Source organism: Lissotriton vulgaris, chromosome 11 (genome assembly GCF_964263255.1).
Source record: "Lissotriton vulgaris chromosome 11, aLisVul1.2, whole genome shotgun sequence".
NCBI lineage: Eukaryota > Metazoa > Chordata > Amphibia > Caudata > Salamandridae > Lissotriton > Lissotriton vulgaris.
This window is the reverse complement of record NC_141699.1, coordinates 58,133,244-58,205,332: the sequence shown is the minus strand read 5'-3', so window position 1 is coordinate 58,205,332 and position 72,089 is coordinate 58,133,244. Positions and strand designations below refer to the sequence as shown.

Below are 72,089 nucleotides of genomic sequence, written 5' to 3'. Positions count from 1 at the left end.
TTAAGTTAATTGTGCGATTTTTTGGGGTAGTGTGTGGTGCTTTTTGGGGGGAATAGATGGAAAGTATTTAATATTTTTAAAGTAATTATAAATTTTCATATATTTGTATTTTTTATTTTATTTGTTGGTAATTTTTTTATAAACCATTATTTCATTACAATATTTATTTTACTTATAAGTATGTTATTTTTAGCACCTACACTATCCAACGCTTTCCCTGCTCTTGCACTCTCTGGAGTGGAAATAGTAATTTTTACCCCTAAGCTATCCAACGCTTTCCCCACTGTTGTACTCTCGGGAATGGGAATAGTACTTTGTATCCCTACGCTATCCAGTGCTTTCCCCACTGTTACACTCTTTGTAGTGGAAATAGTAATGTTTTCCCCTATGCTATCCAACACTTTCCCTATTGTTGCAACTCTCTGTAGTGGGAATAGTAATTTTTATCCCTACGCTATCCAGCCCTTTCCCAACTGTTGCACTCTCTGGAGTGGGAATAGTAATTTTTACACCTACGCTATCCAGTGCTTTCCCTACTGTTGCACTATGTGGAGTAAGTATATAAAGTAATTTATATGTATATGTTTAATATATTTTAATATTATATGTATTAGTTATTAATTTTTAAATATGTTTAATATATTTAAACTTTGTTTCTTTTAATTAAATGTATTATTTACTTAATTTTACATTATAATTAAAACATTTTAAAAACTATATTTTTAACATTGATATTTTTGACAACAATATTTTTTTCTCTATATTTTTATACTTACCATTATGTAGATTGGACTTTGATATTTTGACTTTGATATTTTTGTACTTCGATTTTCTGTCCGTCGATATTCTGTCAGACATTTCAACTATTCAAAGCTTCAACACCTGCAATGCAAACCATAATAAAGGTACCAAATATATTGCTCATGGCCTCATCCTTGATGTACCAGATTACTTTACGAATGACAAAACTGCTCAGACTAGTGACCATTAACAATTTGAATTGAAGGAACAGCTTTCCTTTCAAAACCATCTTTAAAAGGAAAAGCTAGGCAGGAGGACTTTAGTCCAAACCATCCATTTCCAGAGGAAGGAAAATTACTTCCTGCCAACCACCTCATTCAATCAAATTCTTAGAGTGTGCGATTGCCTGGGCACCCCAGCAGAGGATGGACACAGACAACCGTATTACCTGTTTGTGATTGTTAATGGTAGACACAGACAAAGGTATCATTTGTTTGTCCCTATGTGGGCCAGAAAAAGCTGAGACATAACCATGTGACTCACCCAGCACCTCATACTGCTACTACTCACAATCACACCAAAACCTTGACAACTCAAACACTCGCATGGAATTCCCATAACACATAGACCCAACCTTGTACACAACCTAATAACTAACACCCCCCCCCCCAAACCACAGAACACACCTTTTAACTCATTCACATTAGCACTAACTCTACAGTAGTTCCTGCTCCAGGCATCGCAGCCTTCATCATCTATTACATGCTTGACACAATCTTCATCACAGAAACATGGCTCACTACTATATAACCGCACATTCTAGATGTCTTTCATCCCACAGCCTACAGCACCCAGCATGTGAGCTCCACCCAGAAGAAGGGAAGAAACCTTGTTGTCATCTGTAAGTCCTCCTGGTGCTGCAACTAAGGAAGTAACACTCAAATTCATGGAGCTGCTAACATGTAATTTCCTACTCTCTGCAACTCAGACCAACACCTTCCATCTCATGTCCTGGACTTCAAGGCTGAACAAGGACTTCACTGATGAATTTTCAGATCTCATCAAGGCATAATTTTGACATGTCTACATCTCCCTCTTGGGTGGTTGCAATCTCCGAGACAACGCAAGCTCAAAGAAAACAAGAACATCCTCTTTAACAACGTAAACACACAATGTGGGACAGTATGGCATGCTACTATCACATAGGCTACATCTTTGTCTTCACAATATAACCAACAATTCAATGTAAACCACTAAACTACGATCACTTCGCCATCCCCATCTCCTTGCGCAGCATAAAACTCCCAAACCAAGATCAAACCAAAAAACCCCAGGTCATTTAAAGGCCTTTCTATAATCAACATAATGCTGGACATCAGATACCAACACCTTTTTGGATCCATGCTTGAGTTAAAACACGAAAAGGCAAACTAAAGCCGTCAGCACCATGGTGCTCTAAAGACCTTGCAGACAATGAACGATTCATCTGCAGACAGGAAATGGAAGAAAAACAGAACTTCTGTTGACCTCATTATTCTGAAGTCCCACTGCTCAACATACAGACAGGTCATCCTAAGAGCCAAAGCTAAGTGTTATCAAAAACATCAATGACAAAGCATCCAACAAACGCACAACACATTTCAAGACCAACAAGCACTAAGCACTGCACAAACTCCCTTCTGGACCCGCTTTATTCCTCAATCTACGGAAAAGTGCAAAGCATCAACCTCTTCTTCAGAGTAAAATACAGAAAATACGACAGCACATGAATACCACCAAGCCTGCTTTATCACCTATACTTACACCTTCAAGTAATATTCAGGAATATCCATCCTTCAAAGCCCTATCTCTTGACAATGTCCCCAACAAACTTAACTTCAGCCAAGTCACTTCTTATGAAGATAATTTCTTACCCTTGCCCTTCATGAAAGCTCTCTTTGAGGATGTTCTCTCACCCCTACTCACCATTGTCAATGTCTATCTTATTCAATGCTTCTTCTGAGCATCTCTCAAGACAGGCCAGATCTACCCACTCCTAAACAGACTTACACTAGACCTTGAAAATCTTGCCAACAAAAGGGCCATTACTCACCTATTATTCATTGTTAAGATAATTAAAAACACTTTCTATGGTCAATGCCACACATTAATGCAAACCATCTCCTGCATGACTACCAATCTGGCATCTAATCATGCTGCAGCAACAAGACCACTATCTTGCATATCATATACTATATCCTGCCAACCACAGAAGAAGAGGACACCGACCTCCTGACACTGCTGGAAAACTCAGCTGCCAGGGGCAGCTCCTCCGTAAAGGCGGAGGAGCGTCACCCCACTGCTCTCAGAGAAGAGCAGGAAAAATAAAACAATAACGTTATCATTTTATTTTTTAGGAGGTGAGGCTCGGTGGGGTGGGTGGGCGGGGCTAGTGGCACAGGGGAAGAAGTGGTTTGTACATTCCAAGTGCACATGAGGGTTTGGCCAGCCGTCTTGGGCCGGCCAAACAGTCATGTGAGCTTTGCATGTTCCCCACCAGGCTGTAATGCACAGCCTGGTGAGGAATATATACAGGCTCCCTGTACCCATCTCATCTCAGACCAATCACAACGCTTCATTGCAGTGTTGTGATTGTCTTAGGGGAGCCTGTTTTTGCCTCCTTGTTCCGGGACTGCGAGGAGGAGGAGAGGTGCGGACGGGTGAAGAGGTAAGTGGTATTTGTTTTTGTATTTTGTCGCCGTGTCTCCTCCCCACCCCTCCACTCCTGTTCCCTTCCAGCAGCTACTGTCAGCTGCCTTTGAAGCAGTCAAACATTCCAGGTCATAACCCTGGACTCACAAATGGGATTCACCAGCAACGTCCTTCACTAGTTCTCTACCTACCATTCCATATAGGACTAGTTTGTTTTCATTGGCACACCCAAGTCCCAAAAGATCCCTACAACCCCCCTTAGGGGACACCAATTCTCGCTCACACTTGCCAACTGAACACGGTAGTTGGCGGAGTTTTGCTGGAACTCCACGTCACAAGCGTAACAGAGCAGAATCTATCGCCCACTCCTATGATTGAACTCCTTAAATGTTTTTTGGTGCATCCAACCACACCAACAGTAATCCCATACTTCAAAACCTTTACATGATCATATCTTTACTTCAACATGGAAAGAACTCAACATGGCCCCAGTGTCTTAACAGCTAGACGTGGAGACACAATAGTAAATCTGCCAAGTCAGCATCATGCCAGGTCGATGAAATTGGATAATGATGATGCATAGGTTGGCTAGTTGCTAATGTACATGCAAATCATTGTGAGTTGGATAAACTCTGGCTTGGAACTGACACTCCTGAACCTAGGTTAGACACAACATTACGCAGACAAATACTGAGGCAAATAATTCTGGCCATTGATCGGGCAAGATGGCCGCTATGCTGCTGTAGAGAGCAGTCGCACCTACTCCTTCTCCTGACCCATGGAGTATGAGGCTGGAAGTTCGTGAAAGATATGCTGATTTTCCAAAAAGCATTCAGCAGTGAAGGAGGTACTGGGGTGTTAAAGAAGGCGCTGACAGCCCTGCAACTTTACTATGGAGAGCAGTTAAGGAAAGCGCTCATTCAAGGCTTCACTACAATTATAAGGATGTCACAGCGCGCTGGAGCAATCCCGAAAACTACAGCAATGAGCAAACGAACCACTGCATCGAGTATCACTGCCCAAAAGACTCAGCCTAAAAAAGGAGAGAAGCCAGACAAAGTCATTAAAGAAAAGGAAAAAGAAAAGGCTGAACCCAAGGCGATGGCGCAAGCTGGAACCCCTGTAACTAAAGGACAGCAGCAACAACAGAGGCGCCTTCAATCGGACAGCGGAGCACCGAAGAACGCGAGCACTGTACCTGCCCCAGGTAAAGACTTACGGCAATCTACCGTCACGGAGGCTTTTGCGGGGAGAATCCAGCCGGTGATCTTGGTCTCCGAAAGCGCTGCGGTCTCAAACACGGAGACAAACACGGAAGCTGCTCTCGCCGACCGCGAGGACGCAAGCACGGCGGTTTCTAGGCAACTGGGGTCCCAGGCGTGCACGCCTCACGCGGGAGCCGCACTGAGAGAGAAGATTGCCGAGAAGGCAGGCGAGGATTCAGATGTGGATGCGGATGCAGATGCGGATGCAGACACAACAACGGAGCTGAAGAAGATAGGAGAGGCGGTGAACGTTAATAATGCCCAAATGCTTGAAGCTTTGTTAGAGGTAAACCTCGCGCCCACACCTGGGGACAGTAATATCCTAGCACAATCTAACTGGGGGAGCATGAAAAGTCTAGAAAGTCGCATATCAAGGGGGGTTAAAGGAAGGAGAGTACACTCCCCCGAGGTGGAAAAATTCTATTCTGTGACTGAGGGCTCGGATTCCTCGTTATTGGGCTCAGAGGAGGAGGATATTACCACAGATCTCTCGCTAGGGTCAGAGTCAGAAGGGTCCCACTTTAGTGAGCACAGAAGTAAAGAAACACAGAGGAAAAAAAGAAGAACTATGATAAGGCGAGACAGAGATATAGACAGAGCAGCATCAAGTACAAATAGGAAATTGCTCTGGGACTATGGTAGTACCTCTAAAATGTACCAGGAACACGATTTAGGCGATGCCCCTGATAATCACCCTACAAATGCCTCTCAAGATACAACTGAAGCGCCACCTCAAGCGACCCTGGATGGAATGTTTGCTATGTTGAAACAGATGCACATAGAGGCTCGCTTAGAGAGCAGGAGAGCTAGACAAGACACTAAAAAAATACAAGCAAGTATTAGGAAAATGAACAAAAAATATGAAGAGGTGGATGAAAGGGTGGTACAGGTTGAAGAGAGAACTGGTAGATTGGAGGATGAAGTCACAGACTGGCAGACTTCTAGAATGGAGCAAGGAAAGGTGATCGAGGACCTACAGTGGAAGCTGGAGGATTTCGAGAATCGCCAGCGGCGGAACAACCTGAGATTTCTGGGTCTAGAGGAAGGAGTGGAAGGGAAGGACCCAAGGGGCTTTATGATCAAACTATTGAAAGGTGCATATCCAGAGGCACAGTGGCAATGGGAATTAGAAATCCAGAGAGCGCATAGATTCCCACTGACGCAGAAGAAAACAAGAGACACTAGTCAGAATGTCCTACCTAGGGCAATGTTAGTTTTCTTTGGAAACTTTTTGGCCAGACAGGAAGTTATGGAGACTGCCCGACCGGATAAAAAAAAGTCATTTGATGGGGTTACATTCTTTACTAGGCCAGATTTCTGCCACACAACCGTAGAAAGGAGATGGAAACTCAGGCAGCTAATTACTCCATTCCAACGCCAGGGTTCTGAAGCATACCTGATGTATCCATCGAAGCTGAAAGTTGTTACAGGGGGTCGCATCAGAATGTTTTTCTCAGAAATAAAGGCAGGCGAGTACCTCGCAGAAATCACAGAGAATCAAAAAGGCAAAAAGAGTAGGGATTCTGAACCAGCATAAGTTCCATATTACAATACTAAGGAAGTATTGAATATGGCAATATATGGGTAAGATGGGTAGGAGAAGGAGGCGACACTACAGCAGTGAGTAGCCACACATAGGTCAAGATTGACCTATTTGCCTGTAACAGGGGGGGGGTCAGCAAGGGGGGGGTGATGGGGGTTGGGGGAGGGGGGCGGGTGGGAAGGGGGCAGTGTAGAATTAAGGTTATGTACAGCACAAGCTAAGAAGATGTGTAGGTATAAACAGGTGACAGTAAATATTTTGAGGAGGATGACTGCGGGCTCAACTTTTAAGATCAGATGGCGTTAAGAGTTGCTACCATTGATATTTGCGGTTTGAATGACGGCGGGAAAAGACAGAAAGTTGCGGCCATGTGTAGACTATTAAAATTGGATGTTATATGTCTTCAGGAGACACATGTGAGAGGAAAGGATAAATATCTTATGGATCAGCTAGGGTATGAAGTCTTAGCACATACACAGCAAAATTTAAAAACAAAAGGAGTGGCTATTTTTGCAAAAAAAGGGATTATGGTGGTGAAGAGAAAGAAGGAAGACGATGAAGGGAGATGGGTGATGGTAGAAGGGGAGACAGCTGGAGGTCGATACACAATTGTTTCTGTATACGGCTCTAATGAAGATGAACCTGAACTTTTTGACTTATTAGATGTCGAGTTGGCATTATGGTCAGAACCAGTAATCTTTTGCGGGGACTTTAATATTAATGGGTTATCAGGGTTGGGTATGTCGGGAGGGGGGATGAAGGGTGACCGCAAGAAGAAAACACGAAGAGCTATTGCTAATTTAATGGGTAATAATGCACTGGTTGATGTTTGGTCAGCACACAATCCCACGGGAACAGGCAGCACCTTTTCCTCTGCTCCCCACAAAGTTATTGCTAGATTGGACTACTTTTTAGTCTCTAGCCCCTTAGTACCAGACTTAAAAATAGAAAAGCTACCCCGGGTTTTCTCAGACCACAATCCACTGGTATTGACTATCCCTCAGAATTGCAATGCTATCTATAAAGAATATAACTGGACCTTTGAAAGAGGGTTACTTAAAGAAGAGGATTATGTTAATAGAATGAAGGTGTGGATCAGACAATTCTGGGAGGTAAATAGAGGCACAGCATCTACAGGAGTGGTCTGGGATACATTCAAAGCAGGGATAAGAGGGGAAACATTGGCTTACACTCTTCATAGGAGCAAAAAAGAAAAACTTGAATTAACTAATAGGCTACAGGATCTAACGGAGCTAGAACAACAGCTTATCCAGGCGGTCATCAACCAAGAACCTCTTGAGGAGTTCCTATTAGAGATAGAGTTGAAAAGGGCAGAGACCAGCGAAAAACTGGCAAATAAAGCGGCAAGTAACTACTTAACAAAAAAGGAAAAATGCTACGAATTTAATGAGAGGGTAGGTCATATGCTAGCAGTCCTTATTAGACAAGATTTGGCAGCAGGAGAAATTAAAGAAATTAAGGATAAAGGGGGAAATGTTGTGACTAAGGTAGAAGACGTGAGGGAGGTGTTTAGGGAGTTCTACTCTGAGCTATATGATCAAGATTTGGGAGTTGTGGAAGATGAGATAGAGGATTACTTAACGGGCATTCCTCATAAGGAACTGAGTGAGGAGGACAAGGAGACACTGGAATTACCATTAACATTGGGAGAAATTCATAAGGCAGTAACTAATCTCCCCTCAAGGAAGGCTGCGGGGCCCGACCAAATTCCGGCGGAATTCTATAGCACCTTTTGGGGCACCCTGGGGATTGATATGCTGGAAATTTTAAGTCACGCACAGAGGGGGGAAAATGTACCACAATCATGGGCCGGAGCAAATATTATTGTTATTTTGAAAAAAAAACAAATCACACTTGGATTCCGGTTCATATAGGCCGATAACGCTTATGATTCATACCTGGTAAAGGAACCACTCAGCACACAAGGCAGATGGTTACCATATTGGATCCTGCAGGCGCCACAGGAGACCCTGCCTCAGCTATCTTCTTGGATGCAGAGAAGGCCTTTGACAGGGTCTCCTGGGGGTACTTGTGGAAGGTCTTGGAGTGGTTTGGGATAGGAGCAGGCTATATAAAGGCTATAAAGGCATTATATTCAGAACCCACAGCCAAGGTGAGGATAAACAGAGGGTATACTGAGGGTATACGTATAAGACACGGTACAAGACAGGGCTGCCCGGCTTCACCACTGTTATTTGCCTTATACCTTGACCCTCTTTTGCGAAGATTGGAAGGGAATCCCAACATTCTCCCGATCAAATTGCATTCTCATGAGTATAAACCACTTGCCTACGCGGATGACGTGGCGGTGGTCACCCCAGAACCAGGGTCGGCTATTTTAGAAATTGAACAAGAGGCTGTATTCTTTGGTACTATCGCAGGCTACTCACTGAATAAAGGAAAAACACAAATTATACAAAACAATTGGGTGAACTTTCAGGATATAAGAGTAGCTCCTGAAGTCACGTACCTAGGCGTGAAGATTACAGCTGACTTAGATTGGTTAGTTGAAATCAATATGAGCCCTCTACTGGCAAAAATAAAAACAAATACAGAAAGAATGAATAATTTACATCTGACCTTAATGGGTCGAATTAACGCAATTAAAATGTTAACATTCCCAAAAGTTTTGTATTTGTTTAGATCTATTCCATTATTTTTTGATAACATATGGTTTAACAAGCTGGAAGCGATTTTGAATAAATTCATTTGGGCCAAAGGGAAGACAAGGAGAGCCTATAGACACCTAACAGTAGTAGAGGAAAAGGTGGCTGGGGGGCGCCGGATTTCAGGCTCTATTATTGGGCCGCTGTAATGCAGTACTGTCGGGGGTTAATAGGTGGGGGAGGTACAGAATATAGAACGGAAACCGAGGCAGGATCAACTAATGTCTATATTACACTACTGGGTGAGGAGGCTGAGAATGGGTTTTTAAACACAACCGATTTCAATTATTTTAAACATACACGGTTTAAGACTTTGAAGGCAGCCTATAGGGTGTGGAAAGGAGTGGCAAAAAAATTTGGCCTGGGCAGATTTAATAACTATACGCGGCTGTACACAAATTGTTCACTACCGAGGGAGATCTTCAGGGATGGCACTATGAGAGACTGGTATAATAAGGGCATAGTGAAAATAGGGAATCTGCTGGATAGCCAGGGGAACATGCTACAGTTTGGGGCCTTAAAAACGAAATTCAGGATAGTTTTTATAAATATCTCCAAACCAGAAGCTTTTTAATGCAAAAACAAGGTGGCCCGGCAGGATTGGGACAATGTAAAATTATGGAATTTATAGAAATAGCCAATAAGTGCACGATCAGACAACTTTATGCGGAACTGAAAGACAGTAAACCAGATGAAAGGGCGAAATACTCACAAAAATGGACAGAAAAATTGGGGTCAGGGTTAGAAACCTTTCAGTTATCTTTGGACTTGGGCAGAACAGTGTTATGCTCTGCAACCCTTCAATCACAGCACTTTAAGACAGTATTCTCACTTTATCATACCCCGGCCAGAATCACCCAGTGGGGCGGCACGTCGGGAATAACATGCCCTCGGTGTAACTCAAATGAAGCAGATATTGTACATATGTTTTCGCAGTGCCCACAATTGTTTACCCTGAAACTGGCCATCGAAGAGTTTTTTGATAAATCACTTAGGATTAAGATTAAACTTACTGATGAATTAATTATATTGGGGGCGGTTGATACGGCAGAAGCTATGCCAGTAGAGTTTATTTTTGTTTCACTTGCAGTTTATCGTATATGCATAGCAAGAAATTGGCTGAATAAGCTCCCCCCCATTCCAAGAATGGATTGCAAGCCTTCTTTCTATATACAATCTGGAAAAAGCAATTTATGAGAGGAAAGGTAGGAGGGCTAAGGTACTAGGTAATAGAATATGGCAACCTATTACGAGTTGGAAAAACAGTAGGCTAAACCCAGGTTAGTTAAAGAAAGACTGCCATAAATTCTTACAGCTGCTGGTCTTTTGCTTTCCTTTTTTTTTTTTCCTTGGTTCTTTTTGGTTGTTGTAAAGGAATGGGTAGTATATATCACACATATGTCTGTTTGTGAATCTTCTACGTCATAATGTACTGTAATATATATAACCACCTGTGAAACTGGTATGTGCTGTAAACATATGCAGGAATATGTGGAAAAATTTCTTGGAAATGCTTAATAAAAATATTAAAAAAAAAAAAAGACAAATACTGAGGCACTACAGATACATTAGTAGGGATTAGATTAGCATTAGCCAAGTGAAAGGCAATGGAAAAGAACTTAATGGAGGAAGAGCGTTAGTATCACTAGGCAGGAGATCAGAGAAATAATGTACAGTGTTTGTAGCTTCCATCCAACCTGACCTTTTGTTGGGGAAAAAAACCAATCACAAACTTTAAAAATGATGGGAAAGGCATATATTTACAAGAAAGAGATTTAGAGAAAAGGCCTTAGCCAGGCTATTCTTTCCTGCTTTCTTTTGTGGTGGAAAAACTTTCGAAGAATACTAAAATACAGAACTGTGTAAAAGATAAAATGAGAGAATGAATAATGAAGTGTTAAAAAGGGATGGTGTGATCAGGGCTCCACATTTCTTGTTTTCTGCCCCATTGTTTACTACACAAAAAGGTGAATAATAGACTATATTCAGTATGACAGTAGTAAAAAACAAGATATTTTATTTATTTATAACACTTGTAAAGCCCGCTAATACCAACCAGTGTCCTGGCGCTGAAGTGGTACCCCCCTAAGATTTAACCTGCCGAACTAGAGGGTGAAGAGCCATGTTTTCAGATTTTTTCTGAAAGCCAACAGGTTCCTGTGTTGTTTGAGGGCTAAAGGCAAGGCATTCCATGCCTTCGCTGCGCCCCCTACAAAACGTCTGCCCCCCAGCGCACCTTCCTGATGCGGATTGTTTTGATCAGCCCCATACTGGCCGACCTTAGTTGTCTGTCAGGTCTGTACCATCGGAAGAGTTCCTGGAGGAACACCAGGCCCTGACCATGAAGTGCCTTGAAGACGATGTACAGGGCTTTAAACAAAATGCGCTTCCGCACAGGGAGCCAGTGTAGCTTCTCCAGTTCTCTGGTGACCGAGGAGAACTTGGGTAGGCCCCCTATTAGGCGGGCGGTCGCATTTTGTAGGACCTGGAGTTTGCAGAGTTTGTGAAGATAACCTTCACTCCTGAGGGCAAGGGATAAAGCAGCAGTCTGAGGCTGGCAGTCACATCTTTCTGATTTCTGGGGAAGGTTTGCAGAGGTACCTGCAACAAGCATCAGTTAGATTGTCCAGGGCTTGTGAAGTCTGATCCCTGGCCTCAGGGGACTGCCAGCCTCAGTGCCCTGCTTCAGCATCACTGGTAAAAGTATCCTCTGTGCTGGAGGTTCAAGGTCTGCATTGTTTCTGGCTACAGCATTTCATCCTGTCACCCAACATTTCCCAATTCCTAAAAAAGTTAAGAAAGCGTGGAGATGTCTGCCTGCCAGAAGATCACTGCAGCACCAGCAGCAGAGTCAAGTCTGGAGCAGGCACCAGACATAAATAAAAGAAACGCTTTCAAATTCTGTACGTGTGGGTAAGAGAGTGTGTGCAGGAGAAAGTGGTTATGTGTGTTTGTGTGTATGTATGAGCCTGAGCAAAAGTGAGTGACAACGAGTGATAACTATCCCACCACTATCATTTTTTCAATCCAAATAACAAACTCACATGTCCACCGCTCAAATTAATTCAATATCTCCTGATATTAATTCACAACTAATCCTTTCTAGGTTTGCATGCTACTCACCGAAAGAACGCTTCAACGCCTCGTCTGCAGTTGTAAGTGCTATGTAAATGCAATTATAATACAATACAATCATGAGTGGAATTGTGTGATTGATAGTCTTTAACAGTAAGTGATTGAGTGATTATAAATGATCATGAGCCAAAGAGAATGTACATGTGTTGTGGTTACGAGCCTGTCTTTACACACTGTGCAGGTGTTTGACTAGGCCCTCTTTGCAGTGTCTCCCCAACATTTTTTGCCTTCACTACTTCTACTTTTTCAACCCATTTTGTTGGTTTTTAGGACTCTGTGCAATTTACCACTGCTAATCAGAGCTAAAGGGCCTGGGCTCTCTCCTTTAAACTTGGAAATATTGGCTTACACCCAAGAAGCACATTTAATATTTACCTGTAAACTCCTAGTAAAGTGGTACTGCAAAATAAATGCTACAAATGGGCCGGCCACTTATTGTGCCTCCCACTTAAATACCCCTTTTTAAACATGTCTCAGGCCTGCCATTGCAGCCTATGTACGGTTTTAAACTGCCAATTCGACCTGCCAAAGCAAGCCATTTGCCATGCCTAAATTATCCTTTTTTATCAATCACCCCTAGGGTAGGCCATAAGCAGTCGTTAAGGCAGACAACAGTGTATTTAAAAAGTTGTACATGAACTTTAACATTTTAAATGCAGCCTGTATCCTGGGTCACATGAATAGGGGGAGTTGGCCTTTGTGTATTCCTCCCACACAGTGATATAAAGCAGGGACTTGGAGTTGTCAGAATGACCTAACTTGTCAGGATGAGAGTAGGGAGCTGTCACATACCCCACTTGCACTTCAAAGGGCTGCCTTAGCAAACTCACAAGGGACTTCACACTAATCTTTTTGACCCCGAACCCCTCGGAGTCAGGGCAGGGCAAAGAAGTACATTCCATAACGAGGTGTGGGGAGAGGAAGGAGGTAATTGGGGTGGAAACTAGAGGTTTCTCCCACTGCGAAGCTGGCACAAGTATAAATGTTGGACCCTCAGACCAACTCTTACGAAAACTCCTGGACCAATATAATCTACAAATGAAGGACTTCCCAGATTCTTGAGGACTGCTCTGTTGTCTGAGGACTGCCCAGCTGCTTGATGCCTTCCTTGCTGCTTGAACCCAGGACTACCAGAGTGCCTCCAAGGGTCAGTTCACTGACCTCCTTTCCTGAGCGACAGGGACAAAGCAAGCTACTGACCGGCATCTTCATCAGAACTAACGCAGCATGAAGCATCCAGAGGCAAGTCAATAAAATGCATCTCCAGCTTCAGCCCAGTGATTTCATTGGAACTAGTGCAACACATCTTGACACAAGTCCTTGCATTGCCAGCTCCAGCCCGGTGTCTTCATCGGAACAGACACATCTCAACGCTAGTCCTTGCATTGCCAGCTCCAGGCCGGTGGTTTCATTAGAACCGATGCAGGGTGCTGCATCTGGATGGTGTAAATATGCCCTTGGGTTTTCGGCAGTTCCTTACAAACAAGCCAAATCTCCAGTTTTTTTCCTGACTGCCTTGTCACTGGAGGTGCACAAATGAACAGCACTAGTATATTGCACAGGGTGAAGGCCAGGGATCAGAAGGACAAGTGGTCACCTTCTTTAATCTTAAACTTTATGAACATTAGATTAAAGGATCTTAATATGCTTGGCAAGGTAAGGCATCAGTGTGTTCTGGAGGTAACTAGGCGGTTTCAGAGGCAGCTTGATGTGTCACACACAGGGGCATATTTAGCAATGTTTCATGTTGCGGAATGCAGCAAGCCACCTTGCATGGCAGGAATGTGCCATACTTAACATTATATGGCACATTTCTGACCTTTACTAGAGCTGGTGAACTTGTTGCTGCACAGCCCCAACACAGGCACACTTGTGTCATAGTGCAAGGGTGTCTGAATTGTCTGAATTGTGGGCAAGATTGTTTTTGTAAAGCACAAAACCAATTCTGAGAAGCATTTTTCCCTTTCAATGTAGGCTACAGAATTCAGCACACATAGAAAGAGGAAAAAATAAGGAGAAATAAGTATAATTCTCCTCGTTACACCTCACCTGGGCAGGCATAGCTTTTTGACGCATTCCCAGGTCTACCAGCAATGGTTATTCTGGGAATGCACCAAAGTCCATGGGTGGATGCCAGGGAATACCCACTCTCCACCCACGGAATGCGTACCTGGGGCAGAGTAACGCAAGGCTGATATTTGCGCTGTCCTTTGTTACTCTAGATTTATCAAGCCATGCAGGGCCATGCAAGTCGGCTTTGTGTGGCTTGATAAATCTCACTTACATTTTGTGTAGCCCTTGCACCCTTTCATGCCCTAAGGTCAGAGATGACCATCATGGCTGTGAAGACGTGATCTCGCTCTGCACCGTGAAGGAGCCCTGTGGGAGAGTGCTTTGCAGCGTCCAGTCCCAGGCTGATTTCGGAAGAAAAGCCAGGACTAGACTTTTAATTGGTGGAGACCTCCCAAATAATCCGGGTGACCAGGGGTCCAAAATTAGTTTTAGAAAGGCAATCAGGATTGTGGCCACCTAGCTAAAATGGTAGACGGATCCCATTGCGGCTGGGGCTCCTCCGTACTCTAGTGCTCATCCTAACTTGGTGGACAGAGGGAACACGGCAAGGAGGCAGCCTATCGGAGACTCTGGGGATCCTGTGAGTGGAGCGGGGACACCAGTGGGGTAGCAGCAGTCCATGCGCGATACGGAACCGCAATGTTGCTCCTCTAAATGGCGGCCTCACCCTGCAGACGGAACCAGGAGCAATAAAGTTCCCCCGGAAGCGCGGATCGCATTGGATCCCAGGAGGAGGCAGCTGAGTGTGCATTTGCACTTGAGTGAAGGTGACTTGTGCAGAGAGACCCCAAGGCTGCAGTCAGGTCACCAGGCCAGACACATACATGAAGTTGAGAGTGGCCCGTTCCCCGAAGCACATTGACCGCTAAAGCGGTAGCCAAGGAGTAAAAAAGCCTGAAGACAGGTAGAGGAGAGGGTAGTTTACCCAGGCCGATCCTGCTGGGCCACATTGCGCGCTGAGGGAGGTGAGAGCCCCTGAAGGAGATGCCTGGCCTTTTGCCTGACCATTAGATGGCGCCCAAGGTCCTTCCAGTAAGTTCACGGTGACCCCCAGCATAGAGAGCGACAACTGAATCCACGCACCATATGATCCGGGGAAGCCATATTCTAGCACGCTCCAAAGATCCGTGTGGTCCACTTGGAGGTAAGGAGTGTGCCTAGACCTTGGTGCACCAGCAAATTCCTCACGACAGCGCCGCTCACCCTCCTCTGACCCTGTGGCTCTAGAGTGGAGGGGTTTGTGGAGCGACACAGAGCAGCCCCTATGCCACCCAAAAAAGAGCATCCCAACAAGGTCTCCATCTACTTCGGGTGCCCAAAGCAGGAGAGGTGCAGGAGGAAGAGGGCACCCAGTATACCTCCTTGCGACCCTGAAGGACTTTAAAAGGGAGCTCAGAGAGGACATAAAGGTGGACATAGGAGCCTCCTTCGACTACTTCTACTAGTGGAGAAGTGTGGCTCACTGGTTAGAGCGGCAGTCCCTGCTGCAGAGGTCTGGCCCGGGACCAGGGTTCAATTCCCGCCTCAGCTGATCTCGGTGGACCTGATTTCTTGCCTCGGTGCCTACTCTGAACATGAGTCCCACACTGCAACTCTGGGCAATAGCTTGCTTAGTCTCCACAACGGCCCCCAACAGCGCTGGGGATGCCTGGCTTCACCCCGGGGATGCCCAGGAGTGGACATTTCACGGGGAAAAGCCAGGATGAGTTCCCTAGCGGTATGAGTACAGAGCCAGGATACACTGGTTTCCGGGGTAACAGAGCTCTTTACAAATACATTTACATTTTACTTCAAATCGGAAATGGGCACAAAACTTAATGCGCAAAATGCGCTCCAGGCGGACGTGGAATCCATTGGGGCGTGCACCCTAGACTTAGAAGCGAAATGACAGGACCTGGAAGGTCGACTCCAACCCAAGCCTGTTCTTGCCCTCACCCCAGTGAGGGCAGGAACAGGCTCCCTCGACTGTTGAGACCTAGATATTCTGACTGATGCCCGGCGGAGCTACTCCGATAGCTATTGGAGAGATGGGCTGTGGATTCCCTCATCAGCAGTCTCCTACCCAGCTGGTCTTTGGGCAGACTCTCATTCATCTCTCCTGACCCTATCTCCCTCCTCTCCCCTCATAATCCCCCCTACCCCTATCCACTCTACTTATCTCCTTTCTAGTTCCTGACCTTTGCCCTGACCCACTTGGTTCTGAGTTCCCATCCTGTTTCACATCTGGACATTCTTCTGGGAGACTGGCTGTGAATTCCCTCATCGGCCGTCACCTACCCAGTCGGTCATTAGGCAGACTTTCCCTTCGTCTCTCATACCGTCTAGCCCCTCTTCCTCTCCCTTCTCACTCCCCTTCTCCCCCTATCCGCTCTATTTGTCTCCCCTTCTTGCTCTTTAATGTGTTGCATATATTTAGATATACCCCCTTACCCTTCTAAGCTCCATTTATTTTGTCATCTACACTCTTGAAATATTTTCTAGTAACTGATATAACGTGTAACTGATGTTAATTTTGTATTTTCTGTGGAACCTTATGTAAAGCACTCTGATAGCTCCGGGTCTAGCCAGCGCTATATAAAACTCTCAAAATAAATAAAATAAAATAAATAAAGGTCGATGAAAAAACCTTGATAGATCTGGCCCAGAGTATCTTGAATTTGATGTACTTTACTGACTGGAGATATAGGGCCTGATTTAAAAAAATGTCTGCGCAATGTAACGCAGAAAAACAATGCGATGTGCAGCATGAAAGAGAGAGGGCAGAATGCAGCACACTTAGAAAGAGGAAACAAAGAGGAGAAATAAAGATATTTCTTCTTGGTGCACCTCTGGTGGGAAGGCGTGCAGCTCTGCTGTATTTCAAGGTCTATCAGTATTGGTATATCTGGGAATGCATCCAAATCCATGGGTGGATGCGTAGGAACACCGACGCTCTACCCATGTGACACCCCCATCATGAAGAGTAACGCAAGGCAGCAACTAGTGATGCCTTGGGTCACTCCAGAGTTCCCAGGCCATGCTGGCCCACGCAAGCTGACTCTGCATGCTTAGTAATTCACATGCTTGGTTTTGCGTCGCCTGACGCCCCCTTGCCTGGCGCCAGGGCGGCACACAACCTTAATAAATCTGGACCCAAATGTCTACAGAGGTGCGTCCTCTGCACTTCAGTCCTGTCAACCTACGGGACACTGCATTTTGCAGTCTCTGTAATTGTAAACTCACATTTTGTTTAGGGAGACCCAAACATGTATCACTGGAGACATCCAATCATGACAGAATCAGTGCAATCACAGAACTGGCTGACTTTTTGAATAACTTTTTGATTTCTATGTATTGTCTATAAAATGTCCATTGTAAATGTTTATTATGCTATTATTTATTGTTCAAAGCTCGTCAGCCTTTGGTAAGGTTTGCACACACACATTTTTGGTAAAATAAACATATTTATTTATTTATTTATTTATTTTGGGAGTTTTCTATAGCGCTGGCCAGACCCGAGGGTATCGGAGCGCTTTACATTCAGTCAGGAAGAAACAGGTGCGAAAAATAGTGCAGCATACTGTAAACAGGGTACATACAAGGTCAGCAATTAGCTCCGTGGTCTTCCGCCTGGGTGGCGGTTTTGAGGTAGAGTTGTTGAGGTAGTCCGAGTTCCAGGATGCGCTATTGAGGTAGAGTTCGGGAATGCGCGGTTGAGGTAGAGGATTTTTAGTTGTCTCTTGAATTCGGGAAAGGAAGGAGTGGTTCTGATGTCCACTGGGATGCAGTTCCAGATTTTTGGTGCGTTGCCGGCAAAGGAGCGGCTGGCGGTTTTTTGTTTCCGGGTTTTCAGGGGGATGAGTAGTAGAGAGTTTGAACTTCTGAGGTTTCTGGATTGACCCTCTTTCTTGAGCTTGGAGACTAGATATTCCGGTTTTCCTGTGTGTAGGGCTTTGTGTGTGAGGCAAGCCGTTCGGAAGTTTGCGCGCATTTCCACTGGAAGCCATTTAAGATCTTTGAGTGCGGGGGATATGTGGTTTGTTAAGTGGCTGCAGATGAAAATAACCCACCTTTCACTCCTGAATCGGCTCCAATTAAAAATCTTGATGATAACACCCTTCCATCCACCGTCCCCCCGAAGTTACAATGGTCTTGTGTAGCTAGATTCGAACATATGCTCAAAGTTACCTGCCACATTACAGACTCTGGGCCTACTACCACATTCTTGGCTTTAGGCACATCTCTACCATCAGTGTATTTTTTATGTTCTATACATTTTTTATTGGTATGTAGTAAGAAAACACATACAAATAAACCAATGTTGCAGATGCTCTGTGATACAAACAGAAGCTGCAAACCCAAAAAACAAAAACAAGAAACCATATAAAATGGCAAAAAAAGAAATACCTACGAGTACATTTGGTAACTAACAACCATTTCCAATTAAGATACAGAAACACAAATATGGAAATAATGGTATATGATGTGAATGTGATCACTGAAAAGACAGTAAGATATGACTGAATGAGTTTGTGAGAGTTAGTATATCATGCAGGCTCTGTTGCATACTCAAAATAAGTGCAAACAGCTACATAATTTATTATATTACTAGCTGAAGGCCGTTTTAGATTTACTGCAATTTGTGTCCGACAATATAACAAACTGTGTTGCATGCTGACGAGTTGTGATGTTCACTTTAGTCTGTGCTGTTGTTACTCGTTTCCAAAGATAATGCACATCTCTTATTTTTTGCTTGAAGGCCATCTCATCTGAAGTTCCATTTCTTAATTCAATTCTTATTTCAAAAAGTTGCAGAGCCCTGATCCTGCGCTGCTGGAATATGTTTCTGCCTCGGCCTGTGCCCTTGGGTTTATTAATAAATGTATATGTAGCTCCCTTCAAAAAAAGAAAAAATACACTTATCTGTCACTGCACATACAAGCTGCGCATCGAATGGACCCCTTACCAGGTATGCAGGTGGTGAGGGTCCCACACACAGGGCGGGATTAACAACTTCCGCACTGGGCCCACTCCCAAAACGCTTTGCATGACATTTTACACATATATTTTCCAATAAAGATTTACTACATGCGTGTCTTGTTTCCTGTGGTAGATGTTGGCTGCAGTTTATTTTAGTTTATTTTATCAATTACTTTTGCGTTGCAATACCATGGACAGATCCCGCTATGACCAACGTCATGGGATGTCATGAATCACTTTTGATAAGCTCATAAATCATAGACATGACAGTTTATTAATCACTTCATTTGGCAGTCATAAATCATTTCAACAGGCTCATAAATAACGTGACAGGGCAAAACTCACAATGGCTGACAGGTCATAAATCATTTCTGACATATCACAATCAAGTTCTGTTATCTGCCTACCATAGTTGTGCCAGCTCTTAGTCTGTTCAGGCCATCATACATGCCATTTTATGGGGTCATGAAGTTCCTTGTTGGTTTTCACATTGATTAGTTGGAGGGGAGTAGCCTCTCTTTGGTGTTAGGCCCCAGCTCGCTACCTCGTTTGTCCATTTTTGTGCCTTGCCATTTGGCGGGTCTGGGATGCGAGTGCTGTCTCCGTTCGCTCCCCCCTTCTACTCACCCTACCTAAGGCATCCAAAGGTGAGTGACCATCCTCCTGCACACCGCCTCCCGGTTGGCCTCCTTACCAACAAATGTACCCCTTCTTAGCCACCACGCCGCAAGGGAGGCTTCCAGATCCCTGTGACTCCCCATCCTCTTTGTCCATTTCCCTTTCTTCTTGATTGATTTTTTTTTTAAAACAAAAGGTGCAGCCTGCCGGTGCTGTGGCTGCCCATTGGTTGGCCCAGAGAAGTTTCACGCAACTTCTGTAAAATGCACCTGGCGTAAAGCTCCAGGAGTGCTGGGTTGATCAGGCTGTGCTGAATGCTCTCCTGGCCAATGGTTTTGCAAATCTGTTGGTTCGCTTAGCTTCCTCCTGGAGCTCTCCACTGTGCTCTCTGACCGGGTGCCACCCCATGCCAGCCTGGCAATACTTTCAAACCATCCGATGGTGGTGCTGCCACCAGCTCGATCGCCTTCGCCAAGCCTGTGAGGATAGAGTGGAGAAGGCCCCTCCTCTCGAGCATCGCTGATTTCACTGCCTCCCAGTTGAATCACCAAGACCTCAGGGTGCCATGCAACCGCTGCCTGTAATCCCTTTAGTGTTGATGAAGAGCCGGTTCCATTCCTCGGATTCGAGTGCGGGCACCGCCAGATCCTATTCAGGACCCCTGAGTGTTCGCTCATTAATGTCATACATGGAAGAAAAATAACAGTTATACACCAAGCTTTCTGTTTTTTGGGAGGAGTGGTGCAGCACACCATCGCCAAACAACATCGGTGTACCCTGCTCACACTACTCACTAGTGGAGAAGTTACGGCATGACGTCATGCCAGGTGAGCGTTGTAGGGGGAAGGGAAATCCTTTAAAGAGAGTCATTTTCTCTCTGGATTTCCCTTCTCTTTTTGAAACTCAGGAGCAGCAACATTGTTTTGATGTCACTGGTGCTTTAAGTGGAAGCTTTTGCAATTATATACAACGCATAGTTGCTGTTATTTATCTTATGCAACTAACAGCCATTGATAAAGCCAATAGTCCTGACTTGTAGGTATGATGTTACTTGTTGTATCAAATACTTGGATGCAATGACAGAAACAGCAAAATACAAGTTGGGCCGCACACTGTTAAACACAGATTTTTAACGTACTGTTTTTAAGCCACGTCCTCTATTACATTGGCCACGCCCCTTTGAGAGACCCCCCCCAGTTTTTTCATCCCACTCAAAGCCCTGGAGCTATCCACATAAAATACAGTTCATATTCATTTGAAAACTACTAAGAGACAAATGATTGCTCTCCAGCAGGATTATTAATCACCAGCGTTATCTGGGCATTTTGTATTCTTATTGTTGTCCTGCATCGGCCATGATAATGATAAAAACTGTTTATATGAAGCACACACGTGTGTGTCCCGCTGGGCCTGTACAAATTTTAAAAAGAAAAATATACAGTAACACATTCTCTTACCTACTCCATTAGTCAAAGTTTGTGTCACAGTCTTTTGTGATAAGCCACTGCAGGGGTCAGGAAAGGTGACTAGGAATAAACAAACTTCTTTTCTCCTGCGCTGCATATAAAAATAAATATCAACGTAGCAGGACAGTAAGCAAAGGTTACCAAAGGTTACCCTTGTCAAAGAAAGGGTTTGTCGCCTTTCGCCATGCAGAGATGAAGGAGTGACAAAATATACAAACCCTCGTTAACATATGCATGGTCTTGTAAAGACTTGTGAAGTACTCAGGCGTTGCTGCGATCATCTCTAAAACTGTCTGTGTGTGCTCGCCCCTCGGCCCGGGCTGACACACGCGACGGGGGAGGGTTGAAGCACTTAGATCCCGAAGACGCCTGCCTTCAGGCCCTCAGTGCGAGGGCCAAGGATCCTGTTTGGGTGGGCCAGGCTCATGTTTGGGTGGGCCTGGCCCACCCGGCCCACCCGCTAGAACCGGGCCTGCAAACAACCCATTTGTTTTGACTAATGCCAATCAATGGCTTTGTTAGGCACCCCTACAATGGACTACTGGCAAGGGGACGGCTTCGTGCCCACCGGGCTGTACCCCAATTTAGTTGCGATCTAAGTTAACGCCCTTAGATCTCCATGGTATTGCCCAATCACAATGTAAACTGAAGGGCTCATCTGTTTCTGTTAAATCTGATCATGAAAGCACTACGCCACACATCCTCTAGAGCCCCACTTCTATGTCTGATGGTGTTTTCTCCTGTGTAAGTGTGAGCAACTTGTAATAGTGAGTTAGCGTTTCAGCTAGCTTATCAATGCATACACCTCGTATTATTCTCTGCGCACAAGGCTCTGGGCAGCTGCAGTCAATATCCCAGTTAGCAGGCTGGGGTCCCGTACACTTACCCACAAAGACACCTTTGCCCATTTGTACATACTTCCAACCTTGGGGGGTTATCCATACTGAAGAGTTTCTAAAAGATTTCTTCTTTTTTTTATTTTTTTATACAGTAGCATTGCATCACATGCGGCTATCTTCTTACCTTAAGGGGGGTGCTCAGAAGATCCCTCTTCTGTGCTGGGCCATAATGGAAATGGGTGTGGTCATGACGAGCTCAGCTCATCATGAGCACACAAGAGGTATACCTCATGACGACCTGAGCTCGTCATGAGCATCGAAGGGTTTAAGGCGGGTGCTCGTTACCTTTAGCTTACCTCCAAAATGTACAACCACTGCTGCTAATATGGAAATACCAGTTTGGCCTCACATGTGGAGGTGATGACTTCTGTTCCATTCCTGGTCAAACATGCCCCAGAGCGTATATTTCTGCTCTTATTTATTTTATTTTTTTTCTATCGTGGTATGATGTACACTCTGTGCAGCGAGCTAGACAACACATGGGCGCTACTTAGGTTGCAAAAGGCCCCCTTGAACCCGGCAGGCGTTGGATCGTACTACTCACATCGGTCCAGGTGCCAATTTTCCCCTTTCCCCCAGGAAAACCGACCTTTTTAAAACTGCAACAAAGCCTGCCTCCTGGAGCGTGCCAAGCATATCCACACTGGTGTGCGCCCTGGTCAGGGGGATTGCGCCTAGAAACCCCACTTGTACTTACTCGCCCTGGCTCTGGCCTCCCATGGAGATGCCAATTCTCTCCCTTTTTCTTATTTTCTTCTTTATCTATATCAACTGCAAAGCTTACAAGGTTTCACCTTGCTTGTGCCTGACTTTTCTCAAAAGTCAGAGTCATCATAAGAGATATTCGCGACCATGAGCGATATATTTGGAAACAAAATCAACCAATGAGCGTGTCAATATATAAACTCCACTCATTGGTGCAGCAGGAACAAAAAAAACGCTCATCATCCTGACAAATAGTCTGTCCAGGCTGTCTGTGTGCACAGCTGCAAGGATAGCAGATTGCTTATGTGTTATATTTAACAGATTCCATTCCACTCATGAGTACCCTTCATTTGTCGAGCCCGTGACACTCTCTCACTAGCCTTCAGACATCAACATCTGAACAATGGAAAGCTCACGGAGCCCAGCGACTACTGCAAACAACAAAAAACCTGGCATGAACATGCCTGCTCCGCATAGTCCTTACTGTTATTAATTCAAAGTCGCTCTCCTACTCTGCACACGACCTTCTTCGGTCTACAACCCCTCAGTGTGGTCATGGTCCTGCTTAACGAGGGCTGTTCTTTCCCTGGAATTGAATCCAAGTCATTCGGCAGCACCAGGGGGCGCACCATCGACTATCCAGGCACTGAGCTAACCAAGCATACTTACAATAGACCGACTGTCAGCTTGGCCCCACGGCGCGACCTCTCCCTGGAATGCAGACCTAGAAAAGACAATTTACCAGAAGCTTCTACGAGCTTCTAAGAAGGGGGCGGGGGGAGGTGGCGCGGGGCATTCCGTGGATATGTTTATCTTTGGCTTAGTCTCCGGGACTAGGACAAATTAATTCCGTTGTATTTCTCGTCACGGCAGCCCTTCCCAATTTAAAGGTAAATTATCCAACTCTGGTTTTAAATGCTCCTTTAAAATATGCGGAACGTTTGAGGCTGCCTCAAGCACTTTGAATTAGGCATTCTTAATAAGCACTGCAAAATCGTCCCTTTGACCATGAAAGGTGTTTCGTGCTAAGAAATTGTGAACCATGCAAAAGCAGGCTTAAAGGCTTCCCCGCAATTTGCTATCGCTGTTTATCCGCCAATCTACTCTCTTGCACAGGCAATGTAACTAATTTAGGGGCATATTATCAAGGGATTTATCTCCGCTTTTTTGGCTTTAAAAGGCAAGAAAGCGGAGATGAAATTATCTCCCTATCAGCAACAGGGTGCTAACACGCAAATTCGCACGTTAGCACCCTTTTTCTCTACGCTTTCCCTTGCATCTCTAATGAGATGCAAAGGGGGCGTTCCAGAGAAAAATAATAGGAGAAATGTTGTTAAGCGACATTTCTCCTATTATCAAGGATTTCGCTAACCCTGTTAGTGATAAAAAAAAGCAGAGCCAACCGCGGTTGGCGCTGCTTTTTTTACACCTGGTATTTTCCTGACTTAGCCATGATATCCTATGGAAGGTGGATATCATGGCTAAGTTTGTGAGCCCCTATCATCAAGCTAATGCCAAACTTCGAGAGATTATCGTTGGTTTTCCAGCGATAATCTCTCAATTGGCAGTTAGCTCTAGGATTTTTATCACTTCTGAGATAAACCTTGCTAATAGCAAGTTATCTCTGCGATAATTTCCGGCGATGATTAGCGTTAAATAATTTGTTGCTAAGCATCGTTAGCGATAAATATCGCTAAACGTTGGTGATATGCCCCTTAATGACTTGTTGGGTGGCGCCATGTATACACAGAATACTGATTCGGATTATTCGGCCGCAATTTCAGCCTCGGTGGAACACGCTGTGCGGTTACAGCGAGTAGCGCCTTAGCTGCTATCCTGACTAAACCAACTGGGCACATGGCATCCCTAACACCGGTCTTAAGTGGACCTTGTTCTTGCCTCTTCGTGGCCACGTGCCACCAGCTATCGGTTTAGCTCAATCAGAACAAGCTGTGCTGCCACCGAACACCGGCCGACTCAGTGAAGGTTATGGATGCAGAAACCATTGTGGCCATTAAATTCATGCTCTTCAACATTCAAATGTGCACACGCCTAGGCTTGAAAACTGCTGAGGGATAGCACAAATGTTATTGTAAGCACTATTTAATATTTTACACCCATATTACAGCATTGGTCTGTTTCGAACCCTTGCAGTATTGCCATCAGTGGCATACACAGGCACACGTTCAGGGTAGTTTCACATGACTATGAAAATAGGCGAATTATTCAGCTTACTCCACCAGGCTGCCCAACACCTAATACCAAAAAACCTAGTTCAAATTGTGCATGTTATCACAGGGGCGGCATTGTTTCTATGATTAATTCCCTGTTTATTTTAAATGGAGACTAAGACCTTGGATAGTCAGTAAAGCAGCAACTTTCGACCTCAGACACCTACTTTGAACTCCTCTAGCTCCTGGAGAACCATGGCAGAGTGCCAACAGCATCAAGGTAAGCACGTCCATTTTAACAGAACTAAACCCACATCGGAGCCCCTCAGAAACTGCAACTGGGGTTGGGGGCTGTTAGATTTGAAAATCCCATTCTTGCTATACACCAGTTCCCCGTATATTAGGTTAGCAGTGTGTGGCTAAATAGACACTATTTGTATTCACGTTATGCAGCCCACTGAGCTATCCATGCAACGTGCAAGCTTTAGTTAGCAAGTGTGACTCCATTTTGTATTTCGTAATTCCTATTTGACTGTGCACGGACTAGGCCTCATTATTTGTACTGCTTGCCTCAGAAGAACACTGTATTTACTTATTATTTTCTTTACTGTCCAAGGCTTCCAGACTCACTAATGAATAGATCATTCTGCCCTTGCATACCTATCCGAGTGTGTAGTTCTGCTCCCACGTTAGGAGATGCTGAGACCCAGCACAGTGGTCTTGAGCCACATATAAGCCTATACCCATCTAGCAGATGGTAGCCAACCTTCTGTGCCTCCTTTGTTCATGTTCGTCCTAAGCCGGTAACTTTCCCCTGTGGGCGTGGTTGGAGGTTCTTGGGAGGAATGATTATGCGTGGCAGACTGTTGGGGGGCCAGTCCCTCGGCAGACATCTTAGGGTGCAGGTTAGATTGAACTCCTCTGCATGGTATTGCTAATAAATATATGTTTGTATTCTGTACTGTCTGGCCGACTCATAATTTATCGGAAGGCTAACAGGAGGTTTGTAAGATAACCCGGGTGGACCCTAAGGGCTACTTCCTTCAGGGCGGAGGTGATCAGAGCTCAGGGAGGAGCACTAATTTTGGGAAGAGTGCCACCAACTTTCTCAGTTCACATTCTTGTAACAATCTACACACACAAGTGTAAAATTAAGGTAGGGCTGCACTGTTCCACTAAGGTCGAACTGTAGTGTGCTTCAGAAGGTGTAGCTAAACACAAGAATACTCCCTATCTTCTTAGACAGATCTTCGGAGCTTGAGCGTTGGTCAGCGCACCGCCCCCAGTTTCCAAAAGTGACCTGTGGTGGGGTAGCAGTACCCATGTAACCCTCCATTGACCCCTCCTGGCTTGCAGTGACATCCCCCCCATTTTTGGGGGTGTGGGGGTGGCGGGTTTCAAACATCACCTGGCCCCCTATTGGCCAGGCATTTTTGCACCACCCTTTGCACGCCCCGTTTCTAGGGGAGGGGTAGAATCTCTCTTTGTTGTTGGACACACAGCAGCTGCCCAAACAGTTTATTCCGGTCAAACTGGTTTTTCTGGGTTGCTTGAGGCACCGGCCCGCAAGGCTCCCTTCCGGGACGGCCCCTGCTAGTAATTGGCATTTGGGCTATAAAAGGGGAACCAGCAGTTGGAGTTTTCAAGCAGTACTTTCCTGAGGCTTATCCACAATGCTCAGGCTCCTGGCCTTCGCTTGCCTTGTCCTATCAGGTGAGTACATCCCTTGAAACCTGTTTCTTGGCTTCATGCATCTTCCACGCTAGTCTGGGTTCATTTTCCTTGTAAATTATCTACCCTGAGCCTGACCTTTTCCCAGGGCATGCTAATTTCCGGCTTTAAACAAGGAAGGCTCTTTTTACTAAAGGCACCACAGGATTTGAAACCTACCTGCCCGGTGGATTTATGTTCATGAAGGCTTGTTCCTAAAAATGATTTGCCCGGGTGGCCTTCAGCGCCCTTTGAAACTATTGGTTTTGATACAGGTGCGACTGGCCCTGCTGAAGGCACTGTAGACCAGAACTTGTGAAGGCTTACTACATTGGGAGCAGAGATAACAGGTGCTAACAGAACAATTGAGGACAAGATGGTGACAAAATATACCATTATGTGGAAGCGTTGTCAGAAAATGCGCATTCTCCGCTGGCCTGGTCTTGTTGGCACAGAATTTTTGAAGGTGTGTGGTTGTGGCTCTGGGTTTTAATGTGGCTAGCCTTTGCATGGAGACATCCATGGCACCCCTCGCTGGCTTGGTAGGAGCCCCAACTTTTGAGAACGTTGAAATGCCCACTCATTCTGTTCCTCTTCTGTTTTCACAGGACATTGTTTTGTAGCAAACTTTGATCCCAATGTCTCTGTACGTGTCGTGGGAGGCACCGAGGCCAAGAAAAACTCCTGGCCGTCCCAGGTAAGTGCTAGACCGCCCGAGATTCTGCTTAGTGCATCATTCAAGTGTTACAAAACATTTTCCTCCTCGGATGTGCTTTTAGTATGTTTGTATCATTACATAAAGGGTAGACCCAAAAGTACTGGGACCTGGGTATTCAATGTTGCAGGGAAAAATGGTCCCAATATACATTCTTAAAGCTCCTTTCAGTGATCGGTTCCTGAGGGCTGACAGTTTTCCCCGCGATTCAGGCAAGGGGCTGTCAGTTTCAAGTTAACTGAACCGCCGAGGAGCGATTGTATGCCCTTGTGTAGAAAGTAGTGCGCATACTTTTGGACAGAATTTCTGATGCAAATGACCAGTTTTTTAATTTAATCGGCATTGGTGGAGGAAACCCATGGTTCCTTCTTATGTTTAGCGCGCTCTCTGGTGGTTTTAGAAGCCTGTGTGCCCCTCATCCCTCAACTCAGCCCCCCATGTAGGGCGGCTCTCTGGTGCCCCATTTCACCCCCTCCACACGTCCTAGTCCTGAGGAAGACCCCATAGTAAGGTGGACCTCAACCTACGGTGCTCGGGGGTCGAAACGTAGACTTTTGTATTTTTGCCAACCCAAGAACAACAGATCATTGTTACTGTGTTTTAATGTATGGGCATGGTTAATAACTGTTTAATTCCAAATCTTTATTTCGATCACATGATCATAAAAGATGTACAAAATTTACCACATCAATTAAAAATGCGGAATATCAATATGTCATTAATATGAAATACATTAAGGATTAAAAAAGTAGTCAAAAATGGTGCCAGTTAGTCAAGGGATGAAAGTTTGTCAAGAGTCTCCGACCCCCCTTATCAGTCGGGTGCAGGCATACCACATTGCAGTTAAAAATTTTGGCATAGCGAACACAATTGGCGGAGATAAATCAGTCTTTAAAACTCTGTATGCGGGTAGGAATGTTCTAAATCCCAGGTGCTTGAGGAGGGGGACAAGCCAGTGTTTCCTGCTTTTCCGGTAGGCTCGACAGAAGAAAACCACGTGCACATCGTTCTCCTTTGTGTGGGCACATGCAGGGCATGTCTCTGTGGCAGGTCGAAAGGACCATACTTTAGTAAAAGACCTGAGAGGAAGGGTCCCGTAGCTCCACTGCAGGAATAGCTTTCTTGTTAGAGCCGGAGTCATGCCATCCAAAACGCATTCAAGGTTATATGAGTCTTTAGTTTTAATGAAATGTTAGGGATCCTTCGCGAGTGCTATCCAGAGCTCGAAGAAGCATATTGTCATAATACGCTCTGGACAGCGCTTTCCTCTGAATCCTATTGCTTGTGCTTTCCGGGTCTGACCATAGGTCTGGTAGTCCAAGGGTCTCACTAGTTCTCTTGATGTAGTTTAACCAAGGCGTCTTGGTGGCAGTGGGCAGGGATAGAAATTCCTGTAGCTCGGTTCTATAGGTGGTGAGGTCTTGACTGCTCCAAAGACGACGCCAAAAAGTTAGTGGTTTGAGCCCTAGTTCCTCCGTAATAGGCCTCAGACCCAGGTCCAGTCTCAGGGGCAGGAGTGGAGTGCTTGGGGGAAGGGCTGTCAGCTGCCTGAGGATTTTTTTTTCTGTGGTCAGCAAGTTATGCGACGGGATGTGGCCCCACAACTCTCCCCCATAGGTAACTGCCCCCTGCGCCTGGGCTTTATAAATTTGGATTGCAGGGCCGAGTGGGCGATATGGTGACTTCTTCGCAATTCTCGAAATGCCTCCCGCCCTCTGGGCCAGTTTCATGTTTGCTTTTGTCCGGTGTGCCCCCCACGTTAGATTTTGGTTTAGGGTTATCCCCAGGTACTCAATTGTGTAAACCCTTTCCAAGCGCACTGTACCAAGCAAGGGGTTGGGGCGTTTAAAGGGCATAGGGTTTAGGATCATGAAATTAGTTTTCTGCGGGTTGATTTCAAGTCTCCTTTCTGTACAAAATTCCAGAAAACCATCCAGCACCCGCTGTATGCCCATTGGGGATTTGGACAGCAGGAGGTGTCATCCGCAAACATAACTGCGGGCACCCTGCTGCCGCTCAGTTTTGGGGCGTCAATGTTGGCAATCCTTGTCAGGTGCGCGATTACCCCGTTCACAAAGAGGCAGAACAGGGTCGGTGCAAGCACACAACCCTGTCTCACCCCTCTGCGAACGGGGAATCTTTCAGTTAAGTTGCCGCTTCTCCCGCACCTGACACGTGCGAAGTTATTTTGGTGTAGTTTCATCAGGATTGCGAGGATATCTTTTGGGACGCCTAACTCCTCCATTACCTTCCACAGTTTTGATCTTGGCACCAAATCGAAGGCAGCACGTAAATCCACAAAAACCGTGTACAAAGTGTCGCCCTCGATCAGTGTGGTCCTCCAGTAAATAAGGTTTAATCGGAATATTTGATCAACTGTGGACACCCCCCTCCTAAATCCCGCCTGGTATGGGCTCAGGGTATCTGTCTCCTCCAGCCAGTTCTGCAACCGGTCCAGTATTAGCCTACCGAAGAGCTTCTGTTGGACGATAGTTGGCTGGAAGCAGAGGAGATCCCTTTTTAAATATTGGAACCACCTCTGCACCCAGCCAAGTATCCGGGACCTCCATTCCCTTAAGGACCGCATTGAATATCAACAGGAGATAGGGGGCCCATACCCCTGGCTCCTGTTTGAATAGGTCGCCTGGCACCCCATCAAGCCCCGGGGCTTTGCCTGTTGACAACCCCGCGATAGCTGCCCGAACTTCTTTTTCAATGAAAGGTTCACCCTCTGGGTCACTCGCTAAAGTGCAGGGGGGGGACTCAGGGCCTCATCCTCTAATGCATATAAGGACAGGAAATGGTTTTGCCATATGCCCGGGGCAATATTGGGTTCAATTGCCGAAGGGAGATCTTCTGATCCGTTATTAACTACCCGCCAGAATTTACAAGAGTCTCTGGTAGCTAATGCGCCAGAGAGTTCCTCCCAGTGTTGTTGGTCCCATTCGGCCTTGGCGTTTGCCAGCAGTTTCTTATATGCCCGTCTTCTGGCTTGTATCTCCTCCCGGCTTCTACACGCCTTAATTGCGAGTAGAAGTTCTCGTTTGGAGTTCCGGCATGTGGCATTATACCAGGTCTTCTTGTGTGTCCCACTAGTTCTACCTGCACCCTTTACAAAAAGATCTAAATCCATGGTGTTTATTAGATCTTCATGCGTTCGCCATAGCTGCTCTCTATTTTTTTCGTTGCTAAGTTCCTCGCTAAGAGCAAATGCCTTTTCCAGCACTGGGATAATTCTGGCATACAGCCTGGGTAACTTAACGCCACTTGTGACCAATTTTCCCCATCTTACTCTCCTTCTGTTGTTCTCCAGGAGTAGCCCTGTCTTTGCCCTTTGTTCGTCCTGTCCCATGTCCTCATTACCTGGCATGGCATATTCAAGTTCCAGGGCGTTATGGTCACTGTCCAATCTTTCAATTACCCTGAAATCGATAATTCGGGACCAGCATGACAATTGGACTAGAACGTAATCCAATCTGGATTCACTTCCTGCCTTATTGAAGGTACATTTGCTTGGCATATCTGATTTAGTACGCCCATTGCAGGCCCTAAGGCCATGATTGAGAGTAAGGGTGGTTATCTGCAGAGCGAGGGAGGTCCAAGCTCTTGGTGGGGGTGCCACCGTGGCAGGTACCAGCCATTTTGAATCCTCCTCTAGGGAGGGTCCATCAAAAAGGCCATGCAATGGCTCGTAATGCGAGTTCAGATCCCCTCCAACCACGTAGTGGAGCTCCCTTGGAATTTCGCTCAGGAAAGCGGAGAGTTCCTCGATAGTATTCGATTCTCGTGCTATGGCTACTGGTCTCGAATAGACGTTTATTATCGCCAGTTTGGAGGAATTTGGCCATTCTAACAGGACGGCTAATATGTCATCAGAATCCACAGTTAGGCATCTGGCCTGACAACCCAATTGGGAAGCTACCCAAATTGCCAGCCCTCCCGACGGTCGACCCCAACCCCCCCATTTAGCAGGTTTTGAAAATACTGCAAACCCCTGGCACGTGTACTCCTCTCTTGCCCAAGTTTCCTGGAACAGGCAAATGCTTTTTGAGTTGATAAAGGAAGCCCATTCCTGACAATCCATTTTATTACCCAACCCAGCTACATTCCATGAAATCAGGTTCAGTGTTGGAGGCCTTGTGGGTGGTGGCTCGATGTCAGAATGGTTATTCTCATTTGTGCCCGGATTTACCATTAAATGTTGTAACAATTCCCCATGACCAACCCATAAATTCCTGCCATTACCAGATGTGTCTGCTGTAGAGTGGGCGGGATCTCGATAGTGTGCAAGCTCATTGGGAGCAACTATCTGTTCCCATGGAACCGGGACTTGTTCAGGGGAGATGGTTCTGTCCTCACTGCCATCTATGGAATAGAAGTGGTGCTGGTCCCTGCCTTTGGACTTGAGCTGTCAATCAACCATTTCAAGGCTGCTGTACCTGTTGAAGGTGGGAAGGTAGACTGGCTGGTAGATTCTATAGGGCCTGGGAACTCCTCTCTTTTTTCCCCCCCATCCGCCCCCCTCCTAGTGCTAATCTCCCAGCCCTCCTCGTCGCCATATGAGGGTAAATGCTCGGGCGCCATTCTCCTATGATAGTAGGGGTCCCTCCTCCCTCCACAGTTACTCTACCATTCTCCCGCCATTTCTTGATGATAACCCCATCTCTGATCTTCTGATGTATACATACTCGATGGGTAAAAGAATGAGAGGGGGAGAGACTGGATGTGGTTCCCTTGATCGTCAGGGGCCCAACTGCAGATGTAGGAGGCTGTCCTGGGTTCTCTGAAGCTAATCAGGACGCAGTCGCCACTGATTGTTTTTCTCATGTTTCCCACCCAGGTAGCCCGTCTTACCATAAGAATATCACTAGTTGTACCTTGTCTGTATATAGACAGCCAGTTGATAACTTTGTTCTTAAGGGAGGCGGTCGTCTCTATGGCGGTGGGTTTTATCTCGGGTACCCCCGCTAGAATTACTGTGAAGGGGGACGCCTCAGGTGGTAAGTTCACAGGTTTGGTTTTGCTACATTATTTTGCGTATTATCTGGGGGTTGCGGCTCTCTCTGTGGCTTGTTAGAGGGAATGGCATTATCTTTAGGGTGTGTAATTATGTTTGGGGGTGAAAGTGATGGTGCCTGGGTTTGTGTGGGTGGGTTGATCGTGTTTGCGTTAGCCAAGGATTGAGGGATCTTATTTTGATTGGGTTTGTGTTGCGTATGTTGAGAGGTAGCTGGGCCGTTTTTCTTTGTCATGGTTGTTGGCTCAACACCCTTTTTAGGCTTTGGATCTAACCGCCCTTTGGCTCCGTTGCTTTCTGATTTCAAGCTATCTGCTAGCTGGACTGTAGATTTTTTAATGTTAACCAGCCTAGCTTCAATCTTTATCAGGCGGGCTTCCAAGAGGCTTAAAAGAGACCTAAGGAGTGTACCTATGTCTGCGAGTGTGATATCCTCGCTGGAGGATTCCATTGAGATATTGTTGGAGTGGGATGGTGTATCCATAGATACAATGATGATAGGTGGGGCCACTACTCTATCCTCGGATGAATGGCCCAAGCTGGTATCGCCGGAACTAACAGCGTCCGTTACGGGATTGAACTTAGGAGTTTTTGCCTTACTCCCTCCCTTAGTTTGCCCCCCTTTCTTCCTTTTTTTGGATAGCTCCTTCCCTGGCTCCACTTAAAAGATCGGAAACTTTCTCACTAATGGTGGCTATGGCCGAGTCGTGGCCAGAGGTTGAAAGTGGGGTTTGTGGTATTTGGACCGTCGGTAGGGTCATTAGGCTCATGTCCTCGAGATCACTTAAGACCTCCTTTGTGAGGTCTAGGTTAGTAAGTGACTGATTGACCCCCGATGCCCCATTGGTAGGGTTGTTGGCCTCTAGCCTTCCATCAGGAGTGTTGGCTAGAGCCAGTGGGCCCATTGATGATCTCCTTACTAAGTCAATTTCCTGGGAAATATGTCTCTCAAGCACAGCAATGTCCTCTATCAGAAGTGATCCTGCTTTAACAAAATAGTTATCGATGGTACCTGCCGCAGCCAGCGAAGATTTGCTCCTTGTTTCCCTGGTACACATTCCGATGTCTGTATGATCCGGTCTTTGTGGGGGATGGGATGGTGAAATGGTCCGACCAAGGGGAGTGGCCCGGTCCCGGTCTCTCCCGTCCTCGGACGGCCTCAAACGGCCCGCCCTTTGCCCGGGCTTTGCCCCGTGCTCCGTCCCGCAATGCGCGGTTGCCCTTGGTTGAAATACACAGGTAGGGAGGGGCAGGGCTCACGCGGGAAGAGGCACCAGCTGTGGATCTCAAGAGGTATGCTGGTTCTCGCAGTCCCGGTGTGCCACGCTCTGACCACACAACAGGGTCCTTCCCAGCAGGTTCAGGGAGGAAACAGCGTCCAATCGCTCCGATGCAGTCCCGGCAAAGTTAAGAGGCAAAGAGCATGCAGGAAACTCCTACGAGCGGTTCCCGCGGAGCGGGGGCCGCGAGCAGTAAAGTACAGGTAGGGGGGGCGGGGCTCATGCAGGAAGAGGCACTAGCTGTGGATCTCAAGAGGTATGCTGGTCCTCGCAGTCCCAGTGTGCCGCGCTCTAACCACACAACAGGGTCCTTCCCAGCAGGTTCAGAGAGGAAACAGCGTCCAATCGCTCCGATGCAGTCCTGGCAAAGATAAGAGGCAAACAGCATGCAGGGAACTCCTACGAACGGCTCCCGCGTAGCGGGGGCCGTGAGGAGTAAAGTACAGGTAGGGGGGGGGGGCTCACGCGGGAAGAGGCACCAGCTGTGGATCTCAAGAGGTATGCTGGTCCTCGCAGTCCCGGTGTGCCGCGCTTTGACCACACAACAGGGTCCTTCCCATCAGGTTCAGGGAGGAAACAGCGTCCAATCGCTCCGATGCAGTCCCGGCAAAGTTAAGAGGCAAACAGCATGCAGGGAACTCCTACGAGCGGCTCCCGCGGAGGGGGGCCGCGAGGAGTTAAATACAGGTGGGGGGGGCGGGGCTCACGCGGGAAGAGGCATCAGCTGTGGATCTCAAGAGGTATGCTGGTCCTCGCAGTCCCGGTGTGCCGCGCTCTGACCACACAACAGGGTCCTTCCCAGCAGGTTCAGGAAGGAAACAGCGTCCAATCGCTCCGATGCAGTCCCGGCAAAGTTAAGAGGCAAACAGCATGCAGGGAACTCGTACGTGCTTCATCTGTTTAAGTTTCTATGTGGCTAAATGATATGCCTCTGGGATGTCGACTGTTTATTTTGTGACTACACTGAACCCTTTGTAATGTCTACACAACTTTAATCCTCACAAAATCACTTACCTTCCCCACTACTCCTCCCCTCTTTTTTTCCAGGCACAACGTTCATGCTTAATGAAAAGCTTTTTTCATATATGTGCTTTGATGAGGATGTGAATAAACAAACATCTCTCACAAATTCAATGTATAATTTTTCGTTTGTACAGCATAAAGAATTGTTTGTGTTCTTTTAAGAATGTACACTGGGACCATTTTTCCCTGCAACATTTAGTATGTTTGTAGCACAGCCATTTATACCACACATATAGGAGGTAATTACTTAACAAAGCAGCCTCACAGAAACAGACAAACCAATATTAATAAAGGCAGAATGAATAAACAGAGCTCACAGCCTAGGATTTGGGCAGTCGCATTGTTCCAGGCAGGGGTTCGGCCTAGAAAAGCTTGGAGAACAATCACCTCAAGCTTACCCATGTTCGCTCACTCAGTTCTGTAATTTATGTGCCTTCCTGGATTTGCAATCTTGCATTTTTAATGGAGAAGGTAACACACCAAACAATGGTAATGCAAAGACAAGCATTGGCTTAGCCAATAGGTCTTGCCTTTGGAATCTTATAAGTATTTAGTTATGCAGCACAATATCCTTCGAGCAACAACATCAAGTGTTGCATGGCTAAACACTTATAAGGTCCCAAAGGCGAGACCTACTGCTATGCCAGTGCTTGTTTTGTGCAAGTCAGGGAAGTACCCAAGCACTGATCACACAGTTGGGGGAAAGAACAGGCAAACGCGTGGCAATGAACTGGGCACTCACAGCCTTATCACAGCTCAGGAGGAAAGACTGTAAATCACCAGGAGGAGAGGAAAGAAACCAGGTGCCTCTCAAAGCAGCCATCGCTGGCTGCAGCCGGGCTTCCTCCTCTTTTTAGACAACAGCGTGTACAAAAAAAAGAAAAGAACAATAACTAGGGAGGCCAGGAAACAGAGTGCCGAACTCCGATGGAACAGGGGAAACATGGGGACTGGGATCTACTGGTATGTGGGTCTAGGAGATCTGACACAGGTTAGGGCGCATGGCTCAAGACCCAAAGCGTTACTGCAAACTACCATGAAGAGACAATATACTGTACACTCATCAGACCGACTAGAATGGATGGTCTAATTAAGTCTGCTGGCTTGCTGAACTGATCATGATCACAGATTTTATTCTCAACGGGTCCATTCGGCCTTTCATCCTTCAGAGGTCGATAAAATGAGTTCCACTGAGATGGATAACAATACACGTGTAGCCTGTGCCAAAAGCCCCAAGGGTTGATGTGTGCTCTTTACAAATACATGTTTTGCAAGACCCACTCGTACCTAGGCCCTTCAGGGAATAAATACCTCTTTAAAAATAACACACGCCTTTCAAATCACACACCCTGCAAACCACACCCAGACCAGTGTGGTTCAGGAACAAATGCCTATCGGAGACCCTGCTCTAGAGAATCGCAAGTAGTCAAATGTTTTCAGAAAACGCACGGAGGCAAAGTAATAGCCATCTGCTGTGTTATACAGCTACCCAGTAGAGTAACATAGCATATGGTTTACAGAGTTAAATGTGAATAGCAGGCTAGTATGCTAGCTAAAGTTTTACACAAATATTATGCGGCAGCAATAAATCATTTTCCCTCAGATGCTGCAAGTCACAGTGTGTGCCAACATTCGCCTAGGTTACAAACATGCAGTTATACACAGGGGTTAAAACAATTTAAAACTATTTGTGAAGTGTTGTGTTCAGTGGTGTAATCATTACATCATCAATGATGCTGAGAGTACAGCAGTATGATCGAACAACGTAAAAACTACCAGTTATCGGTTGAATTGCTGCTGCTCCAATGTTCATTATAACAGTATTTACATCAAAGCCCCCATTTGCAACAGATTGCATGGGATGCACACAGTTTTCCTGCTTTTTCATATTTTGCCTAGCAGACTTTTAAAAAACGTTTTGAAGTTGCAATCGGTTTCAGTTACAAGCTAATAAAATAGTCGCACTTTAGAATAGTTGAGCGCATTTGCAGTTAGAAGCCTGTAAGTTGTACCTAGACATTTGTCTGTGTTAAGTACACATACATTGTCTGAAAAGCATGAAAACAAGAAATTCAATGACTGCGACTCTTATCACAAATTCAAAACTAAAACAATCAGACTAAAACCACAAGACAACTTAATGTACAAACAAGCTAATGATAATTTGAACCCAAGGTTGTGCTCCGAGCTTGCCACTGCAATTACCGTTTTTCAAAAACATAGCGCGAAAAAAACACCAGCGCGATTGCATAGCGATGCCCCAGGCTGTGCAGGGCTTTTCCATTTATTCACCAATGTAATAATCTGTTATATCTTGAGTTTCCCGATCAATTCTACATGAAGTATCCATCTTCTTATTGATTACAACATAATCCAGTCCTCACACAGGGCTCAGTATCAATCATGACAAATGTACTTCCTCAATGCCACCACAAACTCCAGAAATTCGCAGCTTTCCTAGAATGACCAGAAATGCCCACGACCAAATGATACACTTTTGCATAAATTCACTTTGTTATCAGAGGCAGGCAAGGCATGGAGTCTGATTCAACTATTTAATTAAAATACGCAGATTAAGTGGCTGATTAACCACCCACACCGCTGGAGACATATGCGCTCTATTCACAGTTAGGCCGATAATGGAAATTCCACTCGTGGGTACTACTCCTGCCACTCTCTATGATGAGAGGGAACTACTCCCAGATGGTATAGCGGACATCCCAACCCGGAATGGTGGATCCACCAAAAATGTCTGATGTAGGTAACGCTGTGAAATAACGAAAGGATGGATGGATTTCCTCGCAAAATCCAGTTAGATGTTCCTAACAGTTTGAAAATACCAGCACATTTAAGAGTTTAGATAAATGGACACAGACAGTATACCCTCCACTTTGGTGATACAAATTTCAGTCCTCATATTTAGCAGTATAGCAGAAAACCTGACATTTCCGTGACAGCGGAGGAGTAGGATCTGAAATGGAATAAATAAAAATATTATGCCGGAGTTTGACCTACACAATTCCCAATTCCATAAGTATCTTCAGCTCCGCCATGCTCTGTCTCCCCTGATTAAAAAACATACTGCACTGCCAGAATTTCTCCCACTGAAGGGTAGACTACTGATGGGAGATCTGGGAGGACACAAAACCCGCCAACTATCCCAGACCCTGACCACACATTCCAAGATAAACATACACCTGACAAGGGCAGCGTGGGAGGCAGATGTACCGACCCTTACAGATGATGACTGGACTGAGGCTCTTGCCAGTCCTAGGGGTTCAGCCGTGTCCTCTAGATATAGATTGATCCAGTTCAAATATCTTCACCAAGTGTACTACACCCACCTCCGTCTCTGGAAGATGGGAGCTATTCCATCCCCCACCTGCCTCCGATACAATTCAAGACAAGGGTCCTTTCTCCACACGGTCTGGCCTGCACTGCACTACAACATTTTTGGTCAAGGGTATTGTCTTGTCTTGGGGTGGGTGCTAGGCTGGGACCTCCCAGCAGATCCTCGATTAACCCTTCTCCATAGCACAGAAGATATTGGGGGGAACAGATATAAAAGACATTTGCTATTTTTAGGACTAACATTGGCCAAGCGTGACATAGCTCAACATTGGAAGTCCTCCTTTCCCCCGGGGGTGGCGGCATGGAAATCTGCCTTGGATAAAAGTATGTTGGCCGAAGTGGCGGAATTTCAGGCACGAGGCTGGCCACAAAAGCATGGAAAGATCTGGACCAGGTGGGCTGAATACCGGGGCATTGACCTATCCATCTTCCCAACATCAGTGAATCCAGACCCCATCAACAGACTTATCATTAATGACTCTCCAATGTAATTTGCGAATGGACCAGTTCTAGACATGCCTATGAGCCTGTACGCATATATAGTGCTTCATGTGGGAGGTGCGGTGCCAGGGAGGGGGGATGTTGGTTTGAATGCTTTATTGATCCTCAGGTGCTACCCTCACCAGCAGGGTGTGTACCTATAACCTGTAATCTGTCTGAACACCGCTTTGTGGGGTTCGCCCCATGGTACGTAGTGGTAGTGTGTGGTTAAAACGCATTCTCCAGACAAGGCTGGAAATGCTAATTCTTCTACATGAACATAAAAATGATACATTTCATAGTGGCTAAGCAGAAAATCCTCTTGATAGTATGCTTAAATAGTTAGTGAAGCACATGCTCTGAATGTACACTGCAGACCTACCAACCATCACTGCATCGATTGTCTCTGCTAGGCATGGTTCAAAGATGTATAGTTAAGAAAACAAGCTGGTAATGTTGTGCGGGCGTGAACGGGAGTAGTGGCGCGCGCTTGTGGCTAAAAGCAAACTGGTGGCTGCCTTTGGTAGCACTTTAAAAACCCGCTTACTAAATGTCTCACCAGACCAGCGCATGCGCTGGCTCTAGCAATACCTTAAAAAACAATGACGGGAGCAGCATATGACAGCCCAATTAAGAAAAACATGAGAGCTCTGTAAGCAGAAGCAACCACTTCAACTCATCGAAGTTGGACAGGCAGCCCCGTAGTTGGGCAGGCAGCTGCAGATTTGGGCAGGCAGCTGCAGAGTTGGGTATGCAGCCGCAGAGTTGGGCAGGCAGTCGCAGAGTTGGGCAGGCATCCGTAGAGTTGGGCAGGCAACCGCAGAGTTAGGCAGGGAGCAGCAAAGTTGGGTAGGCAGCCGCACAGTTAGGCAGGCAGCGGCACAGTTAGGCAGGCAGACGAAGAGTTGGGCAGGCAGCCGCAGAGTTGGACAGGCAGCCGCAGAGTTGGGCAGGCAGCCGCAGAGTTGGGCAGGCAGCCACAGAGTTGGGCAGCGAGCTCGATAAGTCACCGCTGTTTAGATTGTGGCAGAATCTAAAATATTATTATCAGCACCTTGATCCTGGACCCCTGTGGTCAGGTTTTTCAACAGTGAGCCCGTGCATCCCTGGGGCAGCAAAGGCAGACTCCCACTGAGGGAAGGACGCAGGTGCACACCAGCAGTGCCAGGATTCAAAGCACTCTGATTCGCTGAGCTAATCTCAGGGCTCCATACAAGACACTGATAGCAAGTGTGACTTCACTTTCAAAAGTTAAAAACAGACATAAAATATATTTATGTGAAAAATAGTAAAAGAGCTGTGTCAGGCAGGTGTTCACCGGGCTGCTACTGTAGAATGTGTGTGCGGATGGATGTTTTCCAATGTTACTGACACTCTGCTGGTGCTACTGTACTACTACGTGTCTGTGAATATGACTGGTGACTTTTTCATTAGGAAGATTTGCCAAGTCCCACCCTCCACTTGCTGGAACTTGAAGACAGGTATTTGGGTTCTACAAATAGAGTGGAGGTTTGAGCTGATCATACTGGTTCGTAAAATGTATGCAAACAGGCTGGGTAACTTTACTACATGTCACAAACTTGGATCTTATCTCCTAGATTTCACTCCAGTACAGCTATAGTGGCAACTGGTATCACGCCTGCGGCGGGACCCTGATCAGGAACAACTGGGTGATGACGGCTGCTCACTGCGTGGACAGGTAATCAACGGAGACAAGACAGGCAGGAAACCGATTCTTTCACTGGAAAGGAAACAAGCTTCCGGGGACCGGTTTCTGGCATTACAGCCGTCTTCGGCCCGGCTTGCTTGAATCCTGATGGTGCAGTGAGCAAGGGACTCATGTCTGAGCATACCCTTCCACGCTTATGGTGGACAAAACAACTCAGAAAAGGGTGTGGTGATGGACAGAGTACCTGAATTAAGCAGACCACTCCTACCCAGTCCAAAGATCAGGGCTTGATCCATCACCGTTTTTTAGCTCACTGCACCATCCCAGCTCAGAACCTGGCTACATGCAAATTAGTCTGACCCTGGCCCAGTGCATCATGGGACCAGGGTAGTTACCCTGAGCCTTACCTGTGGTAGGGAGTGGAGGGCTGTGCTTGTAGTTACCTGAGTCTTACCTGTGGTAGGGAGTGGAGGACTGTGCTTGTAGTTACCTGAGTCTTACCTGTGGTAGGGAGTGGAGGGCTGTGCTTGTAGTTACCTGAGTCATACCTGTGGTAGGGATTGGAGGGCTGTGCTTGTAGTTACCCTGAGTCTTACCTGTGGTAGGGAGTGGAGGGCTGTGCTTGTAGTTACCTGAGTCTTACCTGTGGTAGGGAGTGGCGGGCTGTGCTTGTAGTTATCTTAATCATACCTGTGGTATGGAGTGGAGGGCTGTGCTTATAGTTACCTGAGTCTTACCTGTGGTAGGGAGTGGAGGGCTGTGCTTGTAGTTACCTGAGTCTTACCTGTGGTAGGGAGTGGAGGGCTGTGCTTGTAGTTACCTGAGTCTTACCTGTGGTAGGGAGTGGAGGGCTGTGCTTGTAGTTACCCTGAGTCTTACCTGTGGTAGGGAGTGGAGGGCTGTGCTTGTAGTTACCTGAGTCATACCTGTGGTAGGGAGTGAAGGGCTGTGCTTGTAGGTACCCTGAGTCTTACCTGTGGTAGGGAGTGGAGGGCTGTGCTTGTAGTTACCTGAGTCTTACCTGTGGTAGGGAGTGGAGGGCTGTGCTTGTAGTTACCCTGAGTCTTACCTGTGGTAGGGAGTGGAGGGCTGTGCTTGTAGTTACCTGAGTCTTACCTGTGGTAGGGAGTGGAGGGCTGTGCTTGTAGTTACCTGAGTCTTACCTGTGGTAGGGAGTGGGGGGCTGTGCTTGTAGTTACCTGAGTATTACCTGTGGTAGGGAGTGGAAGGCTGTGCTTGTAGTTACCTGAGTCTTACCTGTGGTAGGGAGTGGGGGCTGTGTTTGTAGTTACCCTGAGTCTTACCTGTGGTAGGGATTGGAGGGCTGTGCTTGTAGTTACCTGAGTCTTACCTGTGGTAGGGAGTGGAGGGCTGTGCTTGTAGTTACCCTGAGTCATACCAGTGGTAGGGAGTGGAGGCCTGTGCTTGTAGTTGCCTGAGTCATACCAGTGGTAGGGAGTGGAGGCCTGTGCTTGTAGTTACCCTGAGTCTTACCTGTGGTAGGGAGTGGAGGGCTGTGCTTGTAGTTACCCTGAGTCATACCTGTGGTAGGGAGTGGAGGGCTGTGCTTGTGGTTACCCTGAGTCATACCTGTGGTAGGGAGTGGAGGGCTGTGCTTGTAGTTACCTGAGTCTTACCTGTGGTAGGGAGTGGAGGGCTGTGCTTGTAGTTACCTGAATCTTACCTGTGGTAGGGAGTGGAGGGCTGTGCGTGTAGTTACCTGAATCATACCAGTAGTAGGGAGTGGAGGGCTGTGCTTGTAGAAACTTGAGTCATACCAGTGGTAGGGAGTGGAGAGCTGTGCTTGTAGTTACTTGAGTCATACCAGTGGTAGAGAGTGGAGGGCTGTGCTTGTGGTTACCTGAGTCATACTAGTGGTAGGGAGTGGAGGGCTGTGCTTGTAGTTACTTGAGTCATACCAGTGGTAGGGAGTGGAGGGCTGTGCTTGTAGTTACCTGAGTCATGCCAGTGGTAGGGAGTGGAGGGCTGTGCTTGTAGTTACTTGAGTCATACCAGTGGTAGGGAGTGGAGGGCTGTGCTTGTAGTTACCCGAGTCTTACCTGTGGTAGGGAGTGGAGGGCTGTGCTTGTGGTTACCCTGAGTCATACCTGTGGTAGGGAGTGGAGGGCTGTGGTTGTAGTTACCTGAGTCTTACCTGTGGTAGGGAGTGGAGGGCTGTGCTTGTAGTTACCTGAGTCTTACCTGTGGTAGGGAGTGGAGGGCTGTGCTTGTAGTTACCTGAGACTTACCTGTGGTAGGGAGTGGAGGGCTGTGCTTGTAGTTACCTGAGTCATACCAGTGGTAGGGAATGGAGGGCTGTGCTTGTAGTTACCCGAGTCTTACCTGTGGTAGGGAGTGGAAGGCTGTGCTTGTAGTTACCTGAGTCACACCAGTGGTAGGGAGTGGAGGGCTGTGCTTGTAGTTACCTGAGTCATACCAGTGGTAGGGAGTGAAGGGCTGTGCTTGTAGTTACCCGAGTCTTACTGTGGTAGGGAGTGGAGGGCTGTGCTTGTAGTTACCCTGAGTCATACCAGTGGTAGGGAGTGGAGGGCTGTGCTTGTAGTTACCCGAGTCTTACCTGTGGTAGGGAGTGGAGGGCTGTGCTTGTAGTTACCCGAGTCTTACCTGTGGTAGGGAGTGGAGGGCTGTGCTTGTAGTTACCCTGAGTCATACCAGTGGTAGGGAGTGGGGGGCTGTGCTTGTAGTTACCCGAGTCTTACCTGTGGTAGGGAGTGGAGGGCTGTGCTTGTAGTTACCTGAGTCTTACCTGTGGTAGGGAGTGGAGGGCTGTGCTTGTAGTTACCTGAGTCTTACCTGTGGTAGGGAGTGGAGGGCTGTGCTTGTAGTTACCTGAGTCTTACCAGTGGTAGGGAGTGGAGGGCTGTGCTTGTAGTTACCTGAGTCTTACCTGTGGTAGGGAGTGGAGGGCTGTGCTTGTAGTTACCTGAGTCTTACCTGTGGTAGGGAGTGGGGGGCTGTGCTTGTAGTTACCTGAGTCTTACCTGTGGTAGGGAGTGGAAGGCTGTGCTTGTAGTTACCTGAGTCTTACCTGTGGTAGGGAGTGGGGGCTGTGCTTGTAGTTACCCTGAGTCTTACCTGTGGTAGGGATTGGAGGGCTGTGCTTGTAGTTACCTGAGTCTTACCTGTGGTAGGGAGTGGAGGGCTGTGCTTGTAGTTACCTGAGTCTTACCTGTGGTAGGGAGTGGAGGGCTGTGCTTGTAGTTACCTAAGTCTTACCTGTGGTAGGGAGTGGAGGGCTCTGCTTGTAGTTACCCGAGTCTTACCTGTGGTAGGGAGTGGAGGGCTGTGCTTGTAGTTACCCTGAGTCATACCAGTGGTAGTGAGTGGAGGGCTGTGCTTGTAGTTACCTGAGTCTTACCTGTGGTAGGGAGTGGAGGGCTGTGCTTGTGGTTACCCTGAGTCATACCAGTGGTAGGGAGTGGAGGCCTGTGCTTGTAGTTGCCTGAGTCATACCAGTGGTAGGGAGTGGAGGCCTGTGCTTGTAGTTACCCTGAGTCTTACCTGTGGTAGGGAGTGGAGGGCTGTGCTTGTAGTTACCCTGAGTCATACCAGTGGTAGGGAGTGGAGGGCTGTGCTTGTAGTTACCCGAGTCTTACCAGTGGTAGGGAGTGGAGGGCTGTGCTTGTAGTTACCTGAGTCTTACCTGTGGTAGGGGGTGGAGGGCTGTGCTTGTAGTTACCTGAGTCTTACCTGTGGTAGGGAGTGGGGGCTGTGCTTGTAGTTACCCTGAGTCTTACCTGTGGTAGGGATTGGAGGGCTGTGCTTGTAGTTACCTGAGTCTTACCTGTGGTAGGGAGTGGAGGGCTGTGCTTGTAGTTACCTGAGTCTTACCTGTGGTAGGGAGTGGAGGGCTGTGCTTGTAGTTACCTAAGTCTTACCTGTGGTAGGGAGTGGAGGGCTCTGCTTGTAGTTACCCGAGTCTTACCTGTGGTAGGGAGTGGAGGGCTGTGCTTGTAGTTACCCTGAGTCATACCAGTGGTAGTGAGTGGAGGGCTTTGCTTGTAGTTACCTGAGTCTTACCTGTGGTAGGGAGTGGAGGGCTGTGCTTGTGGTTACCCTGAGTCATACCAGTGGTAGGGAGTGGAGGCCTGTGCTTGTAGTTGCCTGAGTCATACCAGTGGTAGGGAGTGGAGGCCTGTGCTTGTAGTTACCCTGAGTCTTACCTGTGGTAGGGAGTGGAGGGCTGTGCTTGTAGTTACCCTGAGTCATACCAGTGGTAGGGAGTGGAGGGCTGTGCTTGTAGTTACCTGAGTCTTACCTGTGGTAGGGAGTGGAGGGCTGTGCTTGTAGTTACCTGAGTCTTACCTGTGGTAGGGGGTGGAGGGCTGTGCTTGTAGTTACCTGAGTCTTACCTGTGGTAGGGAGTGGAGGGCTGTGCTTGTAGTTACCCTGAGTCATACCAGTGGTAGGGAGTGGAGGGCTGTGCTTGTAGTTACCCGAGTCTTACCTGTGGTAGGGAGTGGAGGGCTGTGCTTGTAGTTACCCTGAGTCATACCAGTGGTAGGGAGTGGAGGGCTGTGCTTGTAGTTACCTGAGTCTTACCTGTGGTAGGGAGTGGAGGGCTGTGCTTGTAGTTACCTGAGTCTTACCTGTGGTAGGGAGTGGAGGGCTGTGCTTGTACCGCCGGTGATGAGCTGCAGGTGAACCTCAACAGCAGGGCCTCAAGATGGCACTTCTTAAGCTGCAGGAATTCCATCCTGTGCCCTTCACACAGAACAGAAATCCCAGCGGATCACTGGAGCATTATTAGTAGATTTTCACTGAGATTGGTGGAAATCAAAGATGTAAATACTGCTTCCGAGGGAGCATTTTCCAGCATTAAGGCTTTTTATGCAAAGAACTGTAAACGGCCACATTCTTCTAACTCCACAAAGTGTAAAATGATAAACATCGTCCAGATCTGAAGACAGAAGAAAACTTTACTCCACACCAGGTCCAGGCCACTGGTGTATGCACTGGTTCCTGTGCGGGGGGATGGGGGTGGGGGGGGGGGAGGGGGGAGTCCAGTCATGCACACAGAGGAGGAACAAGGTCTGAATTCACACACGACGGAATCTCGACTTGGTGACTCAATTCATTTGGGTTACAAGGGGTGAGGAATTACAGGCTCACCTCAACGTCTTCCTTTCCACAGCCACACCACAGCGAGCACCAAACAAGACAGGCAGCTCCATGTGGGATAACACTACTACATGCAGAAGAACCATTAGCCCCTACAGCAGAGTCTCAACTTTTAGCCAATCTCTACCAATGAGTAGAAATGATTCTTGTTGCCTTCTTGTTCCTCTACAGAAATTTGCCCTACCGCGTGGTTGTGGGCGACCACAACTTCCAGGTGCACGAGGGTACCGAGCAGTACATCACCGTCTCCAAGGTCGTCAGGTACCCCATCTGGAACAGCAATGACGTAACTGCTGGGTAAGGCGCATGTATCTTCTGGCATTTGTACCACTTCACTAGAATCCTTTTTTCGCAGTATGGCACCAAGAGGCCGGTGTTTGAGACTAGTGGCCGGGCGGGCGGGCGGGAAGCTCATGGCGGGGGTGGGACCGAGGGAGGGGTCTCGAAGGGACCCAGGATAGACTGGGAGTCTGTGCCTGCTCTCTCCAGCCCCAGCAATGCAGCCTGGGGTTGGAAAGAGCTTCACTGCGCATGAAGTTTTGGCCAGTCTGAGACCTTCATGTGCAGTAAAGGGAGTGCACTCAGTGCTGTCCCCCCCCCCCCAAGAGTCAGCAGGAAAGCAGAAATAACACGAGATTCATTTTATTTTTCCTTTCCTTCTATTTTGGGCGGGGTGGGTGGGGGGGGGACGCTCTTCCGTCATAGCAGAGAAGCGCATCTCTCTCCATTGCTTGACCACTGGAGTGTCACTAAACTGCTGACCTACATTGACATCCAATGGCATAGGTTGCTTGTATGAGCTAACTTTAATGACTCCACATCCAGCCATTCAGGTGCCATCCCTCAGCACTGCCTGCTGCTCACATCATTACACGTCATCATTGGGCGAGCCTCATTGGTAGACCAAGAGCTTGACGCAAATGAATCTCCCCTTCTCCAGCAAAGACGAAGGGGTGAGGATTTAGTAGCAGCCATTCTCTTCTGGTGACCTCTTACCAAGGTAGCATTGGTGAGATACGTGTGTTGTAAGGTTCCCCTAAAGAAGCTGAGGCTGCTCTGCTGAGCAATGTTCAAAACATTTCAGTTCACTGTAATAACCAAGCATCTTGCCCTTCAGATGGTTTGTCACATGGTTTGTTTCTAATGAGCTAAACAGTGGGCAGGGGTTACGCAGGTGGACATTACTTGCAACTAGCAGTCATCCCTGACTTCTCCTCTGCTATACCTGGCACTGCTCTTCCTGCTAATAGCACAAGGGGCCATAAAAGCAGCAGTAGAATCAGAAAGTTAACTTATGGAGGTTTTCTCTCCAGCCCTCTCCTCTAACCCCTTGAGCAGCACATAGCTGACTGCTCAGTACTAATGGTTGGGCAAGGGTTACACGCTGTGATGTAAATGAGGTCAAAGGGTTTTTAATTTGTTTTTACCCCACCATAAACGTTTCGACAAATTTATGTCTATGGCTGCATGCCCGAAAACTATGGCTTATCCTTGGGTATGTTTTAGTCGATTCACATTGAAGGAGAAATTGGCTGGAATAGTTTGTTTCTCCGGCTTAATGATGTTTTTGTGTGGCTTTTAGCGGCTGGGCATTCAATGCCACATAGTACATTTCCTGTACTGTCTCCTTTAATGTCCTTCTGCTTCTGACTCAGGTGATCTCTTCCAGGTATGACATTGCTCTTCTGAAACTATCTTGGAACGCTGTTCTGAACAGCTACGTGCAGCTTGGGCGTCTGCCTCCCGCTGGACAGGTCCTTCCCAACAAATATCCCTGCAACATCACCGGCTGGGGCATGACCACAAGTGAGTATTTCTTGCCTCAGGTGCACCCTGCGGTATTTCAGGCTCATGAAGCCTCTGGGAGAGCACACTCTGGCTGATTTACTACGTGTTGGGGCAATACAGCACTGCACCCAAAGTTGCTATGCTGGGTTGCATCAAAGGTTGTGAGAAAAACAGCACAATATCTAATAAGATATGGTCAATGTAAATGTAAATGTAGTGTATCTTGTATAGCGCACAGCTGCCCCAACGGGGCGTCCCGGCGCTTGCTTAGGGAACCCATCCTGGTATTCCCCTGTGAGATACCCGGCAGGGTATCCGCAAGGTGAAAGCCAGGCATCCCGCCGCGAGGGGCCGTTGTGGAGATTAAGCAAGCTATTGCCCAGAGTCGCAGAGTGTGAACCCGTGGTTCGAGTAGGCACCAGAGTGAGAATTGTCGAGTCCATGGACATTTTGGACTCAAGACCCAGCCGAGCCGGGAATTGAACCCTGGTCCTGGGCTGACCTCTGCTTCCAGGTCTGCCTCCTCTAACCAGTGAGCCACACTTCTCCACTTCAATCAATCAATCATAACACTTGTATAGCGCGCTACTCACCCGGAAGGGTCTCAAGGCGCTTGGGGGAAGGGGGTCGCTACTGCTCGAACAGCCAGGTCTTGAGTTGTCTCCTGAAGGCGAGGTGGTCCTGGGTTAGCCGAAGGTGGATGGGGAGGGAGTTCCATGTCTTGACCGCCAGGTAGGAGAAGGATCTTCCTCCGGCGGTGGCTCTTCGGATGCGTGGTACGGCGGCGAGGGCGAGGCTAGCGGACCGTAGCTGGCGGGTGGGCATGTGGAAGGTCTGGCGGTCGTTGAGGTACTTGGGGCCCAGGATGTGGAGAGACTTGTGTGCGTGGCTGAGGAGCCTGAACGTGATCCTCTTGTTGATGGGGAGCCAGTGCAGGTTCCTCAGGTGGCGGGAGATGTGGCTGCATCGAGGGATGTCCAGGATGAGTCGGGCGGAGGCGTTCTGGATGCGTTGTAGTCTTTTCTGTAGCTTGTCTGTGGTTCCGGCGTAGAGGGTGTTTCCGTAGTCCAGCCAGCTGGTGACGAGGGCCTGGGTGACCGTCTTCCTGGTTTTGATCGGGATCCATCGGAAGATCTTGCGGACCATGCGGAGGGTGTGAAAGCATGAAGAGGAGACGGCATTGACTTGTCTGGTCATCGAGAGGGAGGAGTCCAGGATGAAGCCCAGGTTGCGTGCGTGGTCTGTTGGCTTGGGGGTGGTGCCCAGGGCTGGGGCCCACCAGGAATCGTCCCAGGCGGAGGGTGATGGTCCAAGGATGAGGACTTCCGTCTTGTCTGAGTTCAGTTTCAGGCGGCTGTTCTTCATCCACTCGGCGACGTCTTTCATCCCTTCGTGGAGGCTGGTTCTGGCGGTGTCGGGGTCTCTGGTGAGGGAGAGGATCAGCTGGGTGTCGTCGGCGTAGGAGATGATGTTGAGGTTGTGTTGGCATGCGATGGCTGCGAGAGGTCTCATGTAGACGTTGAAGAGGGTGGGGCTGAGTGATGATCCTTGCGGGACGCCGCAGATGACTTCGGTGGCCTCGGAACGAAACGGGGGAGGCAGACGCTCTGTGTTCTTCCAACGAGGAACGAGATGATCCTCTTCAATGCCTTCTCTTGGATGCCGGTGTTGCTGAGGCGTCGGACTACGGTGCGGTGGCAGACAGTGTCGAACGGGTCGGAGAGGTCCAGGAGGATGAGTGCCGCTGTTTCCCTGTGCTTGTGGTGCTTTTTTTCTCTCCCCCAGCACTAGCTCACTTTAGGCTGCCATGCAACAACACCCCAAATTTGCACCATTGTGCAAAGGAGTATGCATTCTGCCAAGCACTGGTTTTGTACTGGAAGATGAACATTCCAGTGCAAAAACTATTTTATTTTTTATTTATTTTACTGGCTTGTATAGCGCTGGTATCGACTCCCTTGGGAGCATCTCCGCGCTTTTGACATCTGCCACAATACGATCGGGAGAACGTAAGCTGTCTAGGAGCTGAAAAGGAGAGCCTTTAGCATCTTCCTGAAGGGAAGGTATTCAGTGCAAAGCCTTAGGGTGTTGGGAAGGCTGTTCCAAAGAGACGGTCCAGCTATTGAGAGAGCTTTGCTGCCCTGTCTTGCCTTCTTTTCCCTGGGCACTACTAGAAGGCCTTGTTTGCTCGAGCGAAGTGGGCGGGAGGGCTTGTAGGGGACAAATTTGGTGGCCAGGTATGCCGGACCCATACTATTAAGACTTTTATGTATGGTACAGCATACCTTGAATTTAGCCCTCTGTCTGACAGGTAGCCAATGGAGCTTTTCCAGTAGGGGTTTAGAGGGTGAACGAGGGGGCGCATTTAGGAGTGCTGCCACTTTGTATGTGACCTGTACAGCGCAGCACACATGCAAACTAAACAAATCTGGAGGCTTTTCAAAGTTGATCCACTGGTAAGCATTTTTGGTGCAAATCCCTGCATGCAAATGTTTGTAGATAAGGTTGTGTCAAAACCCATGGGTAGTTGCGTGGGAACGTCCATGCACGCCCCCTTGATTCAAAGTAGCACAAAGGGGCTCAAATTAGCACAGAGAGCTTTACTTTAGGCAACCTTCCCATGCAACTCATGATTCGCGCTTGAAGGTAAATCCCACCACAATACTTTGTGCCAGGTTTGTGTAATTTTTGTAAAATGTTAGTAAACCTGGGCCTTGGTACCTAAATTCTGGGAAGCTGAGATGGGCAAGTATTCCCAGCAAAATGATAACTAGTTAGAAATCGTTAGTTTCAACATTCTGTTACTTTTGCACTTGATTTCTTCCTCTTTGTTGAAAATTGGTGTCTCTACTAAGTGCACCAAGACCTTCAAGACTGCAAAGATGTGAAAGCAGATCCTCTATATACCAAACTGTTGGACCCGGCCTCGTGGCGTGGCCCTCGCTGACCCCCATAACCCCAGAACGACGGATGGAACTGAATCCCGTCCCCCCAGAACTATACACGAGACTCCTACACCGGACATGAGACGACCTCCAGACCGCGTGCCTGCACCCATGCACGTGACCATCATACTCCATGTTTGGACACCCCGGCCAGCCGGCCGCCTTCTTCCCTTTCGGCAGCCTCTTGCCGCTCCTGGCTGCAGCTGTGCGTGCGCCTCCGGCGCGCCCCAACCCGCTCGGGGGGTGAACGACTCACCAAGTACCCGAAACCAAGACTTCCTTCACACCTCCGGCCCCCTTCCATGGAACTGGTTTTCCTCACACCTCCAAACCATCCCTGGGGGCTGGTTTCGATCGCACCCTTGGCTTCCTAGCGAGCTGGCTCCAGGCCTTGATGAGCCTATGGGATCCCCTGGACGCATGGTCCTAAAGCATCAAAGACCCAACCGCCCAGACATTCGGGCGCCTGACCCTCGGACCTCCGGCCTCCTGCCTCTGAGGGTCCGGACATCAAAGGGCCCCTGGACTATAAGACAGCCTACCGTCCATCTAGACGGAAGTTGCATCTTGGACAAGAAAGCTCTGCTGATCTGATCGTGGCTGACCTTGAGGAGAACAGACTCTGACCCACCGAGCCCTGCTGACGCCGTCGCGGCTCATCCTCGAAGCTACGGAACTGAACCACCGAGCCCTGCTGACGCTGTCGCGGCTCCCTCTCGAAGAGTAAGACCTGAACCATCGGAGCCCTGCTGACCTCGTCGCGGCCCACTCTTGAGAACGAGAGACTCCTGCTATCATCCTGAGCTCTGCGGACGCTGTCGCGGCTCTACCTGCCTACGAGTACTACGGAGTACTCCTGACCAAGCCCTGCTGACCTCGTCGCGGCTTGAAGAACCCTCTGGTGCGGCTGGACCATCAACGCTACCCTCACGATCATCTTGAACAGAAGTGAGTAGGACAGCAAGTACCATCGCCAGCCCCCGTACCCCCCAGTTCGAGGATTGAGAACTGTGCGCAGGGTGCGTGGCATGCCTACTGGCCCTCTAAGACTGTCCCGCTTCCCCGTTCCCTTGTTACGAGACTTTCACGATCCCTCGATCGCTGTATATTGCTACCTATTTTACTTTGATAAAGTTCATACTTGATAAAGATTCACGGTGTGGTGTCCGTTCGTAAGTGTGGTGTATCGACAGTGTGTACGATCAGTCCTCCCCGGTGAGGACCATCCCTCGGTAAGACTCGGCAGGAATTGTGGGAGAGGAGGTCTCGGTTGGTTAGGAGAGTCATCTTGACATCCGGGGTCACCGCCTTCCAACACAAACCCTCACATAAATACACTTCTTTAATCCACAGACACAAAATATCCTCTTCCAGTCCCCCCATCTGTGGTTTTTGCATAGAAGCATTATGCCAAATATGGGATGCGTACTCAGATCCTTTCAGACCAAGAACCACAGACAACACTCATTTGGTTTAAACATGGCCCTGGACCTCCTTCTAATTTTAGATTTTCATTATAATGGGAACATGATAACTGAGTATGTGCATTTTATTAGTTCATGGTTTTTAGCCAGGACCCATGCAACCCTACTGATGTCCGAGTGAGCATCTAAAGAAAGTGTGAGGTCTTCTACCCGGGCACACATTCTTCCCATCTCCAGTTCATCCCTCTTGTCTTGAGAGTTTTATTACCATGGATGATGCGGGGCACCCTGCGGATGCGGAATGGCCCATTCCCCCGCTTCCCAAGTGAACAAGCCTTAATCTGGCAAAACAAGAGGAGTAGTTGAACTGTTCCATCTGCCCTCGAATGCCCACGAATGACCTGTCTAAACAAATGATAACCCCACTTTGCTTGTGAAATAGAGACCTCTGTCTAAATTCCTCACTATTGTGAAAATTGATCACATTGAAAACACAATATAAGCATTAGACTTAGTTTTTTAATTCTACAAAAAATGACATTCACGCTTTCTATTCATGTAAAGAACAGGAAGAGAATGTAGATTGACTTTGTAGAAAAACCTGTACCCAGAATGTAAACAAGGAAGAAGGAACTAAGGGCAATAAGCAACCATATTTCTTTGCCTTTGTTGAATTAGTTGGACACTGGATCCCATGATATCTCACTGACAACAGTAGCAGGAGCGTCGCCCCACTTGAAACTCTCCCAAAGATGAAAATAAAATGTTTTTTAATTACCATTTTATTTTTCATCCCCCGTCAGGATGGGGCGGGGCGCTGCTGAGTGACAGAAGCATGTCACTCAGCAGGGAGGAGGGTGGGCTGGTAAGGCACTGTTTAAAGTGTGCATGTCTTTTTGGCCGGCCGTCCTGCGACAGGCAACCACACATGTATACTTTAAACATCTCTAACCCAGAGCTGAGACGGAGGCTTCTCTCACCAATCCTAGGGCTGCTCTCATTCTGGAGAGAGCTGCCCTAGGATTGGCCGAGGAAGTTGCTGCTTCTAGTTCCTGTGTTGAAAGAAGAGGTCTGGAACGAGGACGATGCGGAGTTCAGGTACATTTTATGTTCTGCTCGCACACGCCCGGTCCCCCTCCTCCCATAGATGCCGGCTGCCCCTGACAGTAGTGATCAAATACAACTGCTATCAGATCTGATCGGAAACGCTCTGCTTAATTCAACTTCCCATTAATCTCTCCTGTGCTTCTGCACATGATAGATGTTTTTTGTCATATTTTCTGATTAGTGCACATAAAAACTCAAAACAGAGCAATGCAGTTCCATGTCATTGGGGTTATGTCACATGTAATATCTTAGCATTTGGTTACATTTGTATTAGTACAGCCAAGGGATAATCACTGACAAACAGGCACTAGCCTTTATAGGGCCAATATATATCCGCCTCCCCTGTCCTTGGGGCGGGGAAAGGTGATGAAAGTTGAGCAAATATATTCAAATCACACTTGTCTGTCTCAAAAGGGAGATACAGAGAGATCTGCAGTCAACTTCTAGAATGCTAAAAATCACGAGTAATGAAAGATTTGCTCTGCATAAATAAAGAGAAAAAGGCTATGTAATTGTGCCTTCTCTTGCAGCCAATGGCCAGGTGTCTGCCACCCTTCAGCAGGCACCTCTTCCAGTTGTGGATTACATAACCTGTACCACCCCTACCTACTGGGGCACCATCGTCAAAAGCACCATGGTGTGTGCTGGAGGAGACGGATTGCGCGCTGGATGTCAAGTAAGTACTGAATGTATCAACATAACATGGGTTGTGTGTGCTAGAAGTCTTCTAAGAAAAGGCTCTGATAGCATGTATCCCATTGTTATAGTCTTCCTAAATGTTATGGACATGTTTCGATCAGTTAACTGCAAGGTACTGATCTTACTTAGGATATGATCTTCTACAGTTCTACGTATCCAATACCACAGAGAATTTGTAGGATGTTTTCATTCAATTTTTAAGGACATTGCCTTCCTCGACCAGAACTCCAATTATTACATTTACCAAGCTATAAATATAAAGTAGTTATTGTTGTGTTGAAATATTTATTACGCAATCGTCTTCTGTCTATGATCAATTGCAGTCAATGTACTCCTATTCATTTTAGTCCCCGTTCTGGAACCCAGAGTGCGTGTAATCTAAAAACCCCTGGGTTGAATCACGGAGTGCCAACTGAGCCTGTTATTTTTCGAAGAATGACAAAATGAGCACCACCAAGTTGGGTCAAACCAATACCTGGTAGTTACAGCCTGGCAAATATCAACATAAATACTGCAGAGTGCCATATTGATAGCAAACAACATACAAGTATGTGCTTCTTATCTCATTTATTTGTTGGGGCGGCGAGACCAATGTGCACATGTCCTTAGGGCTAAATGCACAAATGACCAAAATCTAGGATGCATGACCTTTCTGAGGTCGTTTTCAAGAATTGAACAGTTTGTTCTTGAGCATACAGTACAGCTTTAATTGGTGAGAATTGTTTCCACCAATACCCAGTCAACGTGACAAATGAAAAGTATTACTATTTTACACAGAATTGATCTTATGGGGCTGTTGTGGAAGATGGGGCATTTTCCACAAAAAAATGTCTAATGGGACAAAGAGTAAACTCATCTGTCTGTAGTCCAACAGCCACAGGGTGCGGTGGCCTTCAAACGTCTATTATCTGACTGACAGTAAGAAAATGAGTAAAACCACGTTGGGAAAAAACAATATGTGGTATTTTAAGGCCTCGTTAAATTGAAGATTAATTCGAAGTCTTGCCATGATAAAAAAACACACACAGATATGTCCTTCTGTTGAGGAAAAAATGTGCCTATAGCTGAATACTCAGATAACCATGTATGCCATGATGCCCATTCTGGGTTTCATCCAAGTAATCAAACTCTGTTTGTTTTTGTTTGGTTTCAAAAAAGAATTCCAGTACACCTTCATGGATGGTATGGTTTTCTTTTCATCATTGCTGGGGTAATATGTGCACATTAAAAAATTACTTATTTGATAGTGCATTGTCCTCAAAGAGCAATGGGGGTATTTTTCAAGAAGGTCTTGGGAGCCAAAGTGAGCCCCATTCTCAATGGGAATCCATGGCATGACTGTAGGAGCATCTGAAATCTGCTAGAAATGTGGACATCTTTCAACCCATGAACTCAATATGCCTCAACCATTCTGTATCACTTGAAGTTTAAAATAATCCGTGTACTTGATTCTTAGGGAGATTCCGGTGGACCTCTTCACTGTGCTGTCAGTGGTGCTAGCTACATCCATGGAATTACCAGCTTTGCGTCCTCCAGTGGATGCAACATAAAGAACAAGCCAACTGTGTTCACCAGGGTGTCAGCCTACATATCTTGGATGGACAACGTAAGTTTGATGCAGAAGACTCATGTTGATTAACTCACGGTGGCATCAAAGAATCAGACCTGATCATAACTGAAGGCAGATGAGGGCTAGTGGCTAGGTTGGGGACTGTGGAACAAGGAAACCAACAATCTTGATTATAATCCTGGAGGCAGCGTTGGGCCAAGTTGTGTTATCCTGGGAAAATCAGAGAATTTTCTGGCACATCTTTTCCATTACCTTTACTCCAGTTAATAGAGCTAACCATTAGGTTGGATGTTATGACTTGAAGGGAAAAAATGGGTTAAAAAAAACTGTGGGATATAAAAGGGAGAGAAAAAAATAGCTGGCAAAGATTGTTGTACTCAAAGTATCTGAAAATAATAATAGGACCCACAGCTTCTTCTAGAAAAATTTTTGTTTCACTAGTCACACATTCATAAATTAGAATTACATTTTTTTTTTAAACTCTTACCTGAATTACCTTAATTTTGTTATTATGCTTGGTAGACATTAGGTCCTGATTCTTGGAGATTTTGGAATCCTAACATCTGAGCTGTTGTTTTGTCCTAGTTCTTATAGCTTTTCAGGTAGCATGGACAGAATGCTGCACAGTGCCAGGCTGTGTAACAGTGAAAGGAGGGAAGTGAGGTTAGGTTAGTTCAGCAGAGAAACACAACAGATCTTTATGGCATGTAGGTAGGCAAGCATGCTGCCACCTTGGCAATAAACACTGGAGCAGTTGGGCTTCACTGGGGCAGTTACCAAGTGCTTCAGGACAAAGTGTATGATGCCCTTGTATCTATGTGCGACACAATATAATTTGCTGATAAATGCCTTTCTTTTCTTTTAGGTCATGAAGACAAACTAAATGCAATCAAAGTCTGAGACGTGCGAGAGACTCCTCTGGATACTTGGGTCTGGCTGACCGGATGTTCCAACATGTTTGGATTACTGTGTACCAGTGAGAGATATGTATAGCTCTCAGTAATAATTATAATAAAGTGACAGACCTAGATGAAAGTCTTCTCTCATTCTTTGTCCAGCTGCTCTTGGTGTTATTAATTGGTCACTATGCAGTAAGCCCATAAAACATCTAAGAAGATGTTAGCTTACTAGATCGATACGGAAACTAAAATTAGGATACTTACAAAACTATATGACCTTAAAACATCTAGCGGAATACCAAATAAGACTAATGCAGTCTGTTTATATTGTGTCTCATTTCTCTTCCGCTGCAAAAATACATTTCATCAGTCTTCTGATATCCCCTCAAGGTAGATTCATGGGCGGTGGTTAGTTTGTAAAAAAAATAAGTGCAGCCCATTTTTCCTGTTAGTGCCGCCTAAAACAGAACCAACTACTAACCATGAAAGTGGGAAAAAGATGTGGCATAATGGCCAGAGGTGCTGGCTTTAGAGCTAGGGAACCAGGTTCGAGTCTTGGCGCCGGCTCAACATCCTGTGATTCTGGGCAAATCGAAATCCCCCCGTGGCTATCATTAATAAATGTGTCCTTAACTGGTGCTCATGAATGGTGCTGAGCGCCGGAAACCACCATGTTAAATTCAGTAAAATAAGATGAAGGGTCCTTGTTGTAATGTTAATGTAGTATATTTATTCTTGAGATTAGATAGAAGGTACAGCATTCAGGTAGGAATGTAATATGGTAAGAAACCCCACCTGGAGCAGATAACTTCCTGCTCAGCCTCCAGGTAACTGATAAATCCCTTGAACAGCAACAGGTAGAATCCTGGATGACATCACAGAGACATGACATAGACAAGCAGACACTAACACTAAGGAGGGACAAAGAGAGAGGAAGAGCAGGATATAACACACCAGCTCAAATTAAGCACTGTCCATTGGGCTGTATTATGGATAGAGTGCACTCTCCGACTCTACGCTGTGGTGCACATGCTGGCTGCAGAGCGTGACAGAGCGCCTTATCACAGTAAATGCGCTGTTCACACTTCAGGCGCAAACCCTTCATTGCACTGGGGCCAGCTCCTTAGTCTAAGACGAAGTGGATGCTTAAAGCTTCTGCTCCGCATTTCACTGGTCAGGGGCCTGCAAACGTTCTGCCTTTCAGAGGGGGGCAGACATCTCTTAAAAGATTTCCATACTTGTCTTCCTCTGTGGACACCACCTGTGCAGCCTCTAACCTTAACTTGCTCACAGGTGTGTCCCAACAGATCTGGATCCCCCCGGGATTGCTGCCCCCATATATTATGAGAGAAGTTTTTTCCACCATTCCTCAACCGGCTCTATCCCTTTTAAATTCATCAATTACTCAAGGCTGTGTCCCAAAATCATTTAAAGGTGCCACTGTGGTCCCCCTGATAAAAAAGGTTGGCGCCGATTTATTAGAGCCATCTAACTATCGCCCCATCTCTTTGCTTCCCTACTTAGCTAAGGTTTTGGAGGCACATGTTGCAAAATCTTTGTCTGCCTTTATAGAACAAACCGAACATCTAGACCCTCATCAAGCTGGCTTTCGCCCAGGGCATTCAACTGAGATGGTCATCTTGGCAGTCCTGGACGAGCTCTGCAGGGAGGCCGACACCGGTACCCCCCAGGCTCTGGTTCTCCTTGATCTGTCTGCCGCGTTCGACACGGTGGACCATAAGATCTTGTTGGACCGTGTCGAGCGCGCAGGCATCCAAGGTAGGGCCCTAAGTTGGATCACCTCATTCCTGGAGGATCGTACACAGGCTGTTCGCCTGGCAAATTTTACAGCGCCAGGGCTGAATATTACATGTGGGGTTCCCCAGGGCTCCTCCCTATCCCCACATTTGTTTAACATCTATTTACTCCCCCTAATTAAAGCCTTAAAACAGAGGAAAGTAACAACTTTCAACTACGCAGACGATCTGCAGCTTTCCTTTACCATAGACAACTCCACTGAATCAATCTCCAACTTTCAGGACACCATGGTGTTCATCCGCAACTGGTTGGATCACAACCACCTAAAATTGAACCCCGGAAAGACCGAGGTACTGCTGATAGGAGATAGTTGTATCTCCTGGGGGCCTCACTACTGGCCAGCAGAACTAGGGACGTTCCCTAAACCCTCCTCTTCCGTAAAACGCCTAGGGGTGACTATTGACAAAGATCTGTCCCTAAACACTCAAGTGGGCTCGGTTGTATCTAAATGCTTTTTCCAGCTGCGGAAGATCCAAAAGATACACCACCTACTCTCCCAGGCAGCACTGATACAAGTTGTGATTGGCCTAGTCTTATCCCACCTAGACTATGCAAACTCAATCTATCTAGGCCTCCCCTCCTATCAGATCAAGAGGCTCCAGCTTGTACAGAACCAGGCAGCTAGATTGATTTATCAGCAGCCTAAGTGGCAATCGGCCAGAGCTCTGATAAAACAAACTCCATTGGCTCCCACTGCTCCAGCGGGCCACCTTTAAAACCGCCTGCCTCACATTTAAATCTCTAAATTGTTATAGCCCAGTTTTTATTAACAATCTGATACTGAGGTATGTTCCAACCCGTGATCTCCGTTCCAAACATCAGAATTTGCTGGTGAGCACAAAATTCAAACGCAAACGACATGGTGGGTGTCGCTTTGGACATTTGGCACCACAACTATGGAACTCACTCCCATGGGAAATCCGTTCTTGCCCCGATCTACTTTGGTTCAGAAAGCAACTTAAGACATGGCTGTTCATACAGGCACATGAGTAACCATCCCTTCAGAAGTCACGTCAGTACAGTTAACTCACATTTGCTCAAAACAGCGCCATGAAACCTTGGTCTAAGTGCGCTTTATAAATTGGTTATAACATAACATAACATAACAGACATCAAATCACAGTGGCCACTGACAGTAGTCAGGGCTGAGACCCAGGCCTTATGCCTCTCAGGGCTCTCAGACCTCTGTGGCGTTAAGGAGCGGGGGGCAGTAGCCCCAGGTGCTTGGCACCTTTTGTCCACTCTCCCTCCTGTCAGGTCAGGTATGTCATCCTGGCACTGACCCACCAGCCCGAGGCCTGTACCTGGTGACTGGGCCAAAGACTGGGGTGGCCTCTCCCACACCCGGTCCTCCTCCTTGGGGCTCTGTACCCTCCTACCTGGAGTGGTACCCCCTTCCAGAATTGTCAGGGCACCTGTGGCAGGTGATCTGCACAATTCTCCCACCAGTTCAGGGGTGCTATCCTGCAACTGGGGTACCAGGCCAGGGTGGACACCCTGCACCTGGCCCTCTATCCTAGGGTCTAAACCCTCAAACTGCACCGGGGTCAGAGGCAAGGACTCCCTCCCTCTGCACCCCCTTCCAGAGTACTGCCCACTCCCCACTGGAGTGATACCCCTAGAAGTGACATGGGTCAGGACACTGATTACAGTGGTCCCACCCTCCACGTCAGACAACACCTGAACCTGGCTCTCCAACTCAGGGACCCAACCCTGCAGTTGAACACTTGCCTGGCGCACCAGGACTTCCCGGGGAGCACGCATGCCCCCCCTGAGGGTGGCACATAGCTCATGTGCCGTGCGACAGTCTGCCTGGTCGCAGATCTCCCAGCCTCTGTCCCTCTGACAGTGTGGGAAGATCCCCCAGGACAGAAGTGGTGTCCCCATGGTCATTCACTGGGGACGCAGCCCTACTGGCTGGCCCCTGACCCACTGGTTCTTCCACTGGGGACTCTTTCCCCCTCTCACCCCTCTTTCTGGACTTCTGCACCCTCCCAACTGGAGCGGTACTGCCAGACACCAGAACTACTGGAGCTCTGTCTACAGAGCCTCCACGTTCTCTAGCCACTGGGGGATCCCCCTCAGAGGGTGACTCATCCGGACAGCCTAGGCTCCCCACCTGATGTTCCCTTAAAGAACCATCCAGGCTCTGAGACTGAGGTTGGGCACTACCGGGACAAAACCCATTCTCACTCCTTCCCCTCAAGGACAGGACGTGAGGCCCTACACCCCTCTCACTGCTACAGGACCTAGCTGGGCTACTCTCCGCCACTTCCACCACTCTGGGCTGGAAGATACCTGAGCCACTCCCCACAGGATCACATCCCAATGCCTCTGCAGACCCTCTGGAATCCACCACAAGGTCTGCCTCCAATGTGAGCTCCCTGGGGTCAGAGAACTCACTCTCAAACAAGTGTTGGCATAGCTCTGGAAAACTGGGACGTAAAGTATGCTCTCCCAGAATTGGATCACACAGCCCCCTAGCAGGGTTAACCAAACTATCCTTCACCTCTCCATCCAGCGCCTCACACACATACTCCACACCATTCTTCTGAGACTGGCCAGACAGTAGCGGACTGTCTCTGTCACACAACCCACACTCTTCTGGGCGGTCCTTACACTCACCCACCAGGACCTCAACCATGGGGGAATCCCTCCCACCACTAGGACCATGAACTCCTACGCCAGCAACCCTATTCCCTTCAGGGACGCTGCGCACTACTGGAGCTACCTCATGCCCTTGAACCTCCTGGTGTAAGTTAACCCCCTCCAAGTCAGGTGCCATATCTCTAGGTGCGCGCGCTATGCTGTCAGCACTAGGTACCTGAATGTTGCTGCCACCAGCTGAGCTGGACTCCACCTCCCACTCAGCAAAGCTCAATCTGTGAGCTACACAAATCTCTTGTTGCTGGGCTGAAGCCCTCCTGGCTTCAAGCTCCAAATCAAGTTCTCTCATCCTCAAGTAGTGAGCTCTTTGGCGTTTTTGTGCTTCCATTGTCAATTTCTGCTTCTCTATTTCCAATTGTCCTTTTAATCTCGCCATCTCCATTTCATGTGCCCTGGTTGCTGCCCTGTCTGCCAACTCCTCTGGCGACAGGCATCTGGTTGCTGCCTTTTCCATCCTCACTGAACCAGGCATGACGTTTCACCAGCACATGGAGATCTCCCAGCAAAATTAAACAAAATGGATATCTATGGCTGCGTTATAGGTCTGCTCTCACTATGTGGTGATCAGCAATTCACTGTATGTCAACTACAAATGCAAATTCGCAAATCCTCACCGCTGCGTCCAATGTGGGGTCTCTGGTTGGCGCAAGTATGCACTAGTGACAAGCAGGGACCCTCTCCTCTAAGTCAGGGCAAGGGATGACCCCTTAGAATTACCCTTGCTCACCCTCTAGGTGCGTGGCGTGAGCAGCCAAGGCTATTCTTCAATCGTTATTCAGTTAAGCATTTGTAATCACACACACAGTAAAATACACCAATCCCCCCTCAAATGGACACCAGGCGGTGAGTATATAAAAATACGCTTCTTTATGTAAAAATATATATCTCTATGCAGTTCAGACTTAGTACAAGACCAAATAACGTTTTTGTATCACCATAGATGTTAAATAGGCAAGCTTCTCTTCTAAATGTTCCACCAACAGTTCTTTGTTGTAGTTTAAATGTTTTTTTTTCATTCAATTGGCTTTCCACAGGGTTCTCTTATTCATGTACTTCTTTGCAGCTTTCTCTACTTCGAAGGCTTCCCAAGCACCTCTTTGCACCACTTTGGGGGCTCTCAGACTCGCCCGGGGCCTCTGGTGCGCTTCGCAGGGCTTCCCTCGCTCTCCGTGAGGAAACTGACCCGTCCCCTACCGTGGCTCATGCATCGGGCGTGAGTATGCTTATGCCGCGTACGGCTCTTCCACGAGGCTCGGGGACAGAGCTGGAGGCGGGCCGGGCTTGCGGTGTGGCTGGTGCTGCGGGAGGGCTCCGAGGAGCAGGGCGCCTGTCAGGGGGGCTAGGGGACCCAGATGGGAGGAACTCAGTGTGCGCTCGCTCTCACTCACCCCGGAGGACTCTAGTGAAAGCGCAGGCTGCCTCCTTCAGCCCCCTGACACGATCGGCTCCTGGTGACGAGCTCACGGGCTGCAGCAGCGGAAGAGGCTGACTGTACAAAAGGGGAAAACAAACGTTGCGGGCCCCTAGCCCGGTGGGAAGCTTTTCCGACGGCTGTCACTTCTTGGAGGGCGAGTCGTGCACGGTCAGCGCGACTCGTCCAGTTCAGACGGCACCTTCGGATCAGGGACGTCAGCGGGTGTGGCACACAGGCAGGCGCGGCCCTCGACCCCCAGTACGACGATACGGGGGTCTCCACAAAGTGGGCGGCGCGGCCTCTAAACACTCGGGGTCGTGAAGCGGGGACAGCAGGGCAGGGAAACATCACTTACAACGCATTTATTACAACGCACTACCATTACAACGCAACCATTACAACGCAAACCATTGCAACGCATTGCGCTGGGGGGCGCTCTAGGATAGGGAATATATTTAATTTACTATCCAACACCTTCCCTACTATCCACGGGGACTGGAGTTGGAATAGTAAATTAAATAAATCACTATCCAGCGCTTAAAAACACTATGCGTTGTAGTGGTATGAGATGTAAAAACCGTGTTGTAACAGCAGGCGTTGTAATAGCCTGCATTGTAATGACACCAATCCGCAGGGCATGGTCCGTGCAGGCTGCAGTCTCGGCGGAGATCACGATTTCCCTAGGAATTCCGGCGGGAGGGGCGAGAGCGTTTTAACGCGCTCCAGTAACAGACAGTTGCAGAGGAGCAGGCAGCCTGACCCGGGGGCAGAGAGCGACTCCGATCGGAGCGAGGCTCTCAAGGGTGAAGAGGCAGGCAAGCTCCCGAGTGCCACAGCCCTAGGAGGGGGCGATGAGGGGCGCAGTCTTACTCCGGCGGAAGGCACACACGGCTCGGCGTTCAGAGACGAGCAAAGGCACCAAGAACCCACTAGTCCTGGGGTTCAATTCAGGGACCTTGCTCAATCAAGCCCTTGGAGAATGTTTAAAGCACAAAGAAGCAAAGTCTTTTCAAAAGTCTTCTCCTCTCCTTCCTCAGCAAGGCAAGTAGCAGGCCAGTCCTTCCAGCGTCTTCTTCTTCTATTCGGGCAGAGGTTCTTTGTGGTAAAACAGGATTCTGATTTCTAAGGAGCAGGGCTCCTACTTTTATACACCAATTCTTTTGTCTTCTCAGGCCAGGGGGGCCTTTGCATAACTGCTTTCAGTCTCTGAGCCCTTGTTGGGTGTACTTCTGGCTTCTGCTTTCAGTGTGAGGGCAGGCACATCAGACGCTCCACAGGAGGTGGAGCCAGCATTGTGTGGACAGGGGCAGCCAGGAGTACCTTGATGATGGGGCTTCGCCCTTCCTGGGCCAGGTGCAGGCTGAGTCATCAGTCGCTCCCCAGGGGGGCGGAGCCAGCATTGTGATGGCAGAGCACAGCCAGATTAAGAGTCAAGGGGCACTCCTACCTCCCACTAAGGTGTAATCCTTCCATTCACCACCTGTCATCCCCCAGCCCTGCCACTCACACAACCCGGACAGTCAGATACACATACTGCAGAGGCGGGCTGAAATGGTTAGGCAAGCAAATGCTAACTTTCTAAAAGTAAGCATTTGCAAACACAGGATATTAAAATAAACTTTACTAAAAGAAGTATTTTATTATTCTGAGTTCAGGCATACTAAACATTATTTTCTACCATACTCCCTGAGCCTGCTGGGATTATAGAGTGTAATAATTCCAGCAGCCCATCTGGCCTAAAAGGGAACAGGTAGCCTTACAATAGTGAAAACGAATTTGGTTGTAATTCACTATTAGGACATGCCACACTCATCAGAGCATGTCCTACCTTACACTTACAATGCACCTTGCCCTAGGGCCTACCATAGGGGTGACTAATATGAAGTTAAGGGAAGGTTTAGGGGCTGGCAAGTGTGTGCACTTGCCCAGCCAGCATGACAGTACCAGACTGCACGCAGGTTCTGCAATGGCAGACTCTAGACACATTTTACAAGGCTGCTTCTGTGGGTGGCGCAACCAGCGCTGCAGGCCCACTAGCAGTATTGGTATTTACAAGCCCTGGCACTCCTGGTGCCCTTTACTGGGGACTGACAGTAAATCCAATGAACCAATCAGGAACATCAATCACAGTTACACTTTATACAGGGAGAGCATATGCACTTTAGCACTGGTCAGCAGTGGTAAAGTGCCCAGAGTCATTAAACCAACAAAAACAGGTCAGAGAGAGTATTGGAGGAAGGCAAAAAGTTTAGGGATGACCCTGCCAAGAGGGCCAAGTCCAACACATACCCCCACTGAACTGCAGTAAAGCATGTACAGCATTCTGAAGGATAAAAAATGGATGTTGTTTGAAGAGTCAGGGTGGAATCCATATAACCTCAGCACTTAGCATTGTAAATTTCCATTAAGTATGTTAGGTTCTGATTTCATATTAGTTATATAGCAATATATTTTGTTTTATCCTTCATTTTTTGCTTTACTCTGTACATACATTCAGAAACGAGGGCTTTCAACAGACTTTCCCAGTCATAAAAGACGGATGGGTTGCTTAACAATTCACCTACGTGGTTAGTAGTACTGAAAGCTGAGCTTTTATGTACCACTAGCCAGGTGATACTTTGAATGCTTTGTATTCACCATGGCACAGGGCCTCATGTAAACAATGCAGAATAGACCGGCTGTGGTCACTTGGCCAATCCACTCAAGTTCTAGTTGAATTGTGGAGTCTAATTACACAGTTTCAACAACTTTCTAACAGCTTTTGTTGTGACTTCATTTATCTGAGTGTTTAGTCTGTCAAAGAAGGTCGGAGACCCATAGGAGTAGTAAATGATCACGTTGGCCTTCCAAGCTGGTAACGTTCCCCACTGTGCCACCAGCGCATAGCTCTTCATGAGCGTCTAAGTGCTTGCACTGTTGCCACTGCTCCTGGGATTACTTCCTTAAGATGTCCTTTCCAATTTCAACTCTAGTCCATCACTACTCCTGAATAACAACATTTGGTCACCTGCCATACAGGAATCTTATCGGGTGCCGGATTTACAGTTTTACTAGGGCTACAAAATACTGCAATTCCTGTTTTGTTTAAATTTATTTTAGTTTATTGTCACTTTTTATTCTTAAAGTGCATTTAGAAGCCTTTCGAGTACAATAAAGGTTCCTGTCGAGTAATATAAAAATAGCTTCTAAGGCTATTTAATGGGGGATTGCAAGACTCTGTTCAAAGGGTTTTATTTAATTCAATGTAGGGGTAGGGTTGCGTATATAAAGAGAAAATAACAATATAGCCATTATGCATCTCTCGCCTAATGTACAACCAACCACCCCTTACACTAAGAAGGGCAGGGGGAATGAGATACATAATTGGGCTACACAATAACTGTTCAGGAAAATTAATGACAATTATACATACTGATGGTATTTACTATACCCTAGTAATCATTATTCAGATCCTCTGTATATACATGATGTATACGGCATAAATGCAATACGAGGACTAGAGCTCACCTCACTCGGCACCGCTCCAGTCTACGAGGCCCCGCTTTATCCATCGTTGCCTCCAGCTTGGACGTGGATGGGATGGAGGTGATGTCAGTGTTGGATTTATTATAGGAGGCACTTAGAGGGCATCTTAGATGCCCACTGAAAAATGACCAACTTCATGTGTATTGGCTGACTGGTCCCCCCAGCCAGCCACCACCAGACAGGTTTCTGACCTCATGGGCTGAGAGCCTTTGTGCTCTCAGAGGTCAGAAAAATAACCTGTTCTGGGTGGAGATGATCAAACCTCCCTTTGACAGGAACAGCAACACTTGGCATTTAGCCTCAAAGGCTCTTGCCTTGTGGTGTGCTGATTTGGGCAGTTCCATCTAGTGGATATGATATGATATGATACGGTTTTTATAGAGCGCGACTTACACTCCACGGAGCATCTTGGCGCTAGTGGTAAAAGTGTCACAGAGGAGGGGAGAAAGGAAATGTACGAGGCGACCAGAAAAAGGGGAGGAGGGAAAGGTGGACTTGAACTACAATAAGTTAAGTTAAATTAGTGTTAGGACGAGAGTGTCAGATGCATTAAAAATCCAGGTTTTGAGAGCCTTACGAAACAGGTTTTCTGAAGGGATCAGACGCATCTGGGTGGGGAGCTTGTTCCAGGCTCTAGCTCCCAAAAAACCTAGGGATTTTCCTCCTTTTGTTGAGAGTCTGAATCTAGGGACCACCAGTAGGTTCAGGTTGGAGGACCTGAGCGAACGAGAGGGAGTGTATCTTCCAAACCTTTGGGACAGATAAGTGGGACCCGACTGGTGGTAGGCTCTGAAAGTGATAAGTAGGATTTTAAATAGCACTCTCTTGTGAATAGGCAGCCAGTGTAGGGTTCTGAGTGCTGCTGAGGCAGATGACTTCCTAGGCAGCCTCAGTACTAGGCGGGCTGCGGTGTTCTGAACCATCTGCAGTTTGTGCAGAACACTTTTATTGGAGCCTGCATAGATGCTTTTGCAGTAATCCAGACGGGATGTGATGAGGGCCACTGCTATTGTCTTCCTGGCTGTCAGGGGGAGGAGGTCAAAAAACCTTCTCAGGCCCTTGATGATGTTAAAGCAGGACCCTGCCACGGTACCTGCTTGTTGCTTGAAGGATAGAGCTTCATCAAACCTGATCCCGAGGTTGCGGGCTGATTTGATGGTGTTTGGCAGGACCTCAGCATCTTGGGGCCACCACTGTTTAGGGCAAAAAAGGTTGTCCTGACCAAAGGGGAGGATTTCCGTTTTCCCTGAGTTACACTTGAGGTGGTGAGTTCTCATCCATTCAAAAGTAGCAGTGAGACAGTCTCTCAGGTTTTCTTCAGCTGTAGTAGTGTTGTCTTGAACAAGAATGAGCTGAGTGTCATCAGCGTATGATATTGTGCTGATGTTGAAGGAGGTGATGAGCTCTATCAGGGGGGTCATATACAGGTTGAAGAGGATTGGGCTTAGGCTAGAGCCCTGTGGCACCCCTGTATTGAGTGTTTTCTCGTCTGACCGATAGTTCCCCAATATGGTGACTTGCTTCCTATGGCTAAGGAAATTTTTTAGCCAGTTTAAGGCAGTACCTGTTAATCCCGAGTCTGCCAGGCGGCCAATTAATACGGGATGTGAGACCGTATCAAAGGCCGCCGACAGGTTGAGCAGGATCAGGACGGCTTTTTTTCCTTGATCCATTGCTGTCTTGAGAGTCTCCACCGTGTGTAAGAGGGCTGACTCCGTGGAGTGTTTTGCTCTGAAACCTGCCTGGCTCGGGTGTAGTAGGTTATTATCCTCCAGAAATCTGGTCAGCTGTTTGTTTACCGCTGCCTCTGTGAGTTTGAACAGTAGTGGAAGCAGTGATATTGGGCGGAGGTTAGAAAGTATGGTAGGGTCAGCTAGGGTTTTTTTTTTGGAGGGGTTTCACAGCAGCGAGTTTCCATTCGGATGGAATGGCAGCAGTGGCTAGAGAAGAGTTGATGATAGTATTTATAGTGGGGTTAACTGTGTCCACTAGAGTGTGGAGCAGCAGAGGGGGACACGGATCAAAAGGGGAGCCTGACTTGATGGAGAGGATAGCTTGACGAGTTTCGTCAAGACTGACCGGGGCAAATTTGCTTAACTGAGGGTTTTTGTTGGTAGGTGGTAGATTTTCCTGGAAAAGGGATTCTGGGGGGTCTGGAAAGTCTTTAATGAGGTTTTGGATTTTTTGTTCGAAGTAGTCTGCTATCGAATTGCACAGGGCAGGTGAAGGTGGAATCTCTTGTCTGAGGATTCTGGGGTTCATGAAGTCATCAACTATTTTAAAAATTTGCTTCTGATTGTTGTTGGACATAGTGATGACCTCAAGGAAATGATCTTTTTTGGCGGTTTTTATCATTGCGTGATAGTGTTTCCTAGCAGTTTTGTAGTCTAGGAGTTCAGTATTACTATAGGTGCGACGCCATTTCTTTTCAAGGGTTCTAACCTCTGAACGCTTGTCTTTGAGGTGGGGGGAGAACCATGGGGCACGTTTTTTGTTTTGCTTTTTTCTCGCTTTTTGCGGGTTGGGGGGTCCGCCGAGATCTGTGATCCATTTACAGAAATTGCTGTAGTCTGTTTCAGTACAGCCAGTGGGGGGGGCTTTGAGTCCTCAGCGACGAGGTGCAGATTGGGGGAGTTTACTAGTTTCTTCCAATCCGTCTGTGTCTGGGTGTCGACTTTTGGATTGAGAGTGTTGGACCTTTTTTTAGGAGCGATCAGTTTAAAAGGGATCAGCCAATGGTCGGTCCAGGTTTGAGGTAGGGGAGTTTCTACGGTTAGGGTATTAAGATTGGTGCAAATGCAATCCAAGATGTGACCTGCTTTGTGTGTAGGCTTTTTGGTCAGTATTTCCAGCCCCAAGATATCGGTTAGTTCATTGAGCCATATTGTGTTAGGGTCGTTAGGTTTGTCGAGATGGAAATTTAAGTCGCCTAGTGCTGTAAAGTTGGCGTATTTCATGGTGAGAGTGCTGAGTACCTCTTCGAAGCTTTGTGAGAAACCGTTCTGTGGTCCTGGTGGGCGATAAATGAGGGCGCCGGCAAAGGTGTTCTCGTCATTTATCTGGATGCAGAAGCCTATGCTTTCTGCCCCCTTTATGTCCGAGAGTTCGAACGTGGAGCATTTCATGGAGTCGCGGTGGATAATGGCTAGGCCACCACCTCTTTGTTCCTGCCTATCGATTCGTTGAATGAGGTATCCCTGGGGGACAGCCTGGGCTATAATCGGGTTACACCATGATTTTAGCCAGGTTTCTGTAACAAATAGCAAGTCAAAATCGTTTTCTGTGATTAGGTCATAGATATGAGCTCCATTTTTACATATTGACCTGGCATTAATTAGGGCTCCTCGGACAGGAGTCGAGTCTTCCGTAGCGGGTAACGATTTCTCCGGGGTGAGAGAGATTTTGCAGGAGTGGCAGCATAAAGGCCCTAACCATTTATCAACATTGATCACATTGTGACAGTTTTTACTGTTCTGATTTAGGGAGAGGATTTTATCTCTAGTGAGAGTAGGCATTGGGCTGGTACATACCTTAGTTTGGACAGCGTGGCATGCCCTGGGCCCGGTCGTGGCACGGACGGGCACAGACGGGCTTGCCTTAGGCGCGCCTTCGGCGCGCAAACGGCGCGCCCGCTGCGCTTGCCCGCTGCGCGTTCTGTGATGGCACATATTTATGGGAAAGAGGTGGTGTCTGGAGTGGGCGTGGCCTAAGCGAAGGGGCGTGTCCGTGCTCCTCGCTACAATGGCGTCAAAGAGCCTGGGTGTTTGGGTCCTGTTTCAGCGCTAGAATCCGCTGTACGGTGGTGAGGAATGCCTGGGATACAGGTGAGTAAGTGTTGCTTTATTAAAATCAAAGAAACAGTGAAAATATTCAAGTTTTAAAAATCGTGCTTTCACAGCTCCCGGCTTCCGCCTCAGGAGACACAATTACTTACAAGCATCGCTTTGCTCGTGGCGCTTATATAGTCGGTTTGCAGGGGGCGTGGCCTAAGCGAAGGGGCGTGTCCGTGCTCCTCGCTACAATGGCGTCAAAGAGCCTGGGTGTTTGGGTCCCGTTTCAGCGCTAGAATCCGCTGTACGGTGGTGAGGAATGCCTGGGATACAGGTGAGTCTTTGTTGCTTTATTAAAATCAAAGAAACAGTGAAAATATTCAAGTTTTAAAAATCGCGCTTTCACAGCTCCCGGCTTCCGCCTCAGGAGACACAATTACTTACAAGCGTCGCTTTGCTCGTGGCGCTTATATAGTCGGTTTGCAGGGGGCGTGGCCTAAGCGAAGGGGCGTGTCCGTGCTCCTCGCTACAATGGCGTCAAAGAGCCTGGGTGTTTGGGTCCCGTTTCAGTGCTAGAATCCGCTGTACGGTGGTGAGGAATGCCTGGGATACAGGTGAGTAAGTGTTGCTTTATTAAAATCAAAGAAACAGTGAAAATATTCAAGTTTTAAAAATCGTGCTTTCACAGCTCCCGGCTTCCGCCTCAGGAGACACAATTACTTACTTAGTGGAGATGCCTGCCCCCTGTCCAGGCCCCACTTGAGGCAGCAGGACAGGTGGGAAAGTTAGTAAGAAGAGTAGGTGTGTCTACCGTAACCTGGCACACCCTTAGGGTCACCAGGAGCGGAGGTAAATCCCTCCATTAGAAATTCTCTATTTTAAATTGGAGAATTAGGCCCAATAGGACCAGAGATGTTCAACTCTCCCCAAAGGGAGGGGACACCCAAGGGGTGTAGTCACCCCAGGGGACATTAGACTTTGACTACTGCCCCCAACCTCAGTAACACCCTTACATTTAGTATTTAAGGGCTCCCCTGAATCTTGTTCCTCAGATTTAATGACCTACGAAGAAGAAGGACCAAAGAGTCATACAGTATTTGACTTTTCCCCAGGCCGGTAAACCGGCCTGTCTCCTCCTCCAGCGACCCTGCTCCAAGAACCGGTATGGCCCTCAGCCAGCAACCTCCAAGAACCCCCGGAGACCTGTGCTTTCTTCAACAAAGCCTCTTGTCTCCCATGGACACCGGATTTGTCCAGAAAGAAACCAACACAAGGACTCCCGGATCCATGACAATTGCAACACAGCACCCAACGCCCACTGCCCGAGTCCTGGTGACTCACTGACCCAGTGAAGTTTCCCCAGCAATCCTGACCTCAGATCCAGCTGTGGAAGACCTCTCTGACCTTCCCCTCCATGTCTGCAGATTCCACCTGAAGGGTCCCCCCAACTGTTACCGAATCTGGTGAGAGAAACCAGACGCCTAAAGATACTCCTGCAGCCGCAGCCCTCAGGTCTAGGAGTGCCCAACTGACATTTTCAATGAATTCAACCACGATCCAACATACCTCTCAAGTGATGGGATTCCTTCTGCCAACCTTTGCAACCAAGCCTGCAACTGTTTTCCTCAACCAAGGATCTCAATTGGTTTCAACGGGGCCCTGCACCTCCTTTACATTTTGCACCCTGCGGCCCCTGTGCCTCTGGTGGTGCCGCCTCAGTGCCTTTCGATGGCCCCTCCAGTCCTTATCCTAACCCCAAGACCTGTGTTCCTGAAATGCAGGTACTTGCCTGCAACTGGTTCCTCTTCAGGGTGCCCCCAACCTCCATAGGATAAAATTGGGCCCAGTAACCTCTGTACCCGGCTGCTCAAGTGCCGCTCGTGGTGCAGTACCTACCTTGGTCTGATCCTTGCCCAGTGTTGATCAAAAGAAAACCCATGCAGACTGAAACTCAAAACCGTTTACTTACTTGTCTTTTTCCCATAGGATTGTAATGGTCTATCAATGCATTGTGCTAAGTGTGATCCTAAATACAAAGTATCTCTTTCTGTATTGATAAGCATTTCATACACATGCAAAGTATTGTTTGATGCTATACAAACCTATTGACTGTATTTGAGCGTATTGCATAAGTCTTCTTACCCGTAACGGAACACAACTTGGTTTCTAGAAAAAAAAGTAAATAAAGTAATATTTTTCTACAAACATTGACCTGGAGTCACTCATTGAGTGTGTGGGCCTGCCTTGTATGAGTATTTACACCAAATATATTCATACTGACCTCTGTTAAGCCTAACTGCTCAGCCTAAGTACCACTAAATTGAGAGTAAAGTATCTCCTTTAACCTCTGTCACACCTTTGGGGACTCACTGGACTCTGCGCACATTATACCTCTTTTTTGTATAGTATATACAGAGCCAGCTTCCAACAAGCTATAAATTTGGAGGGCTGCCGCTACTGGTTTGATAGTGGATGCAAAAACGCACCAACAATTTGCCTGGGCTTCATGGTCAATTTTTCTAAATGGAGTTTCTAAGACATACTAACTGTGAGTTTTATGCTTTTACCTTTTCTAGTGCAGCACCCCCTAATTTGGGCCTCCCCCTGTATGATTAATGCAGGTTAATCACCACATATTTGGTCTTACATGTATTTATCTCTAGGCCTCAAATTAAGCAGAATTCCTTGAAACAGTTTAATAATTGCTGGAGACCGCCTGGGGTTTTTGACACAAATAAGGTGTATTCAGCAAAAATAAGTTTAGAGATTTTTGCCTTGCCTGAGCAGGAGCATCAGCAGGATATGTTGGCGAAAAATTAAATGTTGGCGAAATCTCATGTTGGCGAAAAATTAAACATAGAATGTCCTGCGGCATTACCATATAGTGAAACACATGACAGAGCTTATGTCTTGGGGCCAAGTCCAATGCTGATTTTAGGTCTATGAAGGCGGCGTGAAGGATGACTTTGCCATTTACAGTGTCATTCCAGAACAAGAGTAGTAAGCAGTACAAATGGTCGATTGTACAGTTTTGTTTCCCCAAACCCAGCCTGGTAGGGTGTTAGAGTGTCATTTCCACAATGCATTCCTGGATCTTGTTTAGGACAGTGCGACAAAATACCT

At 47.4% G+C, this 72,089-nt stretch overlaps 1 protein-coding gene across 1 annotated transcript; it reads left to right on the top strand.

Moving 5' to 3' along the window:
• The first annotated feature begins 26,580 nt into the window (after positions 1 to 26,580).
• LOC147678955 (chymotrypsin-like elastase family member 1) lies at positions 26,581 to 55,884 on the top strand. The gene is made up of 8 exons (XM_086944702.1): positions 26,581 to 26,666; positions 27,272 to 27,360; positions 40,128 to 40,228; positions 45,512 to 45,637; positions 47,010 to 47,146; positions 53,135 to 53,280; positions 54,760 to 54,909; positions 55,739 to 55,884. Exons 1-8 carry the CDS (start codon positions 26,627 to 26,629, stop codon positions 55,754 to 55,756), a joined length of 807 nt encoding a protein of 268 aa, XP_086800828.1. The 5' UTR covers positions 26,581 to 26,626; the 3' UTR covers positions 55,757 to 55,884.
• Positions 55,885 to 72,089: the final 16,205 nt, after the last annotated feature.

Coding starts and splice junctions, on each gene's coding strand:
- LOC147678955 (XM_086944702.1), top strand. CDS start 26,627: ATGCTCAGGCTCCTGGCCTTCGCTTGCCTTGTCCTATCAG. Junction 40,229..45,511: donor GCTGCTCACTGCGTGGACAG/GTAATCAACGGA, acceptor GTTCCTCTACAG/AAATTTGCCCTACCGCGTGG. Junction 45,638..47,009: donor AGCAATGACGTAACTGCTGG/GTAAGGCGCATG, acceptor GATCTCTTCCAG/GTATGACATTGCTCTTCTGA.